Raw genomic sequence first — 72089 nt, 5'->3', positions numbered from 1 at the left:
TCTCAGCCGGGGGGGCGGGAGGAGGAAGTATTTCCTCGTCCGTTGAGCGCAGCCAGTTATGCAGAGCGCAACACGCCATAACGATTTTATCCACGGTGGACAATGCGCATGGTATCCTGGTGTAGAGGATTCGAAACCGACTCGCCATGATACCAAACGCACTCTCCACCGTGCGGCGGGCGCGGCTGAGCCGGTAATTATAAATCTTCTGCCCCCTGGACAGTTGCGTACCCTTGTAGGGTTTCAGCAAGTACGGTTTTAGAGGAAACGCATCGTCACCCACGAAACAATGTCCCTCCGGCAGCATACCCCCTTCCAAGGCAGGGTGCAACGTGCTGCTGTTGAACACTCCACCGTCGGACATTACTCCGTTTCGCCCGACATCAATATATAAGAATCGAGACTCGTGGTCGGCAACTGCCAAGAGAACTATGGAATTTGTCCCTCGATAATTATAAAATTGTGTCCCTGAGTTTGGCGGGGCTTGGTTGTGTCGATGGCTCCACAGCACCCCGGGAAATTCCATCGCTCGTGGAATCCTTGGGCGATCTGCCTCCACTCGGCGGGACCACTCGGAACCTACAGTGCAATGAGAATCAGTATAGAAGTCATACACAATTGTTGAGAAAATATGTGTATGAGGATGTTGAAATGGCTCGTACCTTTATGAACTCCTTGAGCGCGATGAAAATTGCATCGCAAACTTCGGGGAGCAGCATTGAAAAAGTTGATTTAGGTATCCGGAATATCTGCTCTATTGTTCTAAAGCTGCACCCCGTAGCTAAATAGTATAATGTAGATTCTAATTTTTCGCGGGCAAGCAACGGATCGCGAAAGAGGGTGTACTGCCTTTGTATCCTGGGCTGCACCGCCGTCAGAAGCTGCTCCAGTTGAATCGGTGACAAGCGCAGATGATTTCTGTATTCCTGGTGATTTTCCGCTGATAACTCTGGCAGCAGAACGGCGGATGCCCCTGCAACGCGTCGTTGGGAAATCCACTGGCGCACCCACGGCCGGTGGGTGTTTCCTTCGAGATCGTCGATCTCCTCCTGGATCATTTCTCTGCACACTTCAACTGCTGCCAGCACAGCTCTTCTAAGTTGGCTCCTCAATGCGCGTCTATTTCTCGCTGGTGTTTGCATTATGCTTGCTTCGATGGTACTAACGAATTATTGCCGCGGAGCACGATAGGACAAAACGGAAATTTTCAAAACTAAATTCCGCAGTTAAATAGCCAATACGTCGAGTATCTGGCAGCTATCCTATTAAGTACCAGTTGTGCACAATCATAAACCATGATTATTTGGACTATAAACGTTTTCGTACATTTAAACCGTTGCCCTTTTTTCGGATTATATCTTCTTACCTGCACGCGGAATGCCTCAAGTAGGTCACCTGAGGGTACTCTCGGTACCTTCTTACTCTTTTGAAAAATTCTACTTCTTTGCTTACAAGAATAAAAAAAGTGGGTTGGTTTATGATATGGTGATTGTCCACAGCTGGTACAGTATTGATCCGTAATAAGCAATAGTTATCACTTTATGATTCTCATGTTCTCTATCGTCCCGTTTCGAGAACAAAGTCGAGCCGAATAGTATACCTGATCCGTAATAAGCAAGTGGTTAGACCCGACCATGCTGTTTATTACTGGATAGCTGGTGGATGCTTGAGCATTATCGCTGTCCAAGTGAATTGCTATTCATTCGTTCTATTCATTTCTTCGGTCGCACGTGGGGTCGCGCCTGAACAAGAAATGAGAAATATTAATTGTCCTGACTTTTTCTCATTTCTCCTTTACCCTACTATAACGCGCCTTGATGCAGGTACCTCGAAAAAATTGCTATTTAAACAGAAACGACTCCTGGAAGCAGTTTAGTATTAGCAGTGAGTGTGACACGAAATGAAGTGGAGCGAAAGTGAAACAGTGAAGTTCGTCGAACTGTACAAACAGCACGACTGTCTGTGGGATATCACATCGCCCTCATATCGCAACAACCAAATGCGGTCGGGGGCCATAGAATTATTAATCCGCGATATGCAGAAAGATGGTTTGGGTCCCGCGGAAACAAAACATAAAATAAAAGTATTAAGAGTGCAATATCATAATGAGATGAGAAAGGTGGAGGCCTCCATGAGGTCAGGCGCGGGGACCGAAGAAGTTTATAGACCGCGACTGGTATGGATCAGTATCATGGACGAATTCATGAGACCTACGCGAAGGAGGAGAGAATCCCAGAGTACGCTGGTAAGTTACTGTTCATTTATTCATTACATTCGTGTTACATTCCTCTAAATGCATCCCGTTGCAATCAGTAGTATACTCGTGTGCAAAACTGTTAATGTTCTCGCGCTCTTTCAGACATATCCAAATTCGATACCATCACCAGCTCCACCACCCGACACCGCAGATCCGTGCGAGGCTTGGACGGAGGAAACCCCGCCGATGCAATCAGCAACTTCTTTTGTCGGGAGTTCAAACCCCGGAAAAAGGAAGAAAATAGGTAAACTCACTGGAGCAATGGATCAATTGCAGAACATAACAGCAATGCTGCACGTACCCGGGTCCGAGGAGGACGATTGGGACGCATATGGGCACTTCACAGCAAAGCGGATGCGCGCCCTCCCCCCGTGCCTAGCAACACAGTGTCAGGAGGAAATAAACAAGATTTTAAACAAATACAAACATATTGCTAGCGCGGCAACATACATTGTACACTCCACACAACCCCCCCAGAACACTCCACCACTCATACAACACTCACAGAATACTCCACCACTCACACAACTCTCGCAGAACACTCCACCACTCACACAACATGCACCATACATTATACCACTCATACAACCCGCACCAGATACAGCACCACTCACACATCATGCACCATACATTATACCACCCACAGAACACGCACCATACATTCTACCACCCGTACAATTACATTCTTACTATGACAGTACACAGGCACGATACATCCAGCAGTAATATGTATAAAACTGTTTGTAAATAATTGTATATATGTAGTTTGTATAGTTAGTTTTAATAATTAGTTTTAATGATTAGTTTTAAAGGAGTGAATGTGCATTTGTATGGAAGGGTACGTGTGTGTCTGTATGTGTGAATAAAATGACTATTAACCATCTCAACAAGTTGCATTTCCTTTTAGCACCACTCCCTTCGTCCCCGTCAGTAAAAAATGATTAACCTATATTTGGAATATTTAAGGGCATACTTTAATTCGAGCGGATCGCTCTTCCCGACAGCGGTTGCGTTTAAAATTGGGCGGGCTCTATGACAATATAACCAACAGAGCCCACCTTCCTTTCCTTTGCAATTTTCTGTGCTGCTGGTAAATGCTAGGCGACAAGAGAAAACAACCATTTTCTTTTTCGCACGACATACCGAGTGCAGGCCCCAGGTAGGCGCTCGGCGGCCTAAGGTCGAACCGACCGACCGCATTAATTTTTCAAAACATGAAATTCGTTATTTTTCACTGCATCGGTATACAAGTGGTACTAATGGATTGCTGGTGTTCTCCCGATTAAAATGATACCTCATATCACGTAAACCGGAATACTTTTAACGAAATTGGCTTTTAACTATGCATTTAGATTTTTCTCGTAATTTGGTTAATTATTGTCCAACTTATGTCGCGCTTGGTTTCATTTTGATTGCAAAAACATAAGGAATCGATTGACGTCGCTTCCGCAAAGATCTGATAAAAAATACGGAAGTTGGTATTTCTACAAGAGAAAACCATTTTCTTTTTCGGGCAGCATACCTGGTACAGGCATGGCCAGAAACACAAAAATTCGGACCCGAAGTTTCACGGAAAGTTTCACGCCAAAGTTTCATAGTCTGAACGCGGCCTAAGAGTAACGAATTAGATACGACAGGTAATAAATCAGCCTCTTAAGCCGGGTATCCACTTGTGCCAAACGCCCGTATCGTGTCACCGTTGCCTATCCTTTTGAAGAGGCGGGCGTTGCATCGTTGCATGTCGAGTAATAAACGGATTAAGTGAACTGGAACCCCTGGTATAATAACATATCTTTTTCCTATTTTATTTCCCTAAGTTATAAACCGATTCCCAACATTCCTCCTTTAAGTTGCAGATGCAATAAAAGTTCTACAGTACTAATTGTAAGCGGTGGAGTCCTACAATAAAAAAACAGCACGCAGCAAACTGAAACTCCTCGCCTGTAGTCGCCCAGTCCTATTGTTGAACCGTTTCTTTCAAGAAACGAAGAAAAATTGTCCGAGCCGTACCACGCTGTGATACGCAGCGATGCAACGCCTGCTTCTACAAAAGGATAGGCAACAGTGATACGATACAGGCGTTTGACACAAGTGGATACCCGGCTTCAGAAATTTCAAGTCAAGTAGTTTTTATTCTCTGGATTTTCAGCTCTCTCCCAACCCGATCGCCTGCGTTGAAAGTTTTACAATGTCTTTCGCTCACTCGATTGTTCATATTTCCCTCCTAATTTATAGCCATCGACAACGGAACGCAGACATCCTATAGCCATATTGACGTATCATTGTCCCTATGCTACATTTATCCAATTCAAGCGAAAGCGTCACAATACGAAAGAAATGTGGGAACCACCTGAAATTTGGTACATGACTACGAATTAAAGGCAAAATTACGAAAAAAAAATCAATTACGTTTATTAAATAAAATAACTCCACACATCTTACGCCAATTACATATATGTATATTGTTTAGTCTCAAGCAGAATCATTGGAGACATATTCATTATCAGTTATGCCGCTTTCTGTGCTTGATTCTGATATTGTTATTGTTGGTTGAAGCATTTACATTTTCAAACGTTCATTAAAACTCGAGGGGCAGACATGGGCAGACATTTTTTTGTTAATTCTGTTGCATTGCAGTGTCAACTAAATATTCAATTGGTTTTTTAGCCCAGCTCCGCTCAACTCATAGATTTCAGACTTTCTAGATTTCAGAATTTAAAAACTTCAAAACACAAAAATTCCAGATCCTAAAAAAATTTATGTCAATGATTGACATCTTTGCTGAAACTTTACGTAAATACACGTATTAACTAGTTAATGCATACATTTACTGTAAATTTTAATATTTTTACTGTGATATAATATATATCACCTTATTTGTTAAACATTGTATTACAGAAAGACGATGAAGAAAAAGACATCAACAGCGCGTGTTCCGCGAAATTTAAACATGTTCGCCCTTCGCTAACCGCATGTGCGCGTGCAAAAACTCGCACACAATCGAAGATAGGACTCGACAATGGCAACAAGTTCAACAGCGGAATCATCCCCCACGTTGTGTCACCGAGGCGAACCCCCTCCACCATACACGAACACTTCGTCGTTCGTCGCCATTAGAGAATCATTCCGAATACAGCGGTCGATCGGTACGGACCTAGTACATATATCATATTCACTCGTGCGACGTTTTGTCTAGAAAAATTAACTTACAGTAACTTGTACGTAAACGTGCGTTTTGCGGTTTAGCATCTAGCTGGTTATTATGTGTTACTAACTAACTTTTCATAATTCTACTTTGAAATTGTATTAATTTCGGTTGTCGGATTTTTTCTGTGACTGCTTGTGCGCGTCTCGAGACAAGTTCTGAAGTTGCTTAAAATACTTAAGAATTCGGTGCCCGTTTTTCGTGAAGAAGGCTTCATCGAAGAATCATTGTTTTTGGTCGAGGTTGCTTTATGTGAAAACTGCAAGTAATCGAACTTGGAGAACGTTACTGCCCTCAACCAGCAGGCCACGAGCATCTTCGAATTCTGGTGAGTGATACAGTTTCTTTTTTCTTTGACATTGTATCTTTGCATGAAAATTTTCATTCTGCGTTTAATAATGATTGGCGTCGGCAAAAGTGAATTAAGTGAAGGGGGCATTTTTCGCGATATATAGAAAATAAGCAAATTTCAAGTTCCTTTTTTCTGAGAATTTACTGTAGGTATCAATTTTAAATTACACTGTACAACAGCCAAATGATTTCATAACCGCCACTATGAAACTCTTATAGATTTTTGCGAGCTGGATACGAATCTGAAATCCGTTTGTCTCTAGGTCGTAGAGTTTTTGAGAAAATGACTGTTTAAAAAATTGCAAATTTTCAACGTTGGAGATGTTTTGTGCTTTTACCATAACAGCTATTCAATTGCTAACCATAACAGCTATGGTTCGTTCGATGCGCGGCGCGTGTTTGTGGTAATACAATAATTTTTAACAAAAAATACAACCGACTTCGAAATGCACTAAAAAGTATCAAATAATTTCTACTTCATTTATACAAATACCCAACAGCTATTAATAAAACCTATTTACTCGTTAAATAGTATACTAAATACATTTCAACCTTTTCGGAGGCGGCGCAAAATTAAAAACTTTTCTTATACTAGGAAGATTCAGGCGTCGACAACCTATCAAATCATTATTGACAGCATCGTATATTCGGGTATTTTTAATTTTGCGCCGCCTCCGAAAAGGTTGAAATGTATTTAGTATACTATTTAACGAGTAAATAGGTTTTATTAATAGCTGTTGGGTATTTGTATAAATGAAGTAGAAATTATTTGATACTTTTTAGTGCATTTCGAAGTCGGTTGTATTTTTTGTTAAAAATTATTTTATTTCACACTTTTTAGTGGAACGAGCAGTATTTGTAGGATGCCGTAAGGTGGTTTACCGTTCTTATTAGTTAATTGCAATAACGATAGTTTTTAGCGATAACAAGTTTCATACAAGTTATAACAATAGTTATTAACAATAACAAATTGCATAAATTTTTGCAAGTGAGATATCGCGGAAATGTGAAAGGTTTCATCGCAATCGGTTCATGCCTTGGAGAGTATACATGTATACAAGAAACAGTAGAGAATCGACGACTGCATGCTGACTCATACACCGGTAGAGACACGTAGGCATTCGTAGAATTCAGTGTAGTAGTAACAATAGTTTTTTACGAATATCTCGTAAACTAAAGCTGTCCATTAATTATGCATAATAAAAAAGTTGTTCAGAATCATATCCCCGACAACATATTAAAAGGTCATTGAAATCGTCCAATTTTGACATTAAAAACTTCCTGTATTTTGCAATATTACGTTGCGCGACGCGAGGCGAGCGCGCAACGTAAAAGATCAAAAAAAAAAGAAAAAGAAAAGAAAGAAAGAAAGAAGATTGAAAAGAACTTCAGTTGTTAATTTCTCTTAATTGATTAATCAGTGCGATGAGAAAGGTTTCGCTGCCACCAGTCCTGATCGCGTATGACGCGTTAACGTCCTCTACGATCAGAACAAATTAAAAGACGGAAAGTTAGATAGAATTTATTTCCGTTGGGTTCGTCAGTGTTCTAGGTCCCGTACGGGTCCCTCCTTGAAACGTTGTGTTGGTATGCGTGGATTGATGTAAGAATGGGTGTTGTAACTCAGAGAAATAAAGTAAACTGGATAGTGTGCAACAAATAAAAATGTAATTCAAAAACTATTGAAAGTAATACAAACTGAAAATGACTATTGAGTTTAGTGCTATTAATATTTGATAATATTGATAATTACCATTAAATGAATTCAATTCAAAAACAATACTGGTTTTACAAGGGTAAAGATGCTTAACCTATTGTATAATAATGACTATTGTTTTACCGGAAAAACGTGTGAGATATACATATATATTTAGCCTTTGATCAGAAAAGGTGTTTTTCCTTTGATTCACAATGAGACTTTCGAATATAATTTTAAACGAATTTGTAATTGAAACTATGCCCGACGACTGACCCGACCAAATATGATATGAAGATGGAAAAATTGGCGGCAATCCGCAATGAAACGACCTGAATGGAGAGACTCTCACAACCCCCCAAAGGGCTTTACAGGTCGTCCCTGATAAAATATCGCAGTCGAGACAATCGTCACACACGAAGTCGCACGGATCAAAATTTGGAATATTAATATAGCGTATAGTTTATAATTCGGTACCTGAACGTGAAAATCGAGACGATCTAAAATGGAGAGACTCTCATAACCCGTAGGCTTATTAGATCGCCCGTTTTGCCTGGTCGAAAATATCACAATGCCGTGCTCGACGAATTAGTAATTGACAGGCTTACCGTGAAATTGGAGAATATAGTATACGATAAATCGCTTTGATGTTCGCTTTTTAAATCGTGGAATAATCGCTGTTGAATCTGGAACACCAAGAGAGAGATGAGGAAGCTGTTGCACTAACACTTGTCGCGCGCCCGATTGCCCTTTATTGCGTATCAAAATTTAACTAAGACAACACAAGACGATTACGATTTTGAAAAATAGAATAATTAAACGCGATTGAATTTAATACGAAAATGTGCGAGCAACGGATTAAAATAAAAGAGAAAAGATAGTATTTTAAAAGTATGAAAAATTAACGTGCGCGTCACTGAGTTCTTGCAAAGTATTCCGAATTTCACCCTCGCGACACTCTGCCTAATTCGTAGGTCTTGCCGCGCAGCTAAATTACGCGAAGTACTATTACAACTCTATCTCTAAACGCACGGGTTCCCGTCACGACTAACTCGATTGTTCGACGAAGAGTGATCAGAATCGATCGCGATCCTGGCCGGAAGGGCCCGTCGCGAGGATGATGTCCTGCGTGGGGACATTCCAACAAATCATAGCGCGTGACGACAGCGTCTCGCGCGTCGCTATTGGTCGAAGACGCGTGCTAGCTAAATTCCTCTAGACTATGTTCTTTCTCTCTCTTGGTTTCCATCTTTGTCTAACGGCTTCTTGGTGTTTCTACGCCGTAGATTTTTCTGGAATATTCCATTCCCGCTTATAATTTCAATATCAGATATAAACGGACATCAGCAATTATTTAAATCTGAACTAATGTTTAAATCGGAACAACTAAACGATAAAAATGAATAATTATGCATAAGAGTTATATCTATTATACTATCATGTGTAACTATTGATCAGGGATCGCGAAATTCTTTGATTAACAATTGGCGGTTTCGTAATTGTTGTTCACAAGTCGCAACGCGAATTTCGCTGGTACGCATGTTGTAAAACATTCGGTATTTGAATGAAATCCTCGATTATTTAGCATATCTTTTGATTATTAAATCGAATATTCGCTATTACATTAGCACCGTAGTTAGTTCTAGAACGTTCTTAGTATTCGAAAATTACCGTTTGGTCTTGGTTTCAGGCAAATTCTCGGAATTCGATACAAAGACTTTTATTGCCCCGTTCGACCCTTCGCCCCTAAACAGTCTTCGAACGCTTGCTAACGCTTGACTGCGAGGGTTCTCATTCCTCATTTATTCTATCAACCAAATGTTCAAATAGATAGATTAATCCGCGTTTCCATTCCAGCATTCATTTTACGTTGCGTGTGACCGCGCAACGTAAAAAGGAAAGAGATAAATTTGGTTAGATAATAAGAGGAATGTGTTACAATTAGATCGTTGCAGAGCAACCTCCTATTTCTTTCTTCCCTATTCAGGCGCGATGGTTGGTATTCGCTGCCACCAGTCTCGAGCGGATTAGCGCTCTCGATAAAAGACGAAAGACAGAAATTAATTAACGAGAATGTTAAATTGGAAAGTTTAGATTACACTGTCCAACAGTGAATTTGTGTTCCGATCTCCACTAGGTGATTCTTATAGTGCTTTGCACGCTGATTACACATCTGCAAACCGTTTTGCTCCTACACGTACAGTTTTTGAGAAATTTGATTTTGAAAAAAAAAACACATTTTTCAGATTTAAACAAATTTTCTGACGTAATTATAAAAGATATTGAAATTCTATTTACACTGAAAGATTCTGTAGACTTTCCTGAATACAACGATATCTATCTTTAATACATTATAAATGTTTAAGTATATTTAAACGATCATTGAACGCGGAGAGACCCCGAATTGGCACCAATTTTTTAGGATATTTTTCAATTTATCTCAAAAAGTAGTGGTCCAGTGTAAAATCGAATTATACCACGCGATAGAGCAGATTTTTATCTTCAGAAACCACCCAGAGAAAGTTGCAACATCGATTTTTTTATCAAGCCAGAAAGCGAAATAGCTTCGCGGGAGACGAAGTACCGACAGTGGCGCTCCGCGCCCGGACGGTTCCTCGGCGTCCTGCTTAATGCAGTTGCTTTAAGGGGGTAGACACGGGTAATAGTAGCGCGTTGACTTTACCGGCAAAAATGGGCCTAAACATGGGTTTACGGGACTACACTTTTCGTCCTTATATGAGAACATTTGTAGAATCATGTTTTAATAGGATTATGTTCATGTTCAATAATATAAGCGTCCAAAGTGGAGGAAAAAATCGACAAAATGCAGTCGCGGAAACGAAGCATTTTTAGGCCACTAAAAGAGTGCTGTGATTAAAATCATGAGTGCAGCGCTCTAGTCACAACCCTTACCTGCAAATTAAGATCTATTTTGTCTTCATTTGTTGCGAAATAAGGACGAAAAGTGTAGTCCCGTAATACCTGCTCATCGGGGCTTGACTGGCAATGAAGAGGCTGACAAACTGGCTAAACACGCTACTAATGCAGCTCACCATCCCTATTGGAAACTACCTCCTCAAGACTTGCATATAGTTTATGCATCTCAAATGTGGGAGGAAGCAGATGCTATCTGGTATAACAAGGCCCAACCAGGCAATCCTAAACCGACTGGCATAAAATACTTTAAGACATTCTTTCAAAGTACGAGAAAGCCTTGGTTTACGGGGAAAAATTTACCGAGGGTTATCACCTCGTGGATCTGTCGAGCTCGATCGGACCACTACAGTCTGGGAGAGTCCCTCTTCAAGATCAAGCAAACAAGCAGTCCTCTATGTCGCTGCGGTATCATGGAAGATAACCTCAATCACGCACTCTGGCAGTGCCCTCTACTAGATCACCGACCTGAACTCATTAATGGTCTTCGGCGTCAGGGCTGGCAACCTCCCTGGTGCATAGAGACCTTTCTCGCCGGTCCACACCTCAAGGAACTATATACTATATCGCGCTTCTTACAAAAGAACAATATTTCTATTTAATTAAGTTTGTTCATCTCTGACTTTTCTACTGACTTTATATGAATTTACTGTAATGATATGTACCACTTATTGCTGTTCCGGATCTATGAGCTTGTATGGAGCTTACGATCCTCTTTCAATAAATACAATACAATACAAATAGCCAAAATCAGGCGTCAGCCAGGCCCTCCAAACTCCCGTATTTAATGTTGTAACTAAAATTAGTTTGGCGCAGAAAATCCAGGCGGCTCTGGTGTCGATACAAACACATATAACTGATATCGGTGAGGTACACACACACAAGCACATGGTCCCTATATACGTGTGGATGGTCTTATTCAGTCTTATTCAAAACGGTGAAAAATAAAAATAATGATAGGGAAAAAATTACAACAATATATAAAGGGAAATAGAAATATATTAAATTTGTAGTACAATATATGTATATATATATATATATGTATATAATATAAAAGTATTATAAAAAATAGAATTATAACTCATATAAAGTAATATAATTATAATTGTAATTATAAATAATATCAAAAGTAGAAGTATACAATAAATCATACATTCTACTCGCAGATTACATTATTATACATTAATTTACATACATACAAAACAAAACATACATTCAATATAAAATGTTACGAGCCGGAGGGGGCGGCTGCGTAGCCGGGGCTTAATTTAGGTAAATGGTAATTGTTAATGGCTTGACCAGTGTTGTTATTAACACTGGGAGCCTAAGGAAGTAGACGTGGAGACGAACCTACGTATGGCTAACGTAGGGAGCTCCAGGAGGTTGGCTATGGTGGACGAACCTACGTATGGCTAACGTAGGGAGCCACAGGAAAGGTGTAGAGTGGAGGACGAACCTACGTATGGCTAACGTAGGGAGCCGCAGGAAGCGTTAGTATTAGGTCTCGTAACTTGATTGATGTACCTCGAGCGGTAAAGGTACACCTTAGTGGGTTTCTGGACAGTAAATATAATTGTACAATAGTATGTAAATTAAACTAGTATGAGTTTATTCTCTATTCCGGACCTTACAATTGTTGTGTGTAATTGTCGCGGTATTCAATGAATTGAACTCTAGGTTGCACGTTTGAAATGAGTTGAATAAATAAAGTTTAGTTTCGATTCCGCGAAGCAAGAATCTAATCCTTCTCGGTTTTCACGAACACGAGCAAACGGGGGCGGATTACAACGATTATAATAATGCTTAACAGCCGACAACGTACTGTATAGTTACTGTGAGTGCTTGAAAGGGACTTGAATACCCGATCTCGCAGAGTTTCCTCGTTGCAGAGATTATCCGAAAAAGAACGTACTGACGTGTATCGAACTGATTCTAGACTTCAACTAGACCCGAGGTGCCCTTGTCGCCACCCTTTTTATACTCAAAAACTAGAGTAAAAGGGTGGTGGGGACTGACTCTACGTGACCCGTAGGACCGCGCCCTTGCTTTGCGTTGGTCTCGAATTTTCTAGAAGACAGTTGGTGTCGGGTGCACACATCCGATTCCATATAAGGAAATTTCTTGAGAAGGGTTTGTAACACCTTATAAGGAAATTTCCAAGACGGATACGTAACAAAAACATACATTTCATACAAAACATACATTCAATATAAAACATACATTTCATACCAAACATACATTCAATATAAAACATACATACATCTCCGTCTACAAGTATGCGGACACCCTTGAAAACAGAATGTTCTTTTTAAACATGAACCAAATGAGATTTCTTGAGGAGTTGTACAAAATGAATCTACTAGATGATGTGCCTGGTCGTTTAAAAAAATTACAATTTGTTGAAATCGTTAAAAAAAACAGTGAAGGATAATTTTTGAAATTTTATATGCAAGCCTATAATGAAAATTACAAACATAGATTTTGTAGATGTAAGCTACAGTGACTCACGAAATTGATCACATCGTACCAATGTTCCTAGTTTTCTTGAAATACAACTTTCTTAGAAATTTAAAATTTAGTAATTTAAATTATTGTTTAAATACATTTCCAAAGATCTTTAATTTGTCATTACATTTTGATTAAATAAAAAGTAGAACAATGGAAACTATTTGATCAGTTTTGCGAGTCATATTGCATGCATATGCATACTGAAAATTTAATCGAGATCCGTCAACGTGTATAAAAGTTATAAGCACTTGAAATTAGTGAAAATCGTGACTAGTCGTGGATAATTTTCACTAATTTCAATTGCTTATAACTGTTAGACGCGTTGACATTTTCAACATACATATAGCTTACTTACATCTACAACATGTATGTTTTTAATTTGCATTACAGGCCCAAAAGAAGCAATTATAAGAAGTGTCCTTCAGTATTTTATCGTGACTGTGACAAACGTTTCGTTTTATTAAAACGAAAAAAGCACATCATCTAGTAGATTAATTGTTACAGCTCCTCAAAAAATCTCAAGTTGTTTGGTGCAATTTTAAGAAGAGCATTATGTTTTAGAGAATATCTGCATACTCATAGACGGAGGTGTATGTACATCACACATATACAGAATGTCTCGAAAATCACGATAAAAACAGAAAGGAGGCGATTTCTCGTGCAGAAGTGAGTTAGAAGTGTAGGATGACAATCCCTCATTCAAGAGTGCGCTCTCAGGGAGACTGACTACAAAGCTCCGTCAAGCACGTGTGCATCTGAACAGGCAAAAGGGGAGTCGGTTGAACGGCGTTCCTCGCATTCAATGTCATGACTTGCAGCATTGAATTGTGACCAAAAAATTGCCGATATTTGAAGCTTCTACAGGGTGATTCTCTCGCTACGCTACCCGAAAGGAAGTGTTTCCACAATAGAATGTACAGGGTGATCCTCTCGCAGCCGGACACAAAGGAATTGACGACAATGAACCCCTTGACCTCACCATGAAGACACACAGAGTCGTCTCGGACCGGGTGAGTCTCCACTGGTACGTGATAATGCGGACCTCTTTATGGTGCGGTCAAGGGGTTCATTGTCGCCACTGTTCCTTTGTATCCGGCTGCGAGCGGATCACCCTGTAGAAGTCTACATCCCATTTCTGTCATCGCTTACTTGTCGGAGGTGGTCCCTGCAGCGAAGACGGCTGTGTGCGTGAAAATGTGTTCAGTCTCGTATTCACTACAGCATTCATACTCCGCAAGCATTCGTTCGGGCAAAAATGCTCAACTGAGTCCGAGGCTTTAAGGAAATATTCTGTTTTCCGCACCGTTTAAATGGGACTCTTCGCTGTAGGGGTCAACTAAACGATGACAGAAATGGGATGTCGACTTCTACATTCTGTTGTGCCGGCACTTCTTTTCGGGTAGCGTAGCGAGAGGATCACCCTGTACTGTTGTCTGCTACAAGCCAAATTTCTTTTTATGTTTACAAATAGAAATGTCGTTACAGATATACAAAAATTTCTTTCATAAATTTGAAAATTGGGGTGTCCCCCTTGAAATGATCCCTACAAAATTACTGTACGTTTTTTACTTCAGTTTGAATGAACAATGTGTCGTCAACATTACAATAATCCTAAGTACATCAGGAAGAAATTGCATGGCCGTCTTATACCTGGTGTGTGTTGTGCGTTTTTAAAAACGTGTATTACCACCCTGCTGCCTTATTACTTATAGGCTTGTGAGAGATCTTTTGACACTCCTCAATGTACGGCCTAGCGGCCTAGAGTATCCCATACGGGATTTACTGATGGGTGGTAAATATATGGTAGCCGACCATGCTAAACGAGGACTGTATTCTCGTTATTGTAATTCTTGGTTATTGTAATGTCAATTGTAAGAAATGGTATAAAACAGTATAAAATAGTAACTTTTCAAGGATCATCTCAAGAGGGATATCCAATCCTCAAATTCATGGCTTTAACACGTTGAGTGCCACGCGAATTTATAAGGAAATCCTCGTCAGGCCACGCGCGCTGCTTAGAAGTGTGCTGGTATTGAGGTATAGCAATGCCAAGCGCACTTCTAAAATTGAAACTTACAATGTACAATAATTAACACTTAAACGACCGCTCACGAGATTTCTCGTGTTTCAATGCTGAGATGTCGGTCATTTAAGTGTTAAAACAATGTCCTTTTTTTAATTTTATATCGTATTTTACACTGTCAGTCACCGATGACATATGTGGCACTCAACGTGTTAATGTTGAAATAAATTTTTGTATGTCTGTAGCGACATTTCTATTTTTAACTCGTTCGCTACCAGCCGTCACATATGTTTTAAAATTTATCATACAAAATAATATTTATAATATATAATGTACTTCACTTTGCAAAATTGTATTTATTTACTTTTTGTATTCCAACTCTATTCATTTCCTTCTAATTTGATATGTCACACATACATATGTATGTGACGCATGGGCTACAACGGATAGTTTTTATATAGCCCAACGACACATGTGTGCCAGTTTCAAAGAATCTTTATTTTACTTTTTTAGAATGTTGTAAATATAAATACTATTTATATAAAGTCTGTTCTTCTAAACGTCATGGGACATATTTCCCATGAGACTCTGGTAGCGAACGAGTTAATGGGTTATACATAGTCAGGAAGCTGAAAAAAAAGCGATTTTTCAAATATTTTTTTTGGAAAGACGTTTGCATTTATTTTAATGAATCTTTTTATATTCAATTAAGTTGATCTTCACGTATACACTCAATCTGAAATCACAAAGCAATTAAGATTTAATTTATATAAGGTGAAATCTTGTCTTTAATGGAAGGTTTATAAGCAATTTAAAACATTTTTTTTTTCAAAAATGACATTTTGTTTTGAACAGCCGCCATTTTGTTCAAACGTGATCTTTTTCTGATTCCTTCTATTAAAGACAAGATTTTACCTTATATTATCTAAATCTTCATTGCTTGTTGATTTCAGATGATCCACTCCAGACATATCTTGTTCACCACAAGACGCCTTTTTTTGGAGGTGCTCTTGGAGATCGGCCCTAGCAGCTCGACAAATCAATATTTAACAAAAAACAAAATGAGTGTATACGTGACGATTAACTTAATTCAATGTAATCGCTTTTTTTCAGCTTCCTGACTATGTATAACCCCTTAAGGGGTAACACCGCTTTGATCGCTTCAATTAACACGTTCGCGACGGGATGATCCACCGGTGGTACATTCTTGTTTGTCCCATGAGATGGGATTAGCCACCGGTGGTACATTCTTGTTTGTCCCATGGGATGGGATGATCCACCGGTGGTACATTCTTGTTTGTCCCATGGGATCAGATGAGCCACCGGTGGTACATTAACTATTGTCGTGTCATAGCATTGAAATAACTGATTACTGTAATTAACAAATTTATTTACATCCCGCCACACGGCAGGGACACGAAATTCAGGCCCCGTCGCGAATGTGTTAATGCAGAAGGATTACTTTATGAGCCGCCATTTTTCATATAACAAAAAAGAACTTTCTATTTTAATATTGCATTTCTGAACCCTTTCGGAACGAGCGCTCTGTCCGCGATCAGTCCCATTTTGTATGAAGATTTTCATACATCAAGATTTTCAACATAAAACAATGTTTCTTCTAACAAGTATTGTTATATATAGTTACAGGCTATCACATGAATGCCGGATATATCCGGCGCAGGTACACACAGGTCATCAAATGGATGCCGGATATATCCGGCACTCGTACCGAAAGGGTTAAAAAAAAATTCTCGAAAAAGCCTTAAATTTTGAAGCGGTCAAAGTGGTGTTACCTCTTCAAGTTGAAAACATCGCAGGGAAAATGGCTTGTAGCAGACAAAAAAGAAGCTTAAAATATCGACAATAAGTTGGTCACAATTAATGCTGCAAGTTATGACATTGTTTACAAATGCGAGGAAAACTGTTCACCCGACTCCCTTTCCCGTTCAGGGGCACACGCGGTTGACGAAACTTCGTAGTCAATTTACCTGAGAGTGCAGTCAAGAATGAGGGATTGTCATTCCACACTTCTCACTCACTTCTGCACGAAAATTCGTCTCCATCCTGCTCGTATCGTGATTTTCATGACATTTTACATACATACATTGCATTCATCACACACACTGTATACATTACAAAATTCTGTATACATTGCACTCATTACACACACTGTATACATTACAAAACACTGTATACATTGCATTCATTCCACGCGCTGTATACATTACATACATTCCATACATTGCACACATTCCATACATAACTTACTTCCTACTTATATGAAGAGCTCGTGTTATAAGTGGATCCGAAGACGCAGGCTCCTCGGATCCATTTATAACACGATTTACTCTTCCTATATAATTCTTGACAACATATATAATACATTGATGTATCACATCAATTGCCATGTTCGGAGCATGTCAATTTAAAATCCACATGCTCCGAAATGCATAATTTAAGAGTCGCAATAAGGTTAGGAGTGTGCGCTATCTGTGGCATATTAGCGAGGCAAATAGACACTACCTGCGTTATTAAGGATCTACACGCAGCACGCATCGACGAACCTTCAGAAACATTCATTTCAAAAACTAATGCCGAACAAAATTTGCAGGTGGTGTTCTTCTTCAGAACACCCCGTGAAACATACTGAACCACTGTCAATACAGTGGATTCGGCAGCTGCCGAAACGTTGTAATTTAGAAAAATATTGGAATTGTCCATCATCGATGCAGCTGGAGCAGGTGACAAATATTTTTTTAGACTAATTAAAAAGTTTACGGATTCTTCAGATTCGCAGTTAGTATCCGCACTTACCAACTGCGAATAGGAATTTAAGAGCAATGTCCTATAATACCCGTGAAAGGCAGTACACGTTGGATTAGTATTTCGCGTACCATGCTGTCTAATCTGTCCGAAAAAGTTTTCTAAGGCATCTTGGTTAAAATTACGACCAATAAAGTGAGAAAATCCAAGATTGCCTAGAAGTGTTGTTAAAAATTTAAAATTTTGTAGCGTTCTAATCCAATTGTGTACTACCAGTGGACGCTCTTTATCCGCAAACTTTCTTTTGATAAACGTCATGCTTCGAAAAACATTAATTCCTACATCCCAGATATTGGGTCTATCACAGTTCGTATCTACTACCGGAACAGGACGACTACTGTTGACACTGTCGAAAATATCATTCATAAAATGAATGAATCGAGCAGTGCCAACACCTTCTAAAGACATTTCACGCGTACCGCACACACTCCTAACTTTATTGCGACTCATGAGAGTCATGACGGACCCAACCGATTGTCTGACACCTGCGCGAAATACTTAACCTTCATTTTCCTAATTTTATCTACTACTACATGCTTTGCAGTAAGCTTCTTCAGAATTCGGTCCTGAGAAGAAGCATTACTGCTATCAATAAAATATAAATCTTCCACGTGTGACCATTTAGCCACACGTCGAACATTATCCGCTAAATGGAATTGCAAATCTTTAGTCAAAAGATTGTTCCGCATGCACTTTAATAGGTGCGGAGGATCGAAGAGCGGCACGATTTGATTTTCATCAATAACAATTATATCATGCCGCAATGGATTGGACTGCTGAAAGGCATTTCTTTTCGAATAATCTATTAGGCATTGTATTGCCTTACAATTCGTGCTGCCTTGGTCACAAACTGAGGCTACAACTACAATGCCGGCCTGACATGCACGGCGAACTAATTCTTTAAACATCCTAACGATGCTCTCCGCGGAAGATGTACCCCTACAAAAAGTATATGCCACAGGTTGCTTCCAAGGTCGCACTCCGTGTATGCCTTTCAACATCCACACCATGGCATGATCCGCGATATCTACTGAACGCGAAAAACCGGAGTCTACAAATCCTTCAACTATGTCCATTGAAGGATTGTAGACCAGTGACGGCGATAATTTAATTTCGTCGAAAAGCAGAATAGCGTACCTGCTTTTCTCGTCTTGAAAGGACTCGGACCGCTCTTCGAGTTCATGGAATACGTTGTCGCAAATTCCAGCTCTTAGTGGAATGTGCGACAATAATTTCCGAAGCGTTTCGATACTTGGCAAAAGAAATAATTTTGACAAATATCGAAACGCTTTTGGACTTTGCTTATAAATACTTAGTGCTAGTACCTTCTCCTCTTCCGTGAAGCGTCGTCCGTAGATGGGTCTTCCCTCGTTGCGCATCTGGGCGGAAATCATCGCGTGCAGGGGTGTTGGCAAGTTTTCCAAAACTTGGCATACACCTACCTGCACGAGACGCTCTATCTTCTTGATGCGGTCCTTCGTTGCCATCTGCCGCCGCTTGCATTGCAGCGCCCTCTTCAGTACCGCTGCCACGGCGCTGTAGACTCGTTGCTGCAGGGGCTTCTCCACGATGTTGTCCCTGAGCATCTTCAGTATATTACCTGCAGAAGGAAACATACAATAAAATTACTCTGTAAAGGATATATAAAGTTATATAAAGTACAATATAGTTTACATGTGTATTACTGCCATGTGTACCGTATACACAGTGTAATTTACACATGCAAACGCATAATATCGACTGAAGGTATGTACAAACTAGGGTGGCGCACTGAGCGAGACCTTAAATGGAGGATGTATAACTCAGTATAACTCTGAGAGTACCTCCAGTTACGAGGAAGTGTATCCGATTTGGAGTACATCAATCTGGGGTATATTATTTCCTTGAACTTGCAAAGAAAAAATACGTCAAATAATGCACGTAAAAAATACATAAAATAAAAATTTCAGTTGTATATGTTACCAGCATTGTATGAAAAGCAAGCATTGTATAGAATGCCTGGCGTTTTTGAGCAAAGTATAAAATATCCCAATTATTTTAATATTATATCAACTTTGGATTCATATTGCCTAGGCATTCTGTATAGTGTTTGCTTTTCATACATGGCCAGTAACATGTACAAATGATAAAAAAAAAGGAGTAGAATATCAACAATTTCCTTTCGGTAAGAAATAAAATTGTATACATTTCTCCCATTTTATCATATGGATGCAACAAGGAATGTTTAATGGAATTAATTAAATTGTACCGCTTTGAGTTAATAACTTCAAATATTTTTTTATTTATTCTATATTCTTTGCAGTGTTGTCCTGCACTTATGCTTACTTAACCTAATATTTTAATACTTATTTCATACCTTTCTGGCCTTTCTGGGCTTGTGATCGCTGATGCTCTCTTCCAGGGACAGCACAATCTGTAATTGTATAAAAGACTTAATAAAAGTTCCCTTTAAATGACTCATGCATATTTAATACTAATATCCAGTAATATAGGAACTCATACCTGCATTATGCAATGGCTTCTCTTCTTTTAGACTTAGTCTGTCTAAGTCGTTGCATTGGATTTCTACAAACAACAGAAGAATATTTGTTAAACATACCAGTCTACAACTAAGAAAGATAGTAAAACCAAAAGTAATATTCGTTTATGGTAACAGACTAACCTCTGGATGGTCCAGGAAGTGCTGTGTATTCCACATGTCCCACGATGCCACTCTTATCGTCCACTCCCCCGGTGCAGTCAGGTTTGCATGTCAGAACAAAATTAAATAACATTATAGATACATTTCATGCTAGAAGTATTATTATGTATTTTCATTATACAGGTATAAGTGAAAACTTACATTCTTCTTCTTCTTCTGGTACTTCCATCCGGGTGTCTTGCTGCTCTATTTTAATAGAGGCAGCCTCTGACACTGTGTAATAAATATTTTCATTAACAATTATCTGCAAACGCAACAGAAATTATGTAAGAGTATTACCTGGTAAGTTCAGTGTTGGAACTGCTGACGTTGTCAGCTTCTTCATCATTATATACTTCTGTTCGAAGTGGCTGCTGCAGATCACCCGGGATTTCAGCTGTTCGGGTGAAAGCATTGACAAATTAGGGTTGTCACATGCTTCCACCCACTGCACCATCCTCTTCGTGTCCACAGAGGGAAAGTTGAACGTCTTCAGAAGTTCACTTCTGCATCCTCGGACACTGCATTTTTTCTTCTTCCTTCTTTAAAGATACATATTAATAATTACTATTTTATCTTAGAAACTGCTTAAATTAAAGCAAACAATATATTATTATAACACCAATGTAAACAGTTATTGTTTTCAATAACAATTTTAAAAAATTCTGTACTTACTTAATTTCTATCTTCTTGTGCTGTTGCTGCATCTCATTGTTAGCAGAAATCTTGAAAAAATCTGAAATAAACTGGAAGCCACCTGAAAAAAAACCTCAGAATCTCTGTTTTAATAATAATACTAATAATAGTAGTAATAATAACAACAATAATAATAAAAATGAAAAGAACAAAAACAATAACGGTAATAACTAATAAATTGTATTATTGATATGACTGTCCACGCTGTCGCTTTAGTGACCGTTATCGTGGTTAATCGTCATATTTTTTAAGTCTCTTTAAATTTTGAAACAATTGAAAAACGCGGCGTTAAATTTCGCGGGAACATGACGTCACGATATCTTTAGTTGTGTATGTTAAAATCAGTGATACAAGGTATGCATGTAGAGAAGCGACATCAGCGCTGCCTGGATTTTCTGCGCTGAGTTAAAATTTGCATCAAGTTCACAAGAGTGGAGCTTGGAGGGCCTGACGACGGGACCGTCGCGGGATGATTTTTGGGGAGAGGATGGGGAATAGGAAGGGGGCCTTTTCTGGCAACGGAATAGTTTGGTTATCGATTGTCGATCTGCTGGTGTTCGGGGTCGATGGGGTTGGCGGATCTCCGGCTGTGGCGGGTGGACTGAGGTCTTCGGGCTCGGCGACAGATGGCTCCGGGTGGACGTTTGTTGTGGCGGCACTCTCCCACCTATATAAAGTTGTAAGGTTGGCAGCAGCCTAGGACGATATACACGCGGTTGCTTATCTCAGATGTATGTATTCGAAGATATATAAGAAAAACGTCCTAACGGCTAGACAGAAAACGTGTGTTCAGTCAGTCAGTACAAAATAAAATATATACGTTATAACATACACAAAGACTAGTTTTCTTACGAGAACCACAAAGCTAACGAATCCGCTACATTGTCTTAGCTTCTGGACAGCTTCGTCTCCTTTTCCGAAGTCCCGCGTTGCTTTTCCCTTCTGGAAGGGTTGAAGATCTGTCGCCGGCCTCGGAGCTCCTTTTTGCGGGTGATCCTTGTTGCCTCCTTTCCGTCGCCTCCTTTCCGTCGCCTCCATCGGCCCGACACCGGCGGGCGGGGGAAAGGTGTAAGGTGTTAGAAGGGTTAACACGTTAAGCGCCACGCCGAATTCTTGTGCCGTTCCGTTCAGGCCACAGTTAGCCGTCAGGCGGGCCTAGCCGGGCCGCTCGCCGGTAGGCGAGCCAGAGTATAAAGAGATGTCGGGTAACGTAACCCGGCCGGGCCTTTCCTTCGTATGTTTACCTATCGACTTGCACATATACTTTGCTTATATCCTTATTGTCCGTTCTCCTTTATAGTAGATAAAAACCCGAAAAGCGAGGCCTAATGACGCCCGAATGCGTAACAAATCCTCAGTTTCATAGATATCGTAGCCCAGTATCTTGTTTCAATAAATTACATTAATGTTTTTAAGTATTATATTGTTTTCCTTAAAGCATTGACCAAACAAAAACGATGCCGCCTAAAATGAACGTTCTGTCTCACAAGTACGGAGGGACCGACACGCGCGCGATGATAACACGAACGAAAAGTCTGCCGCCGGTCCGTGCGGACCGGCGAGGCCTGAACGGAAAGTTTTGCGCCGGTCCCTAGGGACCGGCGCAACACAGTGGTCTAAATCGAGAAATTTAGTGACATTTTGGTATAACTCCTATATCATTAAAGATAGCGAAATGAAATTTGAAGCGAAGAATATTGATAAGTAATGGGTTTTAATGATGTATGATGTAACATATTTTATGTTTATTTAATATCATATTTTTTACTTTTTAAATTTATTTACAATTGTTTTTATTTAATTATTAGTTCTTTAGCTTCTGGGTCCAGAGTTTTGGATTTTTTGTTGTGAGACTTCATACGTAAAGATGATATATATGGATCCGAAGTTAGTAACAATCTATGAAATATATCTTCGTTGGTAGCAATCCGTGAAATTTTTCGACTATTTCTACATCTATAGTGTTTGAAATCTTTATGTCTACTCTCTAGAGCCTCCTCAGACAATTGACCAATTGGCAGTAGTGCGTGTTTCATTATTTCTTTCCCGTGAATTAATATTTTATGTATGGAGGCCGGCATATAATACCAATGATAAAGATTTATGAAATGTTTTGCTGTATTGTGAGTATATTCTTGAAACTTATCAAGGTCTATTGCGTAAGAAGATGAAATGACTTGTAGAATTACGTGAAATTTCTTAATTAATGTAGCATCGATTCCTGTTATACTGGCCGAAAGTTCTGTATTTGAAAAAAATGATCTTGCAGTGTTTCCATCATTCGATGAACCCCATCCTTGTTTCACTACGTCAACTAATAATCCTAATTTTTGTCTAAATTGCTGTTGAATATGTTTTTTTCTGTCATCTCGAATTTTTTTTAAATCAGGTGTATTTGCACTCCATTGTTTGAAGGGTATATTATATGAAATATGTAAAAGGCATTCAATACATCTGATCCATCCATGAAGGGTAGAAAGTCCAAACGAATAATTGCTAGCATTGCACATTTTTGAATTTATGAGATCTAAAGAATTCATTTCTGTTGGCTTGGCATTACAAATATAACAACGCATTGCGGATGTTGTATTCGTAAGGGCATTGCAAATCTTGTTGTCCACCATTGTAAGAAGCATTATATACTCAACTTGTACATTATTTATTTTAACCTGCTTTAAGTTTACTATTTCATTGTTAATTCTGTTTGTTTCTTCATATATAATTTGTTCTGTTTCTTTAGTGAATTCAAATTTAATTGGGCGACAGAACCACGTAGAAGATGGTCGCGGATTTTTCCATAGGACTTGAACAGTTGATTTGTTATGGATCTTTAACGGAACTAGACTGCATGAAAAAATACTATCGTCATTCATATTGAAGTCTGACTGAATTTGTTTGTACCTCGCCTGTCCTGAGGAACCGTCACATCCCCACTTACATGTTAATACTAATTCTATATTATTTTCTAAATCACCTATGCTTTGTAGAATTCGTTCAGCCGTGTGGTTTAGCAAATCTTGCAGCTCAACTTTTGCATATTTTTCTGTTATTACTATGGATTCTTTTGGTGGATAAGGTTTCTTTTTTTCTTGCAATAATGTACAATACGATGGCAATTGGTTATTATTACATTGTATAGCTTCATTTCTAAGTGTGACATATTGAAATTTGGATAGGTCTGCCGTTATAAACATACATAAAGCTTTCTCTACAGAAAACGTTCTTGTTTTTAATTTGCAACCACTTAAGATAGCCTTTATTTTGTTATAGTCGCAGTTATTATGTTCTATATATTCAAGCAAACGAGATTTGTGATGCATTCTATTCTTTCGAAAGCTCATTTTTGCGGCATTTAATAATTCTGATAATGTAAAATTATTTACGAGACATGAGGCTCTTCTCACCTTTTCTCTATTACAGCAGTCAGATAATGCCTTTCTTCCTTTATAGATTTCTACAGTGGATGATTTCGTTCTAGGAGGGTCTGTTGAAGTTGATGGAACGTTTATTAATATTGCATGTGGATATATGAAATCTCGTTGTAACCATTCTTTGTTACGTTTTAAAAATTTTTCCTCTATATAACGAGATTGCACCCATTTCCGTTTCAAATTAGAAACAAACTTTCTTAAACTTGTTTTTAACATATCTGAAGTATCGGGTGACATGTTGATTTCTTTACATATTTTTTCGTGCAAAAATAGATAGTCACTTAAATCTTTCGACGAACTTCGTAGCAACATAAATAAATTCAGATTTGTACGAAAAGCCTCCATTCTTATTAAATATCAAATACCTGAATAGCAAAAGAAGAAGTTTTGAACACAGAAAATACCACATGTAACAAATATCCAAGTATTTACGCACTTACCAAATATAAGTAAAACAAAATATAACAAAGAACAAAACTTATTAATTAATAATAACAGAGTGTATAAACTTCACTAAACAATAATTAAATAATTAAATAAAGTATACCGAGATTAGCACTAAATAAAGACTACGCAAAACAAAATTTTAATGAAAAGGAAAAGAAAGTTCGTTTGTAACGCTAAAAGAATTTCACTATTCGCTCTTGTATGCCTTTGCATCAACTGAATGCAGATCGAAAGAGAGAAACCTAGTCGCAGACTTATCTGTACCATAGCATAAACATTTGAAGTGTTTAAGTTTTGAGAGTTTCGTATTACGTGTGGAGTCCCGAAGATAAACGCGACCGTCTATAGCATGGATAGATTCTGTACGCACAGCGATGCGGACGGCTTTAAACAATAATAATTTGTGAAGTAGGACGAAGTAGGAAATAATTCTTGGATAATTATATAGGAGAAAGTATGCTGAAAGTATTCCATTTTGTAAAATTTTGTGACTATTTGAGACTCAAAAGATATTACTTATTAATGATTAATAACTTGTAGAATTTTCTTTATTGCATTTATCGTAACATTTTTAATACATTATGAATAGTAACCTTTAATTGACAATGGTGATTTGTAATTTAAAGATATATCTCTCATTTAAAAAAAAATGGAGAGAAAAATATTAAAAAGAATCGTCAGGGCACCTTAAAAAAGAAAAAGAATTTTTTCCATGAAAAATGTTATCTTGAAAACTTCCAACTTTAACTGACTGTTACAGTTTTTATTCAATTTTATTAACTTTTTCATTGCCAAGATTGATAGATATTTAGAAAGCAATATACATTCAATGTATATCTATATGAGAAAGTTGATTTTTTGGCAAAATGTCACTAAATTTCTCGATTTAGACCACTGTGCCGCGGCGTGAATGCGTTAGCGCGCCAACTTCACTGCGACAACTTCGATGGGACTGAGTGTACACTGAGTTGCATTGAACTTGTCGCAGTGAAGTAGGCTACAAATTCACTAACGCATTCACGCAGCGTCGGTGAGCCAATGGCGAGATCGGTTCACCGACGCTGCGGCGTGAATGTGTTAGTGAATTTGTAGCTAACTTCACTGCGACAAGTTCAATGCAACTCAGTGTACACGGTACTCTCGTCTCAGGAGATCTCGCGTTCGAATCGCCTCGGCGAGCGTGTACTGCCGGCATTAGATGATCTAATTCCAGTTCTCTCGCACAAACACCGGATAACGTCCATATAACGCATATCCGGATTTGTACTTTTCAGATCTTTGTGCAGGTTCACTATAATCTGTCTTTGACCAGCATGGACAATCTATAAAACGATAATGCAAAGTACGAATTGCAAAATGGTCACCAAATATGAAAACAGAAATAGCACATACATATTTAGTTGACGAAATTTCCGAATATGTAAGTACCACATTATGAGTCTTAACTTTCGAGTTTTTAAATGTTTTTTTGTAAATACATATTGTTTTCCTTCTAAAAGGAATCTACTTGCAAAGCTTCAGTCACATCGGTGTGACAGGTTTTTGCAAATACAACTTAATATTTCACACACATATTTATTTGCACGTATTTATATGAAGCTTACTGCTTATCTTACTCATTGCATTTCTTGCAATTACTGTTGAAGATCGCGAAATGCTGGGTTGTCCGTCCATTTCTTATAAACAACCAAATCTAAATATAACAATTTAATTCAAAGAAATTAATTTAAACTATACTACAATAATAATAAATACTATATTATAAGATAAATTATAAGATACAAAATACAAACGAAACACTTTAAATTAATAAAGAAGTAACTTGCTCGGCACCGAACTGTTGCTTATTTCGAGGCAGAAGCAGGTAAATATGTGTAAGAACCCCGAACCTTCGGGAACCTTCGACCACGTGTCGGACAATGAATAGAATAAAAGTCTATGTGTAATGATTTAACACAAATAAAGTCTTTATTTTGGCACACCAGGCCACCAATTTAATTAAACAATAGAAACTGTCTTTTCCCGAGATAGAGCTTTCCTTCGCTCGTATCGTTAACACTTCTCGATTTGATTAATAACTCGAACAGTCCTTCGTTCGTAGCAACGGCAGTCCTTCGCCTTCATAGCCTCGATTACTAATGGCATCGTTGTCGCAATTTCGCATACGCGTTAGAATCGCTCGGGAGGGGGCAACCCGCGTTTGCTGCTACCTTCGCGCTTACATATGCTATTAGGCTTGACTTTGTTCTCGAAATGGGACGGGTAGCAACATGTCATAAAGTAATCGGCCGAACAGCGATGTTATTTTCTGAACAAGGATAGAATATAGCATGCCCTCTCATTCTTGCACTATTTCGCTTATTTCGAAGCAGAAACCACTTGCTTATTTCGAGGCAATCCTGTAATAGCTTTGATAATAATCTTCGTCGATAGATTACCGTCCTAATGCTGCAGCCAGCCAAAATCTCAGTTCACTTGTTTTTTAGAAACGATTAAAAGTCACCTTCACATTTCCGATCTCTAAGACGGATGTGACGTAGGTTTACGTGTAACATATAAGGAAAATATATGTCATCGTAATTATCTAATAATTATATTGTATTTTCATGTACCTACCTTTTGTATTCTTTTATTTTATACAGCTCCGTAGTATTTGCCTAAATACTTATCACAGACTTTAAGTTACTAATATTACATTTTACTTATTAGACCTCACAATGGATCGAAAAGAAGAAAAGAAAACTAGCGTGGAATTTATATTATTGCAGAAACATAATTCGACCATTGTAATAATTATTCGTAAAAATAAAACAAAAAACGAAAATAAAAAATAAATTTAGGCAGAACTTTCGAAAACGTCCATGTTCCGAATTAATGGAAATTTTGAAAATAGGTTCTTTTCGGATAGACAGGAAGTTTATGAGTAGGATTTCTAACTGCTGGGGGGTGGATACATGGTTTGTTTATATATATTTGCCCACTTTTTTTATCTTCGTAAGACGGAAAATAAGGAAATAACAAAGAACCTTATGCGCCTGACGTATGATGGATTCTTCCACACTTGGTGTTTGGCAGCACCACATACACCAGGCGCGAGACGTAACGAACCTGTGCAAAATTCAATGTAAAAAAGAATGGTGCCTTATTTTCCATTCTGGTTGTTCAACTTAAGATCTTCTCATATAAGAACAAATAACCGATTCCCGTAAACCCCTTAATAGGAGGCCCATTTTTGCCGATAATGTCACCTCGCTGCATTACCCGTGTCTACCACCTTAAAGGAATGGATTTGAAAAGAAATTTTAGACAATAATAAAATTGCTAAAAAACATTTTATTACACAAAAGAATACTTTGCGCTGAACAAAAATCGTAATTCACAAATTTCTGATCACCCGATATACCGCCTGTCCAGCGTGGCTTACGACATACAGCCGTACGGCGCACAGTGGGGCGACCATATACGAATGTTGGACATTGGTAGAATGAAGTATGAAGTAAATATAATTCGTTAAATATTTTATACTAATTGTTCATCAAACATAAGCGTCTATATATTGATGCTTATTTTCGACATTTTTATACTTATATTATTGTTTAAAGTAAATAATTATTCATTACCGTTTACGGATCCAAATCCACTTCTTGTTCGAGAAGTTGTTTTGCTTCTGGTTACGTTTCTCTGTATAGTGTAGTTAGTGTAGGCCTCAGATGTGAAATTATTGGATCGGAATTAATTAATAAATTGTTCAAAATATCCCGGTTATTGTCAATTCTCGACATCTTTCTTGAGTGTAATTCTCTGTATGAGCGGAAAAGTTTGTGGTTTGCTTCTTGTGCATCTTCTGCTAATTGTCCTATTGGTACTATTGCATTTCTTATAATATCTGGTCCGTGAATTAAAAGTTTGTGCACTGTGACAGGCATATAATACCAATTATACAGGGTGTCTCATTTTAATCTCTACACTCATACTCTATTCGAAGAGGGACATGCAATGGTGGACACTGTTTGTTTCTACATGGAGGCGCCTCCGAGATTTGAAGGTGACCTTTGTTTTTTTTAATGGAAATGTGTTTTTTTTTTTATGTTAGACACATAGCTTAGCTCAAGATGAACCATTGATTTACAATATGCTGACCTTGAAATGTCATTCAAGGTCATTTCAATGGCTTGAAGTTTTCTTGCACTGCGCGTACAGAAAATGTTTCTTATCTTCTAAATTCAAAAGGATGACCTTGAACATTAATGCAACACTGGATTCTATTCCTAAATGACAGTTCCACTTGTTCTAAAGTTGGTCTGGTAATTTGTCTGCAAGCATCTACTATTCGAGTGTAAAGATTAAAATGAGACACCCTGTATAGTGAGCATCATTGCATTTAATTTTCTTCTTAGTGACGAAATGAAATTCTTCCTCGGTACATGTCCTAAATATCTCGGTCCTTCTTCTTTTTTGGCGTTCGATAATTGTTGAAAAGGCTTAAGTTGTGATGGAGACAGTGCAGCAGAAGTCACTACAGAGTTTGTAGAGGATCTTAACTGACGAACTAAAGACATTCTTTTCGGAAGAGTGAAATCCAAATTTAACCACTCTTCATTTTTTGTCAGAAACCGATCCATTTGTCGACCAGCGGAAGACCATCTTGACACCAAATTATTACTGAATTTCCTTAACTTTTCACGCATCTCAAACTGTTCCGAATTAGATATGTCACGTCCGAATGCAACAATCCATTTGTCCAAAACAATATCGTAACTCCTGAAAGGAATATTATTATCTCTAAATACTGAGAATATACCACGATTTGATTCCATACATATTCATATTGAGTGGCTATGTGAACCTGGCACCTGACTTTCAAAAAATTAACTTTTTTTTCGGAAAATGGTAGTATATCGTTTGTAGTTGATAGTAGTAAAAATCTTTTCGTTTGTAGTTGGATCAATTAATAAATAAACAAAATTGAAAAATTGACCCGCACCCGACATTGAGATATTTCAAATCGGTTTTTTCCATGTGATAGAGAAACGTTTGTAGTTGATTGTAGTAAAAAAGTTTCGTTTGTAGTTGAATAGTTTAAAAGTTATGAGCAGTTGTTTAACCGCGTAAGAGGTAACTTCGTCAATTTGCAAGATTTTTGAAATCGGTCTTTTCCATGTGATATGTATTTCAAATTCTTATTATAGGCTCACATAAAAGCGATGAAAAATTGCCTTTTACTATTTTTTTTCACGATTTCAACAAATTGTAATTTTTTTAAACGACAAAAACACATATCTTAATAAATAAATTTGTATAACTTCTCAATAAAAAAAAACCTCAAGTTATTTGGTCCAATTTTAAATGAGGTATTCTGTTTGAAACGTTGACTAGACACTTTGTATTACACTTATTAATATTTTTAAAATCCGGTTTTTCCATGTGATAGAGAGTCGTTTGTAGTTGTTTGTAGTGATTTTCCTTTCGTTTGTAGTTGAATAGTTTAGAAGTTACAGTCGATTGTTTATACTCCGAAGAGGCAACTTCGTCAATTTTTCATGTTTTTAAAATCCGTTTTTTCCATGGGATACACATAACATTTAAATTTACAAATGTTATATTTTAAATTTTCGTTACAGGTTGAAATAAAAAAATAAAAAAATTGCCTTTTACTATTTCTTTCCCGATTTCAGCAAATTTTAATTTTTTAAAACGACAAAGGCATATATCTTACAATTAGTAAATTAATTTTTGTAGCTTCTCGAGAAACCTTAAGTTATTTGGTCCAGTTTTAAGCGAGGTATTCTGTTTTAAAAGGTGGACGAATACTTTTGCGGTCCACTGTATATATGAAAAGGTACCTTACATAACTAAATAAAATAAAAATACATATTAACTAAAATAGCAAGGCAGATTGTACATACTAACAATGATTGTTTTTAAAAGAATGATTTATTTACGCAAAAGAAATATAATATTTATTAGGTCGGCCCCTGCCGCCTCTTCTTCCTCCCCTCGGCCGTCTCCCGCGGTAGGGGTTCCGCCTTGTCCCTGCAGCCGTTCCTCTTTCTGTAATGTAAAATTTGAACAGTTATGTATTTTAGAATTAAAGTTTTATTTATGACGCAAATTGGTTAATTATTTGTTTGATGGGATCTCTGATACTCTCTGCGTTGCGCCTTCGCATCCTCCTCCTCCTCTTTTCCATCGTTGCTGGAGGAGGTAGTTGGTGGGTCCAGCCTTTGCTGCAGCCGCTCCTGCTCCTGCTCCTGCCGCTCCCGCTCCCGCTGCTCCTGCTGATGCTGCAGCTGCTGCTGCAATTGCAGCATCATATTCATCATTGGGTTTTCTGAAAGACAAAAAGGAAATATATGTTACATCCATATTTTTGAATCATGTAGTATATTCATTTTCAATTGAAGTTGGAATTATACTTACGATTATTCGATTGTTCGTCCTCCACCTGTTTATGAAAAACAAAAGAAAAAGAAAATTTTATTAATTAAAGTAAAATAATCCGAATTTGTGAATAAAGTTCCGAAAAGCACTCACTCCCTATTTTTTTGAAAGTTAGTATTCTTACTATTTTTTTATACGCTAATTACGAATATCATAGTCAAAAATTGGTTACTATTTGGGCATCGCAAGGCGGCCGGCAACGCTTTCACGAAATAATAGCAAATTCTTTAAACAACATTATTATTTGCAAATTCTTGTGACGGCGACGTGTCAACAAATTAAACATAAAGTAGCTCTAAAAAGTCTGCGTACACCGTTTAAAAGAGAAAACCTCATTTACAATTGGACCAAATGACTTGAGGTTTTTTGAGAAGCTATAAAAATTAATTTACTGAAATATGTGCTTTTGTCGTTTTAAAAAATTACAATTTGTTGAAATCGTGAAAGAAAAATATAGTGAACGGTGTGACCCGTTCCGTAACGTGGGTGCACTCTATACCGGGGGCGCTTTTCGCAATACAAATTTCGTTGGGCGCCAGCCACTCGCTGTGGCGATCTCAATCAAAAGGGGAAAGGGGTTTTCCGGCGTTCATACTGGATGGGGGTCGTGGCACTTACGTCCTTACAATATTTCGCGAGGAAGTACGCCAGGAGGATTGTCAGGGGAAGGGAGGTCTCGGGGCTGGGGAGGGTTCGTAGGAAGTCCGTTACGTTACGCGTAGATTGACAAAAGGGAATCTCGACATGGGGGGTCGAAAAGAGAAGGTGGTCGTTGCCGAAACTCAGAATACCGAAATACAATTTTAGGCAATCAAAAGGGCTCGCCCAAAACACCTCACATCAAACTCGCACTCTCACTTCAAAGTCGTCGCCAAACTCGCTAATCGCTTTCTTAAATCGCTTTCGCACTCTATACAAAATCTCTATATGGTAGCCTAGGGCTTAATGACAGCTCGTCGTCGCCGCCGCGACGACGAGACCGTCGTGGGATATTTTGGAGAGGGGATGGGTCTAGGAAGGGGGCCTCTTCCGGCAATGGGATGGATCGATTATCGATCTTCGATATACCGGTGATCGAGGTCGATGGGGCTGACGGACATCCTTCAATGACGGGTGGGCTGAGGTCTTCGGGCTCGGCGACAGATGGCTCTGGGTGGACGTTTGCGTAAGCCTTTGGGCAGCTTCATAGGAGTTTTTGGAAGTCCCACGTGTTCGCTGGAGGGATGGGTATCTGTCGCCAGCCTCGAAGCTCCTGTTGAGGGTGGTCCTCGGTGGGTCAGTCCGTCGCCTTCATCGGCCCGACACCGGCGGGCCCGGAGGGGGGGGGGAGGCACGAGTGTCACCACGTTACAACGGTAATATTTCAATTTTTTTATGTGAGCCTATAATGAAAATTTAAAATATGTCTTTGGTAGATTCGAATAAGTTATGTGTATGCTGAAAATTTCATCGAGATCGGTAAATGCACTTAGAAATTAGAAATAATTAAAATTTCCGAAAATTGCGACAAACGAAAGACATGTTTTAAATTTTCATTATAGGCTCACATAAAAAAGTTGAAATATTACCCTTCACTATTTTCTTTCACGATTTCAACAAATTGTAATTTTTTAAAACGACATAAGCACATACAGCTTCTCGAAAAACGTAAAGTTATTTAGTCCAACTGTAAATTAGGTATTCTGTTTTAACACGTTGACTGCCGCAGTGAAAATGGGCATTTGTTACAAAGTTGTAATTATTAAGAATAGGAACAATTAATTTTCAAATTTCAAATGTCCAGGTTTTAATTTGATACTTTACATAATTGGTATAATAACAATACTATTGAAAATAATATTTTTCTATCGTTTTCTTTTAATTATTAGAGTGCGTGTAATTTCCGATGCCGGTCAGCGGTAACCCCCTCGGCAGTTAACGTGTAAACTGTGTGCGCACAGCTTTTGGACTCGCTGTACGTTTAATGTTTTAACGCGTCGACGCCAGAAGAATTTGCAAATAATAATGTTGTTTAAAGAATTTGTTATTATTTCGCAAAAGCGTTGTCGGCCGCCTTACGATGGCCAAATAGTCACCAACTTTTCACTATGATATTCGTAATCAGCGTATAAAAAAAACGGAAGAATACTATGTTTTAAAAAAAATCGGTGGCGAGTGGTTTCCATAAGTACACACATTGTGGAACATAATTGTGGAAGACTTAAAGATTCATAAAAATATACCTATGTTCTTAAATTACAACATTAATATTTTGCCTCAATGTCCAACATTCGTATATGGTCACCCCACTGTGCGGCGCTTGCGCGTTACCTTGGCAGCGGAGCGTGGCAGAACCAATCAGAACCAACATGCGCAGATGAAACCAAAATTCGTTCATCCGATACTAGTACTCTCTCATGAAAAATACAATAAATACATTTCAACCTTTTCGGAGGCGGCGCAAAATTAAAAATTTTTCTTTTACTAGGAAGATCTTAATTCAGGGGTCGGCAACCTATCTAATCGTTATTGGTAGCATCGTATATTCGGGCATTTTTAATTTTTTTTGCTAATATACACAAAGCAATACTACCGCTCCGACATAAAGAGCCAATACTGTGAAAAAAGACATTTCGAACAAAAAACAAACACGGTGGCATATAAATATACGCGGAATCGTTTCTTAAGAAGCTATACCGAGTTACAAAACGGCAGCAAAAGAAATACTAGAAACAGATACCATATTACGGCGGTGGGTGTCTGCAGGAAAATATTGTTTCAAGCTTTTTGAATTATTAAGGGGGAACAACAGGGTCACAGTAGTAAAAATACGCGATATATACGATTTATTTTCTATTAACTCATGTAGCGCAGAAATGTCAGTGTTAAAGGGTTGAAGAATATATACTTTGAACTGTGTTTAAAAAGGTTTTTTATAAAGAAATATACATTTTATATTATATTTATAGATGTCGCTGAAATACGCTACACGGAAGAAGCGCCTTACTGGTTGTCACCATAAGTCGTCTATTTATGATCTGTAAATCAAAAAGGAAATACTATTTTAATCTATATTAGTATGGCTTCAGTTAAGCGTACCCGATTTTTAAAAAACGAATTATTGTTAAAATGGCTGTTCTTCAAAGAAAAGTTCACAAAATCAGCCAAAAAATTCTTCCTTTCAGAGTGAAAAAAAAATAGTAAATATGAATATAAAAGAAAATCCGTACGCTTAACTGAAGAGAATTTTATGTAGATTAAGGATGTCTAAACATAATTTCAATGCGATTTTAATTGGTGAAGAAATTGTGACAACCAGTTGTAAAAATGTCATTTCGAGATAAACGTGTTTAAAGTTTTAAGTTCAGTTCCTTTTGAGATATCGTCGGAAATTTTAAAATTTACCACAATTCATCGATTCCGGGTCCATAATAGTGGTCTTCGGTACTTGTAGAAGGCCGATTGACTCTTTGGTTGAAATCTGAGTGGCCTATAATGCCTCCAATCGATGAACGGGCAACAGCTTGACTGGTGCGGTGCTGATCTCTCGCTGTGCAAAATGAGTACATTTGTGGCCCAATTTTAATTTCCATTGCATCTACTACTTCTAATAGAGATGAGATTCCATTATTATAAATGGAAACAGCCAAATAAGTTGCGATTTGCACAATAATAGCCCGACTTGATAATGTTTTCGGTGCAAATTTCCAAATGAGAGCATTAAAGCTCTCATTGCAGTTTTGCGTGAATCCACCTATGCAACGTTCCAATAATTCCGATTTGCTCAAATCTGCAAAAATAGGAATGATTGCATCGACAACATTCTTCGGCAATGGTTGTTTATGCTTGTATCCTTGCAGATTGCCGGTGACTTTTGCGCGCTGCCAAGTGCACCATGAACTCACACCTTTTGGACGCAACTCATGGTTCGGATTTTCGTCTGACGACCTTTTGTGGTAGATGGTGGCCCATATGGCATTGCGCATTTTTTCTACAGACTCGTTATTTTCACGAATAGCTTTTCCATAGTAGTTGCACAATTCACTAATCATTTTGTCGGTCAACTTTCCTCTACCGCCAAGTCCTTTGTGAGTTTTTTTTAACTGTCGTAATCTCGTGCCCATTCGCTTTTGTACATGATTGATGCACTCTTTTTTTACGATAACTTTGTCGCCATACGGTTTTGAATCAATAATACCTTTATAGGTTTTACTATCGCCATCACCGATGTAATGAGTGTACTGTGTACCGTACAATTCTTCTGATCTGAGAAACATCTCACGAATCGCGTCAACTTCCATTTTCCCGGATGCTCCTTCGTGGTTCGAGGCACAATGTTTTGCATGTTCCTGTCGCCACATCTCATGTTCGATGTCATCCGGATCGTTTTCATGCAATTTGCAGGCATGACAGTACGCAGACTTTATAATAACATCGATAACTTTCTTTGTACGAAAACCTATCAAACTGGCGACACCGAACAAAGAACGGAATCCCCGTTTCATCCAAGTGCCATCTCCTGAAACCATCAGTCCCGTAGCCTGTCCTCCTGCTTCACTCGTCAAGTTCTTTTCTTCACTGACACTTTTTTTCATGAAATTTTCGGCTACCGTTTTCGAAACAGTATATATGCTATGGACAACTGCATCATAAAACGATTGAAAAATTGGTCGTGGCATATCCATGAACGCACAAAATGTTTCAGCACCGTTCAGGCCAACTCCAATTAATCTCATGGCAAATATAAATCTACGATTTACTTCGTAAGCGTTATTAATTAAAGGGCATGAATCTATATATTTCGGGTCACACGATTTGCATTTTAGCACTAATTTGAAACCGAGTCCGCGACAGCTTGATTCCTCGAAAGTTATGTCGCTATTACAAACTTTACACTTCACAAAACTTGAAATTGTCAAAAATACAGTTATAAAGTTTATTAGTTTATATCCTATATTTGGATTTATGGAAACATCGGTAATGTCGAAAGTCTTTAACTTCTTCGTCGCTACGCTTCCAACCGTCTCGTCCTGCTCTATTTCAAAACGGTTTAAAGGGCGATGACTTTTTCTACTGTCACGTCTTTGTCGTTTAGAGGTCGATCTACTTCCTTTGCGATCCATTGTCACTCAACAAACAATGTACAGTATTGCCTCGACATAAGCAAGTGGTCTCTGCTTCGAAATAAGCAACTCGCTACCCCTTCTTCTTTGTTTGAAGTCGCCCGCAAAGTGAGAGGTACGAGAAATGAGTGAGAGGTCCATGAAAGCGCGAAGCCGATGTTTAGGGTTATAAATTGACACGCGCGACTGAGCAGTGACATCGGTTAGTAGAAGAAGGATGGAATATATGTAAAAAATGCTTTCCATCCTTGTTCAAAAAATAACATCGCTGCTCGGCCGATCACTTTATGATTTGCCGCGACCTCGGATCTCTCACTCGTTTCTTGCGTTCTCTATCGTCCCGTTTCGAGAACAGTCAAGCCGAATAGCAACCTGCCTCGAAATAAGCAACTGTTCGATCCCGAGCCACTTGCTTATTTCGAGGCAATACTGTAAATAAGAATATCGGAACACCGCCAACTGCCGAAAATAGGGCTTACCGCCAACCGCTTCGAGCAGTTGTTTTCGGTTGAGTGCGCGCGCACAGAAAAAGCGATGTAGCTTCGTTATTTGTACGAATTCCATCATAATATTTTTGGAAAATATTCTAAAAGATGAATACTTGCCAATTCTATAAAAAAAAAAAAAATCGATTTTTTGAAACTTTCACCCTGTTGTTCCCCCTTAAGGGAAAACGTTGACCCATACGAGTGCGCACAGCGCGCGGACTCAGGCACGACAGCGTCGGTTATAATATACAAATTCCAAATTCCAAATAGTGATAAACATTTCCAGGTTGACGTAATAATATTCTTTATTCTACAAACCTTTGATGAAATCACAGCGGATATGTTATACTGCTATGTGATTTGCTGCCACGCATCCTCTTTATTTTTTAAAGTCGAGCTATCGCTCTTTTTGTTTTCCACAATATGGTGAGAATTTTTTCACAATTCCCAAAAAAGTTTTTTTCCCACCCTAGTTTTTTTCCCATGGCATATAATACATCAATGGATTCAGAAACAAATTTATGTTCTTTTTTGTCATTATGTAAATTGTGATTACTTTTAAAATAATGTTATAAACAAATTTTTTGTTATAAACAAATTATTTTTTACAAAATTTATGATCAGCTGTTATATGTTCATAAAAAACTATGAAACTTTTCCTTCGAAAGTTTTCTTCTATCTATGATAGTTTCCGAGATAGCCTATTGTAGCCGAAACTTTAAGGGGTCGTTTGACCCCCTAAATATGAAAACGGGCAAAAATAAAAAAATACGTATACCTTATTTTTCAGTCCTTTAAAACATATCCAAAAATCAAAACAATAGGAAGCGGACACCTAATAACCCTTCCTGGTTAGTGCTTCTTACTAGCCATTTTTTATTAATTTTTTTATTAAGATTCGGCTCGATTGACAAATTGATTAGAACTTGTAACTGCTTCATTCAGAATATGACTTTGAATCGATCTGCTCTTGGCAGTGACGATCCTCGTTCGATGTCGGCTGGAATTCCCTCTTAGCTGGATCCTGGATCCTCTCTCAGGATCATCCCTGATCCAATGGTGGGGGAGCCCATCTCTGTCCGAAGGAGGTCCCTCTCCATGGTTTTGGTCCATCCTCAAGCGAGTGGAAGTGGAAGACACGAGAACGATTCCATGCACACGTGCTAAGAGAAAGCGTAAGAACCAGAGAAAGACGGAAAATGAAGAGACTTCGCGCTAACGAAACGAGGCAACCTTTGAGAAAATTTACGACCCCCTATGAATAATAAACAGGATGTCGAAGAGACTTCGACGACTTTGAGAACCAAACATGATTTTCATTAAGGCCGCGTTCAGACTATGAAACTTTGGCGTGAAACTTTCCGTGAAACTTCGGGTCCGAATTTTTGTGTTTCTGGCCATGCCTGTACCAGGTATGCTGCCCGAAAAAGAAAATGGTTTTCTCTTGTAGAAATACCAACTTCCGTATTTTTTATCAGATCTTTGCGGAAGCGACGTCAATCGATTCCTTATGTTTTTGCAATCAAAATGAAGCCAAGCGCGACATAAGTTGGACAATAATTAACCAAATTACGAGAAAAATCTAAATGCATAGTTAAAAGTCAATTTCGTTAAAAGTATTCCGGTTTACGTGATATGAGGTATCATTTTAATCGGGAGAACACCAGCAATCCATTAGTACCACTTGTATACCGATGCAGTGAAAAATAAAGAATTTCATGTTTCGAAAAATTAATGCGGTCGGTCGGTTCGACCTTAGGCCGCCGAGCGCCTACCTGGGGCCTGCACTCGGTATGTCGTGCGAAAAAGAAAATGGTTGTTTTCTCTTGTCGCCTAGCATTTACCAGCAGCACAGAAAATTGCAAAGGAAAGGAAGGTGGGCTCTGTTGGTTATATTGTCATAGAACCCGCCCAATTTTAAACGCAACCGCTGTCGGGAAGAGCGATCCGCTCGAATTAAAGTATGCCCTTAAATATTCCAAATATAGGTTAATCATTTTTTACTGACGGGGACGAAGGGAGTGGTGCTAAACGGAAATGCAACTTGTTGAGATGGTTAATAGTCATTTTATTCACACATACAGACACACACGCACCCTTCCATACAAATGCACATTCACTCGTTTAAAACTAATCATTAAAACTAATTATTAAAACTAACTATACAAACTACATATATACAATTATTTACAACTTATACTAATATATTCTATCTTCCTGCCAGGGCACGGCTCCCTCCCCAGTAAAAAAATGCATCATATTGTCCCGGAAGAGTCTTGCCGCCGCACTTGCTGTGTCTGATGAACCTGCTGCGAGCGGTGCGGGAACTTCGGCAGTCTCAGCCGGGGGGGCGGGAGGAGGAAGTATTTCCTCGTCCGTTGAGCGCAGCCAGTTATGCAGAGCGCAACACGCCATAACGATTTTATCCACGGTGGACAATGCGCATGGTATCCTGGTGTAGAGGATTCGAAACCGACTCGCCATGATACCAAACGCACTCTCCACCGTGCGGCGGGCGCGGCTGAGCCGGTAATTATAAATCTTCTGCCCCCTGGACAGTTGCGTACCCTTGTAGGGTTTCAGCAAGTACGGTTTTAGAGGAAACGCATCGTCACCCACGAAACAATGTCCCTCCGGCAGCATACCCCCTTCCAAGGCAGGGTGCAACGTGCTGCTGTTGAACACTCCACCGTCGGACATTACTCCGTTTCGCCCGACATCAATATATAAGAATCGAGACTCGTGGTCGGCAACTGCCAAGAGAACTATGGAATTTGTCCCTCGATAATTATAAAATTGTGTCCCTGAGTTTGGCGGGGCTTGAATCGTGATGTGTTTCCCGTCGATGGCTCCACAGCACCCCGGGAAATTCCATCGCTCGTGGAATCCTTGGGCGATCTGCCTCCACTCGGCGGGACCACTCGGAACCTACAGTGCAATGAGAATCAGTATAGAAGTCATACACAATTGTTGAGAAAATATGTGTATGAGGATGTTGAAATGGCTCGTACCTTTATGAACTCCTTGAGCGCGATGAAAATTGCATCGCAAACTTCGGGGAGCAGCATTGAAAAAGTTGATTTAGGTATCCGGAATATCTGCTCTATTGTTCTAAAGCTGCACCCCGTAGCTAAATAGTATAATGTAGATTCTAATTTTTCGCGGGCAAGCAACGGATCGCGAAAGAGGGTGTACTGCCTTTGTATCCTGGGCTGCACCGCCGTCAGAAGCTGCTCCAGTTGAATCGGTGACAAGCGCAGATGATTTCTGTATTCCTGGTGATTTTCCGCTGATAACTCTGGCAGCAGAACGGCGGATGCCCCTGCAACGCGTCGTTGGGAAATCCACTGGCGCACCCACGGCCGGTGGGTGTTTCCTTCGAGATCGTCGATCTCCTCCTGGATCATTTCTCTGCACACTTCAACTGCTGCCAGCACAGCTCTTCTAAGTTGGCTCCTCAATGCGCGTCTATTTCTCGCTGGTGTTTGCATTATGCTTGCTTCGATGGTACTAACGAATTATTGCCGCGGAGCACGATAGGACAAAACGGAAATTTTCAAAACTAAATTCCGCAGTTAAATAGCCAATACGTCGAGCATCTGGCAGCTATCCTATTAAGTACCAGTTGTGCACAATCATAAACCATGATTATTTGGACTATAAACGTTTTCGTACATTTAAACCGTTGCCCTTTTTTCGGATTATATCTTCTTACCTGCACGCGGAATGCCTCAAGTAGGTCACCCGAGGGTACTCTCGGTACCTTCTTACTCTTTTGAAAAATTCTACTTCTTTGCTTACAAGAATAAAAAAAAGTGGGTTGGTTTATGATATGGTGATTGTCCACAGCTGGTACAGTATTGATCCGTAATAAGCAATAGTTATCACTTTATGATTCTCATGTTCTCTATCGTCCCGTTTCGAGAACAAAGTCGAGCCGAATAGTATACCTGATCCGTAATAAGCAAGTGGTTAGACCCGACCATGCTGTTTATTACTGGATAGCTGGTGGATGCTTGAGCATTATCGCTGTCCAAGTGAATTGCTATTCATTCGTTCTATTCATTTCTTCGGTCGCACGTGGGGTCGCGCCTGAACAAGAAGTGAGAAATATTAATTGTCCTGACTTTTTCTCATTTCTCCTTTACCCTACTATAACGCGCCTTGATGCAGGTACCTCGAAAAAATTGCTATTTAAACAGAAACGACTCCTGGAAGCAGTTTAGTATTAGCAGTGAGTGTGACACGAAATGAAGTGGAGCGAAAGTGAAACAGTGAAGTTCGTCGAACTGTACAAACAGCACGACTGTCTGTGGGATATCACATCGCCCTCATATCGCAACAACCAAATGCGGTCGGGGGCCATAGAATTATTAATCCGCGATATGCAGAAAGATGGTTTGGGTCCCGCGGAAACAAAACATAAAATAAAAGTATTAAGAGTGCAATATCATAATGAGATGAGAAAGGTGGAGGCCTCCATGAGGTCAGGCGCGGGGACCGAAGAAGTTTATAGACCGCGACTGATATGGATCAGTATCATGGACGAATTCATGAGACCTACGCGAAGGAGGAGAGAATCCCAGAGTACGCTGGTAAGTTACTGTTCATTTATTCATTACATCCGTGTTACATTCCTCTAAATGCATCCCGTTGCAATCAGTAGTATACTCGTGTGCAAAACTGTTAATGTTCTCGCGCTCTTTCAGACATATCCAAATTCGATACCATCACCAGCTCCACCACCCGACACCGCAGATCCGTGCGAGGCTTGGACGGAGGAAACCCCGCCGATGCAATCAGCAACTTCTTTTGTCGGGAGTTCAAACCCCGGAAAAAGGAAGAAAATAGGTAAACTCACTGGAGCAATGGATCAATTGCAGAACATAACAGCAATGCTGCACGTACCCGGGTCCGAGGAGGACGATTGGGACGCATATGGGCACTTCACAGCAAAGCGGATGCGCGCCCTCCCCCCGTACCTAGCAACACAGTGTCAGGAGGAAATAAACAAGATTTTAAACAAATACAAACATATTGCTAGCGCGGCAACATACATTGTACACTCCACACAACCCCCCCCAGAACACTCCACCACTCATACAACACTCACAGAATACTCCACCACTCACAGAATACTCCACCACTCACACAACTCTCGCAGAACACTCCACCACTCACACAACATGCACCATACATTATACCACCCATACAACCCGCACCAGATACAGCACCACTCACACATCATGCACCATACATTATACCACCCACAGAACACGCACCATACATTATACCACCCACAGAACACGCACCATACATTCTACCACCCGTACAATTACATTCTTACTATGACAGTACACAGGCACGATACATCCAGCAGTAATATGTATAAAACTGTTTGTAAATAATTGTATATATGTAGTTTGTATAGTTAGTTTTAATAATTAGTTTTAATGATTAGTTTTAAAGGAGTGAATGTGCATTTGTATGGAAGGGTGCGTGTGTGTCTGTATGTGTGAATAAAATGACTATTAACCATCTCAACAAGTTGCATTTCCTTTTAGCACCACTCCCTTCGTCCCCGTCAGTAAAAAATGATTAACCTATATTTGGAATATTTAAGGGCATACTTTAATTCGAGCGGATCGCTCTTCCCGACAGCGGTTGCGTTTAAAATTGGGCGGGCTCTATGACAATATAACCAACAGAGCCCACCTTCCTTTCCTTTGCAATTTTCTGTGCTGCTGGTAAATGCTAGGCGACAAGAGAAAACAACCATTTTCTTTTTCGCACGACATACCGAGTGCAGGCCCCAGGTAGGCGCTCGGCGGCCTAAGGTCGAACCGACCGACCGCATTAATTTTTCAAAACATGAAATTCGTTATTTTTCACTGCATCGGTATACAAGTGGTACTAATGGATTGCTGGTGTTCTCCCGATTAAAATGATACCTCATATCACGTAAACCGGAATACTTTTAACGAAATTGGCTTTTAACTATGCATTTAGATTTTTCTCGTAATTTGGTTAATTATTGTCCAACTTATGTCGCGCTTGGTTTCATTTTGATTGCAAAAACATAAGGAATCGATTGACGTCGCTTCCGCAAAGATCTGATAAAAAATACGGAAGTTGGTATTTCTACAAGAGAAAACCATTTTCTTTTTCGGGCAGCATACCTGGTACAGGCATGGCCAGAAACACAAAAATTCGGACCCGAAGTTTCACGGAAAGTTTCACGCCAAAGTTTCATAGTCTGAACGCGGCTTAAGAGTAACGAATTAGATACGACAGGTAATAAATCAGCCTCTTAAGCCGGGTATCTACTTGTGCCAAACGCCCGTATCGTGTCACCGTTGCCTATCCTTTTGAAGAGGCGGGCGTTGCATCGTTGCATGTCGAGTAATAAACGGATTAAGTGAACTGGAACCCCTGGTATAATAACATATTTTTTTCCTATTTTATTTCCCTAAGTTATAAACCGATTCCCAACATTCCTCCTTTAAGTTGCAGATGCAATAAAAGTTCTACAGTACTAATTGTAAGCGGTGGAGTCCTACAATAAAAAAACTGAAACTCCTCGCCTGTAGTCGCCCAGTCCTATTGTTGAACCGTTTCTTTCAAGAAACGAAGAAAAATTGTCCGAGCCGTACCACGCTGTGATACGCAGCGATGCAACGCCTGCCTCTACAAAAGGATAGGCAACAGTGATACGATACAGGCGTTTGACACAAGTGGATACCCGGCTTCAGAAATTTCAAGTCAAGTAGTTTTTATTCTCTGGATTTTCAGCTCTCTCCCAACCCGATCGCCTGCGTTGAAAGTTTTACAATGTCTTTCGCTCACTCGATTGTTCATATTTCCCTCCTAATTTATAGCCATCGACAACGGAACGCAGACATCCTATAGCCATATTGACGTATCATTGTCCCTATGCTACATTTATCCAATTCAAGCGAAAGCGTCACAATACGAAAGAAATGTGGGAACCACCTGAAATTTGGTACATGACTACGAATTAAAGGCAAAATTACGAAAAAAAAATCAATTACGTTTATTAAATAAAATAACTCCACACATCTTACGCCAATTACATATATGTATATTGTTTAGTCTCAAGCAGAATCATTGGAGACATATTCATTATCAGTTATGCCGCTTTCTGTGCTTGATTCTGATATTGTTATTGTTGGTTGAAGCATTTACATTTTCAAACGTTCATTAAAACTCGAGGGGCAGACATGGGCAGACATTTTTTTGTTAATTCTGTTGCATTGCAGTGTCAACTAAATATCCAATTGGTTTTTTAGCCCAGCTCCGCTCAACTCATAGATTTCAGACTTTCTAGATTTCAGAATTTAAAAACTTCAAAACACAAAAATTCCAGATCCTAAAAAAATTTATGTCAATGATTGACATCTTTGCTGAAACTTTACATAAATACACGTATTAACTAGTTAATGCATACATTTACTGTAAATTTTAATATTTTTACTGTGATATAATATATATCACCTTATTTGTTAAACATTGTATTACAGAAAGACGATGAAGAAAAAGACATCAACAGCGCGTGTTCCGCGAAATTTAAACATGTTCGCCCTTCGCTAACCTCATGTGCGCGTGCAAAAACTCGCACACAATCGAAGATAGGACTCGACAATGGCAACAAGTTCAACAGCGGAATCATCCCCCACGTTGTGTCACCGAGGCGAACTCCCTCCACCATACACGAACACTTCGTCGTTCGTCGCCATTAGAGAATCATTCCGAATACAGCGGTCGATCGGTACGGACCTAGTACATATATCATATTCACTCGTGCGACGTTTTGTCTAGAAAAATTAACTTACAGTAACTTGTACGTAAACGTGCGTTTTGCGGTTTAGCATCTAGCTGGTTATTATGTGTTACTAACTAACTTTTCATAATTCTACTTTGAAATTGTATTAATTTCGGTTGTCGGATTTTTTCTGTGACTGCTTGTGCGCGTCTCGAGACAAGTTCTGAAGTTGCTTAAAATACTTAAGAATTCGGTGCCCGTTTTTCGTGAAGAAGGCTTCATCGAAGAATCATTATTTTTCGTCGAGGTTGCTTTATGTGAAAACTGCAAGTAATCGAACTTGGAGAACGTTACTGCCCTCAACCAGCAGGCCACGGGCATCTTCGAATTCTGGTGAGTGATACAGTATCTTTTTTCTTTGACATTGTATCTTTGCATGAAAATTTTCATTCTGTGTTTAATAATGATTGGCGTCGGCAAAAGTGAATTAAGTGAAGGGGGCATTTTTCGCGATATATAGAAAATAAGCAAATTTCAAGTTCCTTTTTCTGAGAATTTACTGTAGGTATCAATTTTAAATTACACTGTACAACAGCCAAATGATTTCATAACCGCCACTATGAAACTCTTATAGATTTTTGCGAGCTGGATACGAATCTGAAATCCGTTTGTCTCTAGGTCGTAGAGTTTTTGAGAAAATGAGTGTTTAAAAAATTGAAAATTTTCAACGTTGGAGATGTTTTGTGCTTTTACCATAACAGCTATTCAATTGCTAACCATAACAGCTATGGTTCGTTCGATGCGCGGCGCGTGTTTGTGGTAATAAAATAATTTTTAACAAAAAATACAACCGACTTCGAAATGCACTAAAAAGTATCAAATAATTTCTACTTCATTTATACAAATACCCAACAGCTATTAATAAAACCTATTTACTCGTTAAATAGTATACTAAATACATTTCAACCTTTTCGGAGGCGGCGCAAAATTAAAAACTTTTCTTATACTAGGAAGATTCAGGCGTCGACAACCTATCAAATCATTATTGACAGCATCGTATATTCGGGTATTTTTAATTTTGCGCCGCCTCCGAAAAGGTTGAAATGTATTTAGTATACTATTTAACGAGTAAATAGGTTTTATTAATAGCTGTTGGGTATTTGTATAAATGAAGTAGAAATTATTTGATACTTTTTAGTGCATTTCGAAGTCGGTTGTATTTTTTGTTAAAAATTATTTTATTTCACACTTTTTAGTGGAACGAGCAGTATTTGTATGATGCCGTAAGGTGGTTTACCGTTCTTATTAGTTAATTGCAATAACGATAGTTTTTAGCGATAACAAGTTTCATACAAGTTATAACAATAGTTATTAACAATAACAAATTGCATAAATTTTTGCAAGTGAGATATCGCGGAAATGTGAAAGGTTTCATCGCAATCGGTTCATGCCTTGGAGAGTATACATGTATACAAGAAACAGTAGAGAATCGACGACTGCATGCTGACTCATACACCGGTAGAGACACGTAGGCATTCGTAGAATTCAATGTAGTAGTAACAATAGTTTTTTACGAATAGCTCGTAAACTAAAGCTTTCCGTTAATTATGCATAATAAAAAAGTTGTTCAGAATCATATCCCCGACAACATATTAAAAGGTCATTGAAATCGTCCAATTTTGACATTAAAAACTTCCTGTATTTTGCAATGTAAAGCTATGTACAGACAGTGCGAGCAGGGGTCGGAAACTCTCACTGATTTTCTTGGCTTTTCAGTTTTAGTTCCCTGCTGACGGACAGTACGTAGATAGCGCTACTACGACGACAATCAGCGCCGCCTACATTGGCGTCGTTTGGCGTTGTTTGGCGTCGTAGCGTCATAGCATCATAGCGTCCATTTTGGTGGAGTCCAGTGGTGTTGTTAAACGTGTTTCCTATTAGTAACTGAACATAACAGGTGATTCATAAAATGGTTCAAGCGTGCTGCGTTTTAGGTTGCCCATCACGGCACGATGTGCCAAGCCATTGCTTTCCATCTAATTCGGAGCAGCTCGAAAAATGGAAAAACATTATTCCATTTAGAATGGATGTGTCGAGTCTGAAAGATTTTAAGAAACTCAGGATTTGCTATTTGCATTTTGCTGAGGATGATTATAAATTGGGATATGCACAGCGAAAATTAAAAGATAACGTTGTTCCATCGTTGAATTTAAGTGGATATTCTGAAGAAAATAGTATAAATGCATCAGTGCATGATGTGGCATTAAATATACATATACAATACGTAAGTATTGTTGCACTGTACAAAATATTATAAGCAGCACAGTTTACTGTTATAAAGAAGATTTTTTATTTATTATTGGTTAAAAAGTATAAGAGTATAATATATTTTAGAATATTATGGAAGATGTACATGAGGAAAGGAATGATGATGTCCTTACAGAAAATAAGAATATCTCTTATGAAGCTAGAAGGCGAAGCATGAATACAAATACCCATATAATTTATACAGAAGCGATTAAAAAAGGCGAGAAAAATGTATTGCGTAGCAACAGGACAGTTTAATTTCATTTTAAATATATTATAATTTTCATACCATTTCAGATTTATTAATTTATTTTCCTATCCCTGCAGGTGGCTGCTTTAAATCACAGATCTATGATTTACAGATAAGAAATCGGCTAAATCATAAATCTATGATTTTTAGCAGTCACTTTATGACTATCCAAAATTTAGTATTCTATATATATACATATATATATCATTCTGAGAAGTACTATATATATCAGAGACATATATAGTATACTTATATATATATATATGTCTACTTTTAGTACATTCATGACGGATGGTTAGTAGATGGCGCTACAGTCAATGTTAGACTTCTTGTAGAGGGGAGTTTCCGACCCCTGAGTGCGAGGCAGACTCGCGAGGCTGCCTCGCGAGGCGTGCCTCGTGATGTGTGTACTTGCCTCGGTTTGAGGCTGCTTCGCTCCGAAGCAGCCGCGCAATGAGCCGATGATCGTCGGTTTTTTTGGCAAGATCAAACATGCCTCGCAGTTCGTTGCACGCTTCGTGTGGACACGTACAAAAAATGAATAGTGAGCAGTGCCTGTTTCTAATCGAAACGTACAAAGAGTATCGAACATTATGGGACCCGAAAGATAAAAATTATTACAACAATATTATCAGAGAAGATAATTAGAGAACAATAAGTGCAATTGTAGGCAGACCTGTAGCCGAAATTAAAGCCATTTTATATAATTCTTTGATCCACCATCGTCGCTGTCGTTTCTCTGTCCTTTTATTTCTTAAAATTCGATGAATCACCATAAATGAAAACGCTGCAGTAGCCGATGTTGATTCCATGGTTGCCTCGCAGTTACTGTTGGCTCACCATGCCTCGCGAGATTGCCTCACATACTCTACTTAAAGTCGCGAGGCGACTCGATCGAGGCAGCTAACGGTTGAGGCAGCCTCACGAGTCAGCCTCGCACTGTCTGTACATAGCTTTACGTTGCGCGACGCGAGGCGAGCGCGCAACGTAAAAGATCAAAAAAAAAAAAAGAAGAAGAAAAGAAAGAAAGAAAGAAGATTGAAAAGAACTTCAGTTGTTAATTTCTCTTAATTGATTAATCAGTGCGATGAGAAAGGTTTCGCTGCCACCAGTCCTGATCGCGTATGACGCGTTAACGTCCTCTACGATCAGAACAAATTAAAAGACGGAAATTTAGATAGAATTTATTTCCGTTGGGTTCGTCAGTGTTCTAGGTCCCGTACGGGTCCCTCCTTGAAACGTTGTGTTGGTGTGCGTGGATTTGATGTAAGAATGGGTGTTGTAACTCAGAGAAATAAAGTAAACTGGATAGTGTGCAACAAATAAAAATGTAATTCAAAAACTATTGAAAGTAATACAAACTGAAAATGACTATTGAGTTTAGTGCTATTAATGTTTGATAATATTGATAATTACCATTAAATGAATTCAATTCAAAAACAATACTGGTTTTACAAGGGTAAAGATGCTTAACCTATTGTATAATAATGACTATTGTTTTACCGGAAAAACGTGTGAGATATACATATATATTTAGCCTTTGATCAGAAAAGGTGTTTTTCCTTTGATTCACAATGAGACTTTCGAATATAATTTTTAAACGGATTTGTAATTGAAACTATGCCCGACGACTGACCCGACCAAATATGATATGAAGATGGAAAAATTGGCGGCAATCCGCAAGGAAACGACCTGAATGGAGAGACTCTCACAACCCCCGAAAGGGCTTTACAGGTCGTCCCTGATAAAATATCGCAGTCGAGACAATCGTCACACACGAAGTCGCACGGATCAAAATTTGGAATATTAATATAGCGTATAGTTTATAATTCGGTACCTGAACGTGAAAATCGAGACGATCTAAAATGGAGAGACTCTCATAACCCGTAGGCTTATTAGATCGCCCGTTTTGCCTGGTCGAAAATATCACAATGCCGTGCTCGACGAATTAGTAATTGACAGGCTTACCGTGAAATTGGAGAATATAGTATACGATAAATCGCTTTGATGTTCGCTTTTTAAATCGTGGAATAATCGCTGTTGAATCTGGAACACCAAGAGAGAGATGAGGAAGCTGTTGCACTAACACTTGTCGCGCGCCCGATTGCCCTTTATTGCGTATCAAAATTTAACTAAGACAACACAAGACGATTACGATTTTGAAAAATAGAATAATTAAACGCGATTGAATTTAATACGAAAATCCGCGAGCAACGGATTAAAATAAAAGAGAAAAGATAGTATTTTAAAAGTATGAAAAATTAACGTGCGCGCCACTGAGTTCTTGCAAAGTATTCCGAATTTCACCCTCGCGACACTCTGCCTAATTCGTAGGTCTTGCCGCGCAGCTAAATTACGCGAAGTACTATTACAACTCTATCTCTAAACGCACGGGTTCCCGTCACGACTTACTCGATTGTTCGACGAAGAGTGATCGGAATCGATCGCGATCCTGGCCGGAAGGGCCCGTCGCGAGGATGATGTCCTGCGTGGGGACATTCCAACAAATCATAGCGCGTGACGACAGCGTCGCGCGCGTCGCTATTGGTCGAAGACGCGTGCTAGCTAAATTCCTCTAGACTATGTTCTTTCTCTCTCTTGGTTTCCATCTTTGTCTAACGGCTTGTTGGTGTTTCTACGCCGTAGATTTTTCTGGAATATTCCATTCCCGCTTATAATTTCAATATCAGATATAAACGGACATCAGCAATTATTTAAATCTGAACTAATGTTTAAATCGGAACAACTAAACGATAAAAATGAATAATTATGCATAAGAGTTATATCTATTATACTATCATGTGTAACTATTGATCAGGGATCGCGAAATTCTTTGATTAACAATTGGCGGTTTCGTAATTGTTGTTCACAAGTCGCAACGCGAATTTCGCTGGTACGCATGTTGTAAAACATTCGGTATTTGAATGAAATCCTCGATTATTTAGCATATCTTTTGATTATTAAATCGAATATTCGCTATTACATTAGCAGCGTAGTTAGTTCTAGAACGTTCTTACTATTCGAAAATTACCGTTGGGTCTTGGTTTCAGGCAAATTCTCGGAATTCGATACAAAGACTTTTATTGCCCCGTTCGACCCTTCGCCCCTAAACAGTCTTCGAACGCTTGCTAACGCTTGACTGCGAGGGTTCTCATTCCTCATTTATTCTATCAACCAAATGTTCAAATAGATAGATTAATCCGCGTTTCGATTCCAGCATTCATTTTACGTTGCGTGTGACCGCGCAACGTAAAAAGGAAAGAGATAAATTTGGTTAGATAATAAGAGGAATGTGTTACAATTAGATCGTTGCAGAGCAACCTCCTATTTCTTTCTTCCCTATTCAGGCGCGATGGTTGGTATTCGCTGCCACCAGTCTCGAGCGGATTAGCGCTCTCGATAAAAGACGAAAGACAGAAATTAATTAACGAGAATGTTAAATTGGAAAGTTTAGATTACACTGTCCAACAGTGAATTTGTGTTCCGATCTCCACTAGGTGATTCTTATAGTGCTTTGCACGCTGATTACACATCTGCAAACCGTTTTGCTCCTATACGTACAGTTTTTGAGAAATTTGATTTTGAAAAAAAACACATATTTTTCAGATTGAAACAAATTTTCTGACGTAATTATAAAAGATATTGAAATTCTATTTACACTGAAAGATTCTGTAGACTTTCCTGAATACAACGATATCTATCTTTAATACATTATAAATGTTTAAGTATATTTAAACGATCATTGAACGCGGAGGGACCCCGAATTGGCACCAATTTTTTAGGATATTTTTCAATTTATCTCAAAAAGTAGAGGTCCAGTGTAAAATCGAATTATACCACGCGATAGAGCAGATTTTTATCTTCAGAAACCACCCAGAGAAAGTTGCAACATCGATTTTTTTATCAAGCCAGAAAGCGAAATAGCTTCGCGGGAGACGAAGTACCGACAGTGGCGCTCCGCGCCCGGACGGTTCCTCGGCGTCCTGCTTAATGCAGTTGCTTTAAGGGGGGTAGACACGGGTAATAGTAGCGCGTTGACTTTACCGGCAAAAATGGGCCTAAACATGGGTTTACGGGACTACACTTTTCGTCCTTATATGAGAACATTTGTAGAATCATGTTTTAATAGGATTATGTTCATGTTTAATAATATAAGCGTCCAAAGTGGAGGAAAAAATCGACAAAATGCAGTCGCGGAAACGAAGCATTTTTAGGCCACTAAAAGAGTGCTGTGATTAAAATCATGAGTGCAGCGCTCTAGTCACAACCCTTACCTGCAAATTAAGATCTATTTTGTCTTCATTTGTTGCGAAATAAGGACGAAAAGTGTAGTCCCGTAATACCTGCTCATCGGGGCTTGACTGGCAATGAAGAGGCTGACAAACTGGCTAAACACGCTACTAATGCAGCTCACCATCCCTATTGGAAACTACCTCCTCAAGACTTGCATATAGTTTATGCATCTCAAATGTGGGAGGAAGCAGATGCTATCTGGTATAACAAGGCCCAACCAGGCAATCTTAAACAGACTGGCATAAAATACTTTAAGACATTCTTTCAAAGTACGAGAAAGCCTTGGTTTACGGGGAAAAATTTACCGAGGGTTATCACCTCGTGGATCTGTCGAGCTCGATCGGACCACTACAGTCTGGGAGAGTCCCTCTTCAAGATCAAGCAAACAAGCAGTCCTCTATGTCGCTGCGGTATCATGGAAGATAACCTCAATCACGCACTCTGGCAGTGCCCTCTACTAGATCACCGACCTGAACTCATTAATGGTCTTCGGCGTCAGGGCTGGCAACCTCCCTGGTGCATAGAGACCTTTCTCGCCGGTCCACACCTCAAGGAACTATATACTATATCGCGCTTCTTACAAAAGAACAATATTTCTATTTAATTAAGTTTGTTCATCTCTGACTTTTCTACTGACTTTATATGAATTTACTGTAATGATATGTACCACTTATTGCTGTTCCGGATCTATGAGCTTGTATGGAGCTTACGATCCTCTTTCAATAAATACAATACAATACAAATAGCCAAAATCAGGCGTCAGCCAGGCCCTCCAAACTCCCGTATTTAATGTTGTAACTAAAATTAGTTTGGCGCAGAAAATCCAGGCGGCTCTGGTGTCGATACAAACACATATAAATGATATCGGTGAGGTACACACACACAAGCACATGGTCCCTATATACGTGTGGATGGTCTTATTCAGTCTTATTCAAAACGGTGAAAAATAAAAATAATGATAGGGAAAAAATTACAACAATATATAAAGGGAAATGGAAATATATTAAATTTGTAGTACAATATATATATATATATATATAATATAAAAGTATTATAAAAAATAGAATTATAACTCATATAAAGTAATATAATTATAATTGTAATTATAAATAATATCAAAAGTAGAAGTATACAATAAATCATACATTCTACTCGCAGATTACATTATTATACATTAATTTACATACATACAAAACAAAACATACATTCAATATAAAATGTTACGAGCCGGAGGGGGCGGCTGCGTAGCCGGGGCTTAATTTAGGTAAATGGTAATTGTTAATGGCTTGACCAGTGTTGTTATTAACACTGGGAGCCTAAGGAAGTAGACGTGGAGACGAACCTACGTATGGCTAACGTAGGGAGCTCCAGGAGGTTGGCTATGGTGGACGAACCTACGTATGGCTAACGTAGGGAGCCACAGGAAAGGTGTAGAGTGGAGGACGAACCTACGTATGGCTAACGTAGGGAGCCGCAGGAAGCGTTAGTATTAGGTCTCGTAACTTGATTGATGTACCTCGAGCGGTAAAGGTACACCTTAGTGGGTTTCTGGACAGTAAATATAATTGTACAATAGTATGTAAATTAAACTAGTATGAGTTTATTCTCTATTCCGGACCTTACAATTGTTGTGTGTAATTGTCGCGGTATTCAATGAATTGAACTCTAGGTTGCACGTTTGAAATGAGTTGAATAAATAAAGTTTAGTTTCGATTCCGCGAAGCAAGAATCTAATCCTTCTCGGTTTTCACGAACACGAGCAAACGGGGGCGGATTACAACGATTATAATAATGCTTAACAGCCGACAACGTACTGTATAGTTACTGTGAGTGCTTGAAAGGGACTTGAATACCCGATCTCGCAGAGTTTCCTCGTTGCAGAGATTATCCGAAAAAGAACGTACTGACGTGTATCGAACTGATTCTAGACTTCAAATAGACCCGAGGTGCCCTTGTCGCCACCCTTTTTATACTCAAAAACTAGAGTAAAAGGGTGGTGGGGACTGACTCTACGTGACCCGTAGGACCGCGCCCTTGCTTTGCGTTGGTCTCGAATTTTCTAGAAGACAGTTGGTGTCGGGTGCACACATCCGATTCCATATAAGGAAATTTCTTGAGAAGGGTTTGTAACACCTTATAAGGAAATTTCCAAGACGGATACGTAACAAAAACATACATTTCATACAAAACATACATTCAATATAAAACATACATTTCATACCAAACATACATTCAATATAAAACATACATACATCTCCGTCTACAAGTATGCGGACACCTTTGAAAACAGAATGTTCTTTTTAAACATGAACCAAATGAGATTTCTTGAGGAGTTGTACAAAATGAATCTACTAGATGATGTGCCTGGTCGTTTAAAAAAATTACTATTTGTTGAAATCGTTAAAAAAAATAGTGAAGGATAATTTTTGAAATTTTATATGCAAGCCTATAATGAAAATTACAAACATAGATTTTGTAGATGTAAGCTACAGTGACTCACGAAATTGATCACATCGTACCAATGTTCCTAGTTTTCTTGAAATACAACTTTCTTAGAAATTTAAAATTTAGTAATTTAAATTATTGTTTAAATACATTTCTAAAGATCTTTAATTTGTCATTACATTTTGATTAAATAAAAAGTAGAACAATGGAAACTATTTGATCAGTTTTGCGAGTCATATTGCATGCATATGCATACTGAAAATTTAATCGAGATCCGTCAACGTGTATAAAAGTTATAAGCACTTGAAATTAGTGAAAATCGTGACTAGTCGTGGATAATTTTCACTAATTTCAATTGCTTATAACTGTTAGACGCGTTGACATTTTCAACATACATATAGCTTACTTACATCTACAACATGTATGTTTTTAATTTGCATTACAGGCCCAAAAGAAGCAATTATAAGAAGTGTCCTTCAGTATTTTTATCGTGACTGTGACAAACGTTTCGTTTTATTAAAACGAAAAAAGCACATCATCTAGTAGATTAATTGTTACAGCTCCTCAAAAAATCTCAAGTTGTTTGGTGCAATTTTAAGAAGAGCATTATGTTTTAGAGAATATCTGCATACTCATAGACGGAGGTGTATGTACATCACACATATACAGAATGTCTCGAAAATCACGATAGAAACAGGAAGGAGGCGATTTCTCGTGCAAAAGTGAGTTCGAAGTGTAAGATGACAATCTCTCATTCAAGAGTGCGCTCTCAGGGAAACTGACTACGAAGCTCCGTCAAGCACGTGTGCATCTGAACAGGCAAAAGGGGAGTCGGTTGAACGGCGTTCCTCGCATTCAATGTCATGACTTGCAGCACTGAATTGTGACCAAAAAATTGCCGATATTTGAAGCTTCTGCAGGGTGATTCTCTCGCTACGCTACCCGAAAGGAAGTGTTTCCACAATAGAATGTACAGGGTGATCCTCTCGCAGCCGGACACAAAGGAATTGACGACAATGAACCCCTTGACCTCACCATGAAGACACACAGAGTCGTCTCGGACCGGGTGAGTCTCCACTGGTACGTGATAATGCGGACCTCTTTATGATGCGGTCAAGGGGTTCATTGTCGCCAGTGTTCCTTTGTATCCGGCTGCAAGCGGATCACCCTGTAGAAGTCTACATCCCATTTCTGTCATCGCTTACTTGTCGGAGGTGGTCCCTGCAGCGAAGACGGCTGTGTGCGTGAAAATGTGTTCAGTCTCGTATTCACTACAGCATTCATACTCCGCAAGCATTCGTTCGGGCAAAAATGCTCAACTGAGTCCGAGGCTTTAAGGAAATATTCTGTTTTCCGCACCGTTTAAATGGGACTCTTCGCTGTAGGGGTCAACTAAACGATGACAGAAATGGGATGTCGACTTCTACATTCTGTTGTGCCGGCACATATTTTCGGGTAGCGTAGCGAGAGGATCACCCTGTACTGTTGTCTGCTACAAGCCAAATTTCTTTTTATGTTTACAAATAGAAATGTCGTTACAGATATACAAAAATTTCTTTCATAAATTTGAAAATTGGGGTGTCCCCCTTGAAATGATCCCTACAAAATTACTGTACGTTTTTTACTTCAGTTTGAATGAACAATGTGTCGTCAACATTACAATAATCCTAAGTACATCAGGAAGAAATTGCATGGCCGTCTTATACCTGGTGTGTGTTGTGCGTTTTTAAAAACGTGTATTACCACCCTGCTGCCTTATTACTTATAGGCTTGTGAGAGATCTTTTGACACTCCTCAATGTACGGCCTAGCGGCCTAGAGTATCCCATACGGGATTTACTGATGGGTGGTAAATATATGGTAGCCGACCATGCTAAACGAGGACTGTATTCTCGTTATTGTAATTCTTGGTTATTGTAATGTCAATTGTAAGAAATGGTATAAAACAGTATAAAATAGTAACTTTTCAAGGATCATCTCAAGAGGGATATCCAATCCTCAAATTCATGGCTTTAACACGTTGAGTGCCACGCGAATTTATAAGGAAATCCTCGTCAGGCCACGCGCGCTGCTTAGAAGTGTGCTGGTATTGAGGTATAGCAATGCCAAGCGCACTTCTAAAATTGAAACTTACAATGTACAATAATTAACACTTAAACGACCGCTCACGAGATTTCTCGTGTTTCAATGCTGAGATGTCGGTCATTTAAGTGTTAAAACAATGTCCTTTTTTTAATTTTATATCGTATTTTACACTGTCAGTCACCGATGACATATGTGGCACTCAACGTGTTAATGTTGAAATAAATTTTTGTATGTCTGTAGCGACATTTCTATTTTTAACTCGTTCGCTACCAGCCGTCACATATGTTTTAAAATTTATCATACAAAATAATATTTATAATATATAAATGTACTTCACTTTGCAAAATTGTATTTATTTACTTTTTGTATTCCAACTCTATTCATTTCCTTCTAATTTGATATGTCACACATACATATGTATGTGACGCATGGGCTACAACGGATAGTTTTTATATAGCCCAACGACACATGTGTGCCAGTTTCAAAGAATCTTTATTTTACTTTTTTAGAATGTTGTAAATATAAATACTATTTATATAAAGTCTGTTCTTCTAAACGTCATGGGACATATTTCCCATGAGACTCTGGTAGCGAACGAGTTAATGGGTTATACATAGTCAGGAAGCTGAAAAAAAGCGATTTTTCAAATATTTTTTTTGGAAAGACGTTTGCATTTATTTTAATGAATCTTTTTATATTCAATTAAGTTGATCTTCACGTATACACTCAATCTGAAATCACAAAGCAATTAAGATTTAATTTATATAAGGTGAAATCTTGTCTTTAATGGAAGGTTTATAAGCAATTTAAAACATTTTTTTTTTTCAAAAATGACATTTTGTTTTGAACAGCCGCCATTTTGTTCAAACGTGATCTTTTTCTGATTCCTTCTATTAAAGACAAGATTTTACCTTATATTATCTAAATCTTCATTGCTTGTTGATTTCAGATGATCCACTCCAGACATATCTTGTTCACCACAAGACGCCTTTTTTTGGAGGTGCTCTTGGAGATCGGCCCTAGCAGCTCGACAAATCAATATTTAACAAAAAACAAAATGAGTGTATACGTGACGATTAACTTAATTCAATGTAATCGCTTTTTTTCAGCTTCCTGACTATGTATAACCCCTTAAGGGGTAACACCGCTTTGATCGCTTCAATTAACACGTTCGCGACGGGATGATCCACCGGTGGTACATTCTTGTTTGTCCCATGAGATGGGATTAGCCACCGGTGGTACATTCTTGTTTGTCCCATGGGATGGGATGATCCACCGGTGGTACATTCTTGTTTGTCCCATGGGATCAGATGAGCCACCGGTGGTACATTAACTATTGTCGTGTCATAGCATTGAAATAACTGATTACTGTAATTAACAAATTTATTTACATCCCGCCCCACGGCAGGGACACGAAATTCAGGCCCCGTCGCGAACGTGTTAATGCAGAAGGATTACTTTATGAGCCGCCATTCATATAACAAAAAAAAACTTTCTATTTTAATATTGCATTTCTGAACCCTTTCGGTACGAGCGCTCTGTCCGCGATCAGTCCCATTTTGTATGAAGATTTTCAACATAACACAATGTTTCTTCTAACAAGTATTGTTATATATAGTTACAGGCTATCACATGAATGCCGGATATATCCGGCGCAGGTACACACAGGTCATCAAATGGATGCCGGATATATCCGGCACTCGCACTGAAAGGGTTAAAGAAAAATTCTCGAAAAAGCCTTAAATTTTGAAGCGGTCAAAGTGGTGTTACCTCTTCAAGTTGAAAACATCACAGGGAAAATGGCTTGTAGCAGACAAAAAAGAAGCTTAAAATATCGACAATAAGTTGGTCGCAATTAATGCTGCAAGTTATGACATTGAATGCGAGGAACGCCGTTCAACCGACTCCCTTGTTGCCTGTTCAGATACACACGTGCTTGACGGAGCTTCGTAGTCAATTTACCTGAGAGTGCAGTCAAGAATGAGGGATTGTCATTCCACACTTCTCACTCACTTCTGCACGAAAATTCGTTTCCATCCTGCTCGTATCGTGATTTTCATGACATTTTACATACATACATTGCATTCATCACACACACTGTATACATTACAAAATTCTGTATACATTGCACTCATCACACACACTGTATACATTACAAAATTCTGTATACATTGCACTCATTACACACACTGTATACATTACAAAACACTGAATACATTGCATTCATTCCACGCGCTGTATACATTACATACATTCCATACATTGCACACATTCCATACATAACTTATTTCCTACTTATATGAAGAGCTCGTGTTATAAGTGGATCCGAAGACGCAGGCTCCTCGGATCCATTTATAACACGATTTACTCTTCCTATACAATTCTTGACAACATATATGATACATTGATGTATCACATCAATTGCCATGTTCGGAGCATGTCAATTTAAAATCCACATGCTCCGAAATGCATAATTTAAGAGTCGCAATAAGGTTAGGAGTGTGCGCTATCTGTGGCATATTAGTGAGGCAAATAGACACTACCTGCGTTATGAAGGATCTACACGCAGCACGCATCGATGAACCTTCAGAAACATTCATTTCAAAAACTAATGCCGAACAAAATTTGCAGGTGGTGTTCTTCTTCAGAACACCCCGTGAAACATACTGAACCACTGTCAATACAGTGGATTCAGCAGCTGCCGAAACGTTGTAATTTAGAAAAATATTGGAATTGTCCATCATCGATGCAGCTGGAGCAGGTGACAAATATTTTTTTAGACTAATTAAAAAGTTTACGGATTCTTCAGATTCGCAGTTAGTATCCGCACTTACCAACTGCGAATAGGAATTTAAGAGCAATGTCCTATAATACCCGTGAAAGGCAGTACACGTTGGATTAGTATTTCGCGTACCATGCTGTCTAATCTGTCCGAAAAAGTTTTCTAAGGCATCTTGGTTAAAATTACGACCAATAAAGTGAGAAAATCCAAGATTGCCTAGAAGTGTTGTTAAAAATTTAAAATTTTGTAGCGTTCTAATCCAATTGTGTACTACCAGTGGACGCTCTTTATCCGCAAACTTTCTTTTGATAAACGTCATGCTTCGAAAAACATTAATTCCTACATCCCAGATATTGGGTCTATCACAGTTCGTATCTACTACCGGAACAGGACGACTACTGTTGACACTGTCGAAAATATCATTCATAAAATGAATGAATCGAGCAGTGCCAACACCTTCTAAAGACATTTCACGCGTACCGCACACACTCTTAACTTTATTGCGACTCATGAGTGTCATGACGGACCCAACCGATTGACTAAACACCTGCGCGCAATACTTAACCTTCATTTTCCTAATTTTATCTACTACTACATGCTTTGCAGTAAGCTTCTTCAGAACTCGGTCCTGAGAAGAAGCATTACTGCTATCAATAAAATATAAATCTTCCACGTGTGACCATTTAGCCACACGTGGAACATTATCCGCTAAATGGAATTGCAAATCTTTAGTCAAAAGATTGTTCCGCATGCACTTTAATAGGTGCGGAGGATCGAAGAGCGGCACGATTTGATTTTCATCAATAACAATTATATCATGCCGCAATGGATTGGACTGCTGAAAGGCATTTCTTTTCGAATAATCTATTAGGCATTGTATTGCCTTACAATTCGTGCTGCCTTGGTCACAAACTGAGGATACAACTACAATGCCGGCCTGACATGCACGGCGAACTAATTCTTTAAACATCCTAACGATGCTCTCCGCGGAAGATGTACCCCTACAAAAAGTATATGCCACAGGTTGCTTCCAAGGTCGCACTCCGTGTATGCCTTTCAACATCCACACCATGGCATGATCCGCGATATCTAGTGAACGCGAAAAACCGGAGTCTACAAATCCTTCAACTATGTCCATTGAAGGATTGTAGACCAGTGACGGCGATAATTTAATTTCGTCGAAAAGCAGAATAGCGTATCTGCTTTTCTCATCTTCAAAGGACTCGGACCGCTCTTCGAGTTCACGGAATACGTTGTCGCAAATTCCAGCTCTTAGTGGAATGTGCGACAATAATTTCCGAAGCGTTTCGATACTTGGCAAAAGAAATAATTTTGACAAATATCGAAACGCTTTTGGACTTTGCTTATAAATACTTAATGCTAGTACCTTCTCCTCTTCCGTGAAGCGTCGTCCGTAGATGGGTCTTCCCTCGTTGCGCATCTGGGCGGAAATCATCGCGTGCAGGGGTGTTGGCAAGTTTTCCAAAACTTGGCATACACCTACCTGCACGAGACGCTCTATCTTCTTGATGCGGTCCTTCGTTGCCATCTGCCGCCGCTTGCATTGCCGCGCCGTCTTCAGTACCGCTGCCACGGCGCTGTAGACTCGTTGCTGCAGGGGCTTCTCCACGATGTTGTCCCTGAGCATCTTCAGTATATTACCTGCAGAAGGAAACATACAATAAAATTACTCTGTAAAGGATATACAAAGTTATATAAAGTACAATACAGTTTACATGTGTATTACTGCCATGTATACCGTATACACAGTGTAATTTACACATGCAAACGCATAATATCGACTGAAGGTATGTACAAACTAGGGTGGCGCACTGAGCGAGACCTTAAATGGAGGATGTATAACTCAGTATAACTCTGAGAGTACCTCCAGTTACGAGGAAGTTTATCCGATTTGGAGTACATCAATCTGGGGTATATTATTTCCTTGTACTTGCAAAGAAAAAATACGTCAAATAATGCACGTAAGAAATACATAAAATAAAAATTTAAGTTGTATATGTTACCAGCATTGTATGAAAAGCAAGCATTGTATAGAATGCCTGGCGTTTTTGAGCAAAGTATAAAATATCCCAATTATTTTAATATTATATCAACTTTGGATTCATATTGCCTAGGCATTCTGTACAGTGTTTGCTTTTGATACATGGCCAGTAACATGTACAAATGATAAAAAAAAAGGAGTAGAATATCAACAATTTCCTTTCGGTAAGAAATAAAATTGTATACATTTCTCCAATTTAATCATATGGATGCAACAAGGAATGTTTCATGGAATTAATTAAATTGTACCGCTTTGAGTTAATAACTTCAAATATTTTTTTATTTATTGTATATTGTTTGCAGTGTTGTCCTGCACTTATGATTACTTAACCTAATATTGGAATACTTATTTCATACCTTTCTGGCCTTTCTGGGCTTGTGATCGCTGATGCTCTCTTCCAGGGACAGCACAATCTGTAATTGTATAAAAGACTAAATAAAAGTTCCCTTCAAATGACTCATGCATATTTAATACTAATATCCAGTAATATAGGAACTCATACCTGCATTATGCAATGGCTTCTCTTCTTTTAGACTTAGTCTGTCTAAGTCGTTGCATTGGATTTCTACAAACAACAGAAGAATATTTGTTAAACATACCAGTCTACAACTAACAAAGATAGTAAAACCAAAAGTAATATTCGTTTATGGTAACAGACTAACCTCTGGATGGTCCAGGAACTGCTGTGTATTCCACATGTCCCACGATGCCACTCTTATCGTCCACCTCCCCGGTGCAGTCAGGTTTGCCTGTCAGAACAAAATTAAATAACATTATACATACATTTCATGCTAGAAGTATTATTATGTATTTTCATTATACAGGTATAAGTGAAAACTTACATTCTTCTTCTTCTTCTGGTATTTCCATCCGGGTGCCTTGCTCTATTTTTATAGAGGCAGCCTCTGACACTGTGTAATAAATATTTTCATTAACAATTATGTACATATGCTATACAAATTATGTAAGAGTATTACCTGGTAAGTACAGTGTTGGAACTGCGGATGTAGTCAGCCTCTTTGTCATGAAGTATTTTTCTTCAAAGTGGCTGCTACATATCACCCGGAACTTCAGTTTTTCGGGTGGAAGCATTAACAAATTTGGATTGTCACATGCTTCCACCCACTGCATCTTCCTCTTCTTATCCTTCTTCTCCTGGGGGAAGGTGAACATCCTCAGGTAGCGCTGGGTGCAGCCTCTAACGCTGCATACTTTCATCCGCTTCCTTTAAAGACACATTTTAGTAATAAAAATTAAATATATTAATGAAACACCAATGTAAACAGTTACTGTTTTCAGTAACAAGTCTAAAAAATTCTGTACTTACTTCATTTCCATCTTCACCTGCTGTTGCTGCATCTCAGCAGAAATGATGAAAAATCTCGAAAAAACCTGAAAAAAACCTTACAAAATATGTAGTTAAAGAATAGGAATAATAATAATAAAAATAATAATAGTAAAAATAATAAAAGTGATAAAAATAATAATAGTAAAAATTATAAAAGTAATAAAAATAATAAAAATAATAATAAAAATAACAATAGGAATAATGAAAATAATAATAATAATAATAATATTGTTGCAAATAAAATAAAAGTGTGATAAGTCTTAGCCTTTTACTGCCCACGCTATTGCTGTCAATGACCGTTAATCATCGACATGTGCGCCACATTCTTCAGTTTCTATAATTTTTGAAACAATTGAACATCGCCGCGACAAATTTCGCGGGAACATGACGTCACGATATCTTTAGTTGTGTATGTTACAATCAGTGATACAAGGTATGCATGTGAAGAAGCGACATCAGCACCTCCTGGTAGTGAGGCGTAAACCTAAAATTTGCATCAACTTCACAAGAGTGGAGCTTGGAGGGCCTGTTGCAGCCGCGGCGCACTCGTCTGTACCCAGCTTTACGCCAAGGCAGTAGGCAGGGCGACCACTGCGCCGCGCCGCGCCGTGCCAACATTGAGTACCGTTAGCAACGACGCGTGTTTTGCCGAACTATAGTATTTTTCACGAGAGAGTACGAGTGTTTCGCGCAGCTCGACTGAGCTCAGAAAGTTCCCCCACCACTAGCGCTACCCCACCATGATTTACTTCCATTGCGTTCCGCCATATACGCGGTGGACAAAATATACTAATATAGGAACGGCAGAGGTAATGAATCTTTCTAACGATAAGCCAGAATCAAAGTAAAAATGTTATAAGTAAAAGTCGCGGGTAAAACGTTTGAAGTTAGTAATTTAAAAAATAATCAACTCGAATCTGAATGTAAGTAGCTATAAGCAGTACAAAATTGAAATTAAATAGTGTATCATATTAAAATTTTTTTATACAATTTACAAAAATTAAATAAATGTGAAAAAATGAAGGAGTAATAAAGGAATATAAGAGGTATATTATGAAAATACGTATACAATAAACATATCATTTATTAATTATTTTTATTTAAAGGGAAGTACAATGTGTATTCGTCTATGATATTAAAGTCCATTGGATGATAATGACAAGGCGTAGTCCAAGAGTTAAGCTTTTTCCGGGCTTCTTCTCTATATCCATTCATCTTGTGTAAGTTCCTTGCAGCAGGTTGACAGGAGTGTAGATTATTACCAAAAAAAAGAAAAGTAATTAGTATTTCAGTTGTTAAAAACTAAATGATCACAATCTTTGTACTAGTTATATGGAAATTGTACTCACCAAAATTTGAAATAGAAGTTTCTTCTTTCTCTTCGATGCATCCATTCATCCCATATAAATTGATTTAAGCAGGTTGACAGGAACGTAGATTATTACCAAAAAAAAGAAAAGTAATTGATGTAATTAGTATTTCAGTTGTTAAAAAAGTTCGACTGAATGATCACAATATTTGTACTAGTTATATGGAAATTGTACTTACCAAAATTTAGAATAGAAGTTTCTTCTTTCTCTTCGATGCATCCATTCATCCCATATAAATTGATTTAAGCAGGTGAACAGGAACGTAGATTATTACCGGAAAAAAAGTTGGAGTGAAGGATTACAATTTTTGTATTAGTTGTATGAAAATCGTACTTACCAAAATTGGAATGAAAGTCTTCTATGTCTGAAGGGGTGGTATCAATATTAGTCGCTAACATCAGTATCAGACATATCCACATCACTGCCAATGGTAGGCATTTCCAGAGTATCTTGGGAGAAGCGGTCCATATCCATGAGCTTCTGCTCAATGCCGATGGTGTGGCGAATTAAATTTTTCCACATCTCCGATGTTACTCCTTCAATCCCTTCCACTAACAGTTGTTTGACTTGTGGCATATTATATTCGGTGTTCCTGGATTTCACGTGATTCTTCACTGATGCCCACGCAAGCTCAATGGGGTTCAATTCGCAGTGGTACGGCGGCAGACGCAAAATTGTTTTATTATGCTCTCTGGCATATTCATCGACCACGTATTTTTGTTCGGATTGCACTGAGCGTGCCATTTGGAGCAATGTGCTCCTGGTACAAGTATCAGGCACATGATGGCCTTTTGATATAAGCCACTCCTTTAACTGTTGTTTTCTCCACGTCGATGTCGGTCTCATCTCTAATTTACGGCTGTGGTATGGCGCATTGTCCATAACCACCACAGCATTTTCTTTCAATAAGGGCTCGATCCGGCAAAACCACTCGAAAAACGTATCTCCGTTCATTTCGTCGTGGTAATCTGCTGTGTTGGTCTTCGACTCAAAACACAGCAGTCCCCCAGGTAAAAAACCATCGGCTGACCCAATGTGCAGCACGATAAGTCTTTTCCCCCTTCCTGTGGGAGCTGGTGCACCAGTAGACAGTCCTTGCCGCCTCGCGTCTTGTACTGATACCACATTTACATCCCTCCAGATTTTCTTACGGCAATCGCCAGTGTTTACCCATGTCTCATCCAAATAGTATATGGGTCGTCCTTCTTCTCTATACTGGCGAATTGTTTGAATATATTTCTCCCTCCAGTTCAGTATGTAAGGCTGCTCCAGCACAGCACAATTCTTCACTCGGCCGGTGTACCTAAAATTCAAAAATTTTAGGATCCTGTACAAGGTCGTGCGGCTGAATTTTGGAAAACATCCATCAGCATTTACGACTGCCAGCAGCGACTTGATGGTCGGAAGCTCCTTTCGTTCCCAGAATTGGTGGACCTTTAAACGAAGGAGTGCTTTCTGATCCATCGTCATCTTCTCTAAGGTGGACAATCGCACTTTCTTCTTACAAGGAGAAGTGACGGTCCCCGTTGCCCTGTACTGCGACAGCGTTCGCTGAATGGTAGATGTTCCAATTCCTGTCTTTTCGCACAAACACCGGATAACGTCCATGTAACGCATATCCGGGTTTGTATTTTTCAGGTCCTTGTGCAGATTCACTATCATCTGTCTTTGACCTGAATGGACAATCTAAAAAACGATAATGCAAAGTACGAATTACAGAATGTTCACCAAATATGAAAACACATTTATTTAATTATTTGCACGTATTTATATAAAGCTTACTGCTTACCTTTCCCATTGCATTTCTTGCAATTACCGTTGACGATCGCGAAATGCTGGGATGTCTTTCCATTTCTTATAACGAACTAAATCTAAATATAACAATTTAACTGAAAGAAATTAATGTAAACTATACTACAATAATAATAAATACTATATTATAAGATAACTTATTAGATACAAAATACAAACGAAATCCTTTAAATGAATAAAGGGGGTTTTAACTTGCTCGGCACCGAACTGTTGCTTGTTTCGAGGCAGAAGCAGGTATGCTATTAGGCTTGACTTTGTTCTAGAAATAGGACGGGTGGCAACATGTCATAAAATAATCGGCAAAACAGCGCCGTTATTTTCTGAACAAGGATAGAATATAGCATGCCCTCTCATTCTTGCACTATTTCGCTTATTTCGAAACAGAGACCGCTTGCTTATTTCGAGGCAATTAAAAGTCGCCCTTACATTTCCGATCTCTAAGACGGATGTGACGTAGGTTTACTTGTAACATATAAGGAAAATATATATGTCATCGTAATTATCCAATAATTATATTGTATTTTTATGTACCTACCTTTTGTATTCTTTTATTTTATACAGCTCCGTAGTATTTTCCTAAATACTTACAACAGACTTTAAGTTACTAATATTACATTTCACTTATTAGACCTCACAATGGATCGAAAAGAAAAAAAGAAAACTAGCGTGGAATTTACATTATTGCAAAAACATAATTCGACCATTGTAATAATTATTCGTAAAAAATAAAGCAAAAAACGAAAATAAAAAATAAATTTAGGCAGAACTTTCGAAAACGTCCATGTCCCGAATTAATAGAAATTTTGAAAATAGATTTTTTTCGGATAAACAGGATGTTTATGAGTAGGATTACTAACTGCTGGGGGGTGGAGACATGTTTTGTTTATATATATTTGCCCACTTTTTTATCTTCGTAAGACGGAAAATAAGGAAATGACAAAGAACCTTATGCGCCTGACGTATGATGGATCCTTCCACACTTGGTGTTTGGCAGCACCACATACACCAGGCGCGAGACGTAACGAGCCTGTGCAAAATTCAATGTAAAAAAGAATGGTGCCTTATTTTCCATTCTGGTTGTTCAACTTAAGATCTTCTCATATAAGAACAAATAACCGATTCCCGTAAACCCCTTAATAGGAGGCCCATTTTTGCCGGTAATGTCACCTCGCTGCATTACCCGTATCTACCACCTTAAAGGAATGGATTTGAAAAGAAATCTTAGACAATAATAAAATTGCTAAAAAACATTTTATTACACAAAAGAATACTTTGCGCTGAACAAAAATCATAATTCACAAATTTCTGATCACCCGATATACAGCCTGTCCAGCGTGGCTCACGACATACAGCCGTACGGCGCTTGCGCGTTACCTTGGTAGCGGAGCGTGGCAGAACCAATCAGAGCCAACATGCGCAGACGAGACCAAAATTCGTTCATCCGTACTAGTACTCTCTCGTGAAAAATACTATACAGTGACTATAGATAGTACAGGGTGATCCTCTCGCTACGCTACCCAAAGCAAGTGCCACCTGAATAGAATGTGGTAGTCTACATCCTATTTCTGTTATCGCATACATGACCGTCGAGGCCCCTGCGGCGAGGACGGTTGTGTGCGTGGAAATCTGTGTTCTGAGCAGACGAGACCCATTTAAACGTTGCGGAAAAAAGTGAAGTTGTATATATTTACCTTTTTATTTTTACATCAAATGTTGGAAATGGTCCCCTCCAGCGTCCAAACATTTCTGAATGCGTTTTTTCAAATTATCGAACACTAAAATCAGCGTATCTTCGCTAATATTTTGTATCTCCTGTTTTATATTCCATTTTAATTGTTCTATTGTCTGTGGTTTATTCCGGTAGACGCGTCCTTTAAGGAAACCCCACAAGAAAAAATCTGGTGGGGTTAAATCTGGTGATCTAGGAGGCCACAGATTTTTAGAAATAATTCTGTTATCGAAATAACTTTCGATTTCCCTCATTGAAGCGTCAGAGGTATAGCATGTTGCTCCATCTTGTTGGAAGTATCCTTCTGCCAATTCGTCGTCCGTTAATTCATTTACAAACTCTTCAAAAATGCAATTTATGTATACATGTGAATTGACGGTTGAATTAAAAAATATGGGGCCAATAATTCGTCTTCTCGAAATACCACACCACACTCCTATCTTTTCAGAATGTAGAGGTGCTTCAAATGTTTCGTGCGGATTTTCAGTTGCCCACCTTCGTGTGTTTTGCGAATTCATATATCCGCTTAGATGAAACCATGCTTCGTCAGTAAACCAAGTAATATCTAGGATATCTTGTCGTTCTTTAATAAAATTTCCAAACCAGTTGCAGAATTCCATACGTTTTTGATAATCGTGGGGCTGTAATTCCTGAACCGCAGAGATCCGATAGGGGTATAAATGTGCCTTTTTTGCCGCTCGTTGACAACTTGTATACGGCATGTTCAATTCCTGAGATAATCGTCTCAATGAGGTGGATGGAGCCTGCAATAATTGCGTTTTCACCGTCTCCACAGTTTCTGTTGGCATATTGCGCCCACCTCCATGCTGGTTATGGACACTTCCAGTGGTTTCAAACTTATCAACTAATCGTAATATACATATTTTCGATAGCATTATTCCACCATAAGTGTTTTCAAATTGTTTTTGGCACACCGTTATCGATTGCATACTGTAATATGTACGAATTATAAACACGCGCTGTTCAATTGTATACATGTTTTTAAAACGAAGAATCGCTTTGGCTCGCTTCAAAATCGCACTACGAACGCTTTAACACGACTGATTCTTGGGACAAAAATTTGACCAACGAAATGCACTTAGGCAATAAAAGAGAAAGTATGAATTCATTAGACAAATAACCACCACCGTTCAACCGGTCCCTTGCAGGTAAAAAGTTACCCTCCAGTGCCTACACGGAGCTTCTATTTTTATCCAGATGTGCGAGGAAGTAACAAACTCGTACATCATTTCAATTTACTCGTACAGCGTAACCATTCAGAAAATATTCTGTTTTCCGCAACGTTTAAATGGGTCTCGCCTGCTCAGAACACAGATTTCCACGCACACAACCGTCCTCGCCGCTGGAGCCTCGACGGTCATGTATGCGATGACAGAAATAGGATGTAGACTACCACATTCTATTCAGGCGGCACTTGCTTTGGGTAGCGTAGCGAGAGGATTACCCTGTACTTGCTACGGTCATTAATAGGATCCTTCATACCCCTGCGTGGGTTACTCAAGGGTACGGGCGGTAACGTCGTATGACCGTTGGGAAGGAATGAAGACTCTACTTATAGAAAATAGTTTCAACCCCATTAATTTTCGACGGTACCCCCTCCTTTTTCTAACAACGAATCAGCATTCACGATATCTGTAAACTACACAATAAATTCAACGGCACGACAGCGAAAAGACACAGATCAATTTTAATACATCGAACATCCAGTCATCGTTAAACGAAAAGTGTTGTGGAAAAGTGCGTTATGGAATCCGATAAGTCATGGAGTTTTGAAAAAGGTAATTACATACGTACATAGTTATTACTGTGAAATTTGTTTTATTTTAATACATTGTTATTTGAATTAAAAATGTATTTTTAATGTGTAATTTTCAGATGAAATGTTAATTGAATTAGTGAAGAGCAAACCGGGTCTATATGATTTACAAACAAGTCAGTATAGTGACGCTCATTTTAAAAAACAAGCGTGGAACGAAATTGGGAAAACGATAGGTCAGTCTGGTAAGTAAAGTGACAAATTCAATATAAATATATCTTTATAAACATTTTGAAAATACTTATTAGTAATACTCATTACATTACATTATTTTGTCCTGTTGCCACCGCACTGAGCCTACAGGTGAATTAAAAAAGTTTTTAAAAATTTCCTTCGTTCAAAACGCTTCATTCTGTGCATTTCCACCTTGTCTCCGTAGGTTATTTACATTAGTTGTTTCAGTATATTCTAAATTTTGTTCGCAGTTTATACCTCGGCTATTTCTAATGATATTATGAAGAATGCACGTTGCTCAAATAATTGTGGCAGCATTTTGGGGTTCAACTATCATTCTTCGAGAATATATTTTAAATGTTTGCGACAATATTCCGAATGCACATTCCACTAACCTCCTTCCCCTACATAGTCGGTAATTAAATATTCTTTTTTCATTTTCTTCGGTACTTTGTGTACCTGGATACGGCCGCATTAAATATTTTTTTAATGGGATGCCTCATCTCCCAATATTACGTAGGGTGCAACTGTGTTTGTTTCTGGCAGTGGAGAATCGTCAGGAACATTCAATTTGCCACTTTCTAAACTTTTGCTAAAAGCAGAATTCGCGAAAATGCCACCATCACTATTTTTGCCATACGACGCTACATCCACAGCAATAAATTTACAATTGGCATCTACCAATGCCAAAAGCACTATTGAAAACGATTTCTTATAATTAAAATATAGTGATCCACTATTTGCAGGCGCCTGAATTGTCACATGTTTGCCATCTAGGGCTCCTAGACAATTTGGAAAATTCCACATAGTCCACATTTCATTAGCTGTTTCTAACCATTTCTCTTTACTTGGAGTTGGAATATATTCAGCTAATAATATTTCATTAATTGCTCTACAAACTTCAAGACAAATACTTCGTACGGTTGAATGACCAAGACGATAGCTAAAAGCAATCGTTTGATAGGAATCTCCAGTAGCTAAACATCTGAAAATACAAAACGGTCAATAAAATTAATATCCAATTTGATTTGATTTTATTTATTAAATGTATTATTTCCTCAATTACAGGTGCAAAGACTCGCTGGGAGTGTTTGCGGGGCCAGTACCGAAAATATTTAGCAAAACTGAAAACTAAAAGCGGACAAGCTGCGGCCAAAATAACGAAGTGGCGATTTGCCGATCATATGGAGTTTTTGACAACATACATTAATGTGGAACGGCCAAGACTGTTGTCACGTGGAAAGTTCACAGGTTTTTAAATGAACAGCACTTTTAAAGGTTTGGCACTTTATTTTTATAATATGATTTCGACTGACTCCGCTTATGTCCGGTAAGGTCTTTTATAATGTCGCTAGTGGTGGAGAAGGGGCCGATGATTGACAAGGTGGGATGTCCGTGAGAACGCGTCTTATCGAATACTTAAGTAGGTGGTCGTAATATGATGTTTAGGTGTCCGGTCGTGAGGACTTCGATTGTTCGAATATCGATCGCTTAGGCGGGTGGCCGTAACATGATGTTTGTCCGAACGTGGGAAGAATTCGATTAATGTACATTTTAGGCGGCTGGTCGTAACACTTCCCCCTCTTTAGACTTGTTTTGGTCTCACAAAACGTACAATTTTCCGGGCTGGTTGAATATGAACGATGTTTTCTTCTAGTGCAGGTAGCAAATCTTTGGTTGATGACCTGGTACCTTCGTCACAGATTGACGCTGATGTTGTTGGTGGGAGTGTAGTATTTTGTTGTTCTTGATTTGCAGTCGCAGTGGGACAACAGATATTAAAAATAAATGTGGATGGTATACATCGAGAAAGTAGTTTACATTTGTATAGTGTATAAATTGTGATTACGGCTATAGATATGTATCCCATAATTTGTAATACAGAGTATGCTATTCTTTTAGGTTTTTGATTCGGTGTTCGATTTGAATTTGATCTATTTGGTTGTTGATCTGTCCTAAAGTTGTTCGGTATTGGTTGAAATTTGGAGTAACCTTTGGAGTAAAATCAATGTTTTTTTCTAATAGTTTTAGATGACTTTGTGAAATGTTGAAAGAGAACTCTTTGAATTTAGTTTCATAAGTAACTTCTTGGGTGGTGCCTCCAATTTTCATTACATTGTTTTCATAGGTTATTATACAAGGTTCATCGCTTTTAATTAAACTAGGGGTTTGTATAGTTCGTGTTTCATGTCTATCGCAGAGAATGTCTAGTGTTAATGGTTTATTTGGTATTAATATATAAACATTTGGTTGTTCAAGAGGTATAAATGTAGCGTCTATAATTTTGAATACGGAGAATGGGCACGTGTTAATTTTGTTTTTGTTGTTAACTAGCTCAATTTGACAATCTTGTGTTCCTAATTTACTATGCGTGGGTTGATTAAGTTTACAAAGATGAACTAAAGGCGTCCTTTTGCAGACTTTCCACTTTAGTGACTTTCCACTCTGTATCATCCAAAATAGGAGTTATTATTGTATATACAATTTTTCCATTGTTGATCCAAAGTTTTAAATTACTAATATCAAGTAGGGTTTGAAAATTTTCGAGAGTTGGTTGAATATGATTATAAAGAAAGTGGGTTTTAATGATTTTATCAAATGTTTCCAAAAATTGTTGTGGCTTTACAACCTGTGGATTGATTATTCCTTGTTTACCTAGTATAATCGTGTTGATTAGTTCATCGAGATTTACATGTAGTTCGGAAAGAACAAATTCTGTGTGTATAATTAA

The 72089-nt window shown here is 38.6% G+C and overlaps 6 protein-coding genes across 7 annotated transcripts; 2 read left to right on the top strand and 4 right to left on the bottom strand.

The window, feature by feature from the left end:
• Positions 1 to 429: 429 nt before the first annotated feature.
• On the bottom strand, positions 430 to 1161 carry LOC123988612. Its single transcript, XM_046289299.1, has 2 exons — positions 663 to 1161; positions 430 to 579 (listed from the first exon to the last, which is right to left on the bottom strand). The coding sequence occupies exons 1-2, from the start codon at positions 1140 to 1142 to the stop codon at positions 430 to 432; spliced, it is 630 nt and encodes a 209-aa protein (XP_046145255.1). The 5' UTR covers positions 1143 to 1161.
• A 17091-nt stretch (positions 1162 to 18252) lies between these two features.
• Positions 18253 to 21013, bottom strand: LOC114882531. Its single transcript, XM_046289298.1, has 4 exons — positions 20460 to 21013; positions 20300 to 20362; positions 20154 to 20210; positions 18253 to 19397 (listed from the first exon to the last, which is right to left on the bottom strand). The coding sequence occupies exons 1-4, from the start codon at positions 20569 to 20571 to the stop codon at positions 18253 to 18255; spliced, it is 1377 nt and encodes a 458-aa protein (XP_046145254.1). The 5' UTR covers positions 20572 to 21013.
• Positions 21014 to 39281: 18268 nt separating this feature from the next.
• Positions 39282 to 40680, bottom strand: LOC114882069 (putative nuclease HARBI1). Its single transcript, XM_029198948.2, has 2 exons — positions 40094 to 40680; positions 39282 to 40010 (listed from the first exon to the last, which is right to left on the bottom strand). The coding sequence occupies exons 1-2, from the start codon at positions 40571 to 40573 to the stop codon at positions 39282 to 39284; spliced, it is 1209 nt and encodes a 402-aa protein (XP_029054781.2). The 5' UTR covers positions 40574 to 40680.
• Positions 40681 to 44808: 4128 nt separating this feature from the next.
• On the top strand, positions 44809 to 71236 carry LOC123988584. Of its 2 annotated transcripts, none has more exons than XM_046289178.1 (3): positions 44809 to 45258; positions 69244 to 69369; positions 70427 to 71236. In XM_046289178.1, the coding sequence occupies exons 2-3, from the start codon at positions 69249 to 69251 to the stop codon at positions 70615 to 70617; spliced, it is 312 nt and encodes a 103-aa protein (XP_046145134.1). In that variant the 5' UTR covers positions 44809 to 45258; positions 69244 to 69248; the 3' UTR covers positions 70618 to 71236. The 2 variants fall into 2 exon arrangements, with proteins under 2 accessions (XP_046145134.1, XP_046145133.1); XM_046289177.1 differs by lacking the exon at positions 44809 to 45258 and adding an exon at positions 68788 to 69146.
• LOC123988583 lies at positions 46615 to 47463 on the top strand. The gene is made up of 2 exons (XM_046289176.1): positions 46615 to 47149; positions 47260 to 47463. Exons 1-2 carry the CDS (start codon positions 46835 to 46837, stop codon positions 47428 to 47430), a joined length of 486 nt encoding a protein of 161 aa, XP_046145132.1. The 5' UTR covers positions 46615 to 46834; the 3' UTR covers positions 47431 to 47463.
• LOC123988611 lies at positions 64191 to 65658 on the bottom strand. Its single transcript, XM_046289297.1, has 2 exons — positions 65596 to 65658; positions 64191 to 65492 (listed from the first exon to the last, which is right to left on the bottom strand). The coding sequence occupies exons 1-2, from the start codon at positions 65656 to 65658 to the stop codon at positions 64191 to 64193; spliced, it is 1365 nt and encodes a 454-aa protein (XP_046145253.1).
• Positions 71237 to 72089: the final 853 nt, after the last annotated feature.

This window comes from Osmia bicornis, chromosome 16, assembly GCF_907164935.1.
Source record: "Osmia bicornis bicornis chromosome 16, iOsmBic2.1, whole genome shotgun sequence".
In the NCBI taxonomy this organism is placed as follows: domain Eukaryota; kingdom Metazoa; phylum Arthropoda; class Insecta; order Hymenoptera; family Megachilidae; genus Osmia; species Osmia bicornis.
This window is presented reverse-complemented; position numbering and strand designations above follow the sequence as displayed.

Excerpts from the sequence above, each read along its gene's own strand:
- LOC114882531 (XM_046289298.1), bottom strand. The coding sequence starts at position 20,571 with ATGTTATTTAATTTTGTTCTGACATGCAAACCTGACTGCACCGGGGGA. Across the intron at positions 20,363-20,459 it reads ACTTCCTGGACCATCCAGAG|AAATCCAATGCAACGACTTA; the intron begins GTTAGTCTGTTA and ends TGTTGTTTGTAG. Across the intron at positions 19,398-20,153 it reads AGCCCAGAAAGGCCAGAAAG|GTAATATACTGAAGATGCTC; the intron begins GTATGAAATAAG and ends TTCCTTCTGCAG.
- LOC114882069 (XM_029198948.2), bottom strand. The coding sequence starts at position 40,573 with ATGCAAACACCAGCGAGAAATAGACGCGCATTGAGGAGCCAACTTAGA. Across the intron at positions 40,011-40,093 it reads CGCTCAAGGAGTTCATAAAG|GTTCCGAGTGGTCCCGCCGA; the intron begins GTACGAGCCATT and ends ATTGCACTGTAG.
- LOC123988584 (XM_046289177.1), top strand. The coding sequence starts at position 69,113 with ATGGAATCCGATAAGTCATGGAGTTTTGAAAAAG. Across the intron at positions 69,147-69,243 it reads GTCATGGAGTTTTGAAAAAG|ATGAAATGTTAATTGAATTA; the intron begins GTAATTACATAC and ends TGTAATTTTCAG. Across the intron at positions 69,370-70,426 it reads GAAAACGATAGGTCAGTCTG|GTGCAAAGACTCGCTGGGAG; the intron begins GTAAGTAAAGTG and ends CCTCAATTACAG.
- LOC123988583 (XM_046289176.1), top strand. The coding sequence starts at position 46,835 with ATGGTTCAAGCGTGCTGCGTTTTAGGTTGCCCATCACGGCACGATGTG. Across the intron at positions 47,150-47,259 it reads TAAATATACATATACAATAC|AATATTATGGAAGATGTACA; the intron begins GTAAGTATTGTT and ends AATATATTTTAG.
- LOC123988612 (XM_046289299.1), bottom strand. The coding sequence starts at position 1,142 with ATGCAAACACCAGCGAGAAATAGACGCGCATTGAGGAGCCAACTTAGA. Across the intron at positions 580-662 it reads CGCTCAAGGAGTTCATAAAG|GTTCCGAGTGGTCCCGCCGA; the intron begins GTACGAGCCATT and ends ATTGCACTGTAG.
- LOC123988611 (XM_046289297.1), bottom strand. The coding sequence starts at position 65,658 with ATGGAAAGACATCCCAGCATTTCGCGATCGTCAACGGTAATTGCAAGA. Across the intron at positions 65,493-65,595 it reads CAAGAAATGCAATGGGAAAG|ATTGTCCATTCAGGTCAAAG; the intron begins GTAAGCAGTAAG and ends ATCGTTTTTTAG.